General features: G+C 39.8%; 2 protein-coding genes across 3 annotated transcripts; one reads left to right on the top strand and one right to left on the bottom strand.

The window, feature by feature from the left end:
- Positions 1-512: 512 nt before the first annotated feature.
- On the bottom strand, positions 513-33,470 carry SMC6 (structural maintenance of chromosomes 6). Its single transcript, XM_086461599.1, has 26 exons — positions 33,330-33,470; positions 31,775-31,892; positions 29,355-29,460; positions 28,067-28,203; positions 27,474-27,535; positions 26,494-26,574; positions 24,036-24,137; positions 23,721-23,840; positions 23,516-23,614; positions 22,308-22,454; positions 20,779-20,867; positions 20,144-20,308; positions 18,960-19,138; positions 17,682-17,883; positions 17,432-17,546; positions 15,058-15,218; positions 13,207-13,342; positions 12,268-12,348; positions 10,108-10,278; positions 8,257-8,394; positions 7,361-7,506; positions 6,596-6,721; positions 4,682-4,787; positions 3,519-3,671; positions 2,216-2,313; positions 513-915 (listed from the first exon to the last, which is right to left on the bottom strand). The coding sequence occupies exons 1-26, from the start codon at positions 33,468-33,470 to the stop codon at positions 807-809; spliced, it is 3,288 nt and encodes a 1,095-aa protein (XP_086317725.1). The 3' UTR covers positions 513-806.
- Positions 33,471-44,857: 11,387 nt separating this feature from the next.
- GEN1 (GEN1 structure-specific endonuclease) lies at positions 44,858-63,896 on the top strand. Of its 2 annotated transcripts, none has more exons than XM_086461601.1 (13): positions 44,858-45,018; positions 46,764-46,950; positions 48,159-48,335; positions 50,031-50,141; positions 53,043-53,116; positions 53,644-53,735; positions 54,575-54,725; positions 54,837-54,873; positions 54,975-55,055; positions 56,363-56,493; positions 58,321-58,382; positions 58,939-59,086; positions 60,979-63,896. In XM_086461601.1, exons 1-13 carry the CDS (start codon positions 44,858-44,860, stop codon positions 62,429-62,431), a joined length of 2,865 nt encoding a protein of 954 aa, XP_086317727.1. In that variant the 3' UTR covers positions 62,432-63,896. The 2 variants fall into 2 exon arrangements, with proteins under 2 accessions (XP_086317727.1, XP_086317726.1); XM_086461600.1 differs by having other exon boundaries at positions 58,939-59,082; positions 60,975-63,896.
- The last annotated feature ends 8,193 nt before the right edge of the window (positions 63,897-72,089 follow it).

Genomic DNA, 72,089 nt, shown 5'->3' on the forward strand with positions numbered 1-72,089 from the left:
GAAGGACTTCTGTCACTTTAGCTTGTTACAATATAGTGAGTATCTACAGACTTAGTCTGTACCTGCAAACTCAGGCTATGACAGAACTTAAGTTTATTGGACTTAAGAATCGAAGTGCATAAAGGCAGAGTTTGCTGGGTTTTGTAAGCTCATGTCCAAAGAAAGTCAAACTCTTCCCTATAAACTCTTTAGGAATAAATAAAAGCAATTTCTTCCTGCCCAGAGAACATACTGCAAATAAATTTTTCACTTCTCTAATTAGAAAAGTGTACATTGTAAGTACTAATGGTTTCTCATGTTCAGCTGCTGTGGTTCCACTGGAAAAGAAATGAAACACATATTTTAATTTTCCTCCACGTATTACTTAGCACGTGCTTGAGAAACAAATCAGGACTAGGAAGAAATGAACAGGTTTTAACTGAATGCTAATTTTAAGTGTGGAGAGACACTAAGACATTATCACAAGTACCAGTTCTCACTGTTTATTAAAATATTACTCCATAATTATACAAAATATATTTCACCTTTTTCAGAAGAAAAAACAGAAAAAATGATAAAAAATTCTAGTAGTTGGTGGTTAAAATATCAACTGAACATTCAGGATTTTCTCATCATCAAAACTGTGCTTATTCTTGGTCTGTACACATACATAGTTGATAAAAATTTAAAAAAAAAATTATACAGGAACCTCTTATTTTCCTGAATCTAACAAGAGATCCTCTTATGCAGCATCAGGAAGCACTCACTTTACACACATCATTACAGATTTATCCCCAATAGTACGCCGTATTCAAACGCAGAGATGCTTATTCATCCTCCTCCTTGTCATTCCTATTTTTGAAATTCAATGCTTTTTGGCCTCTTTCAGGGTCTTGCATTCGGAGGATTCGAATACGGGAACTTGTAGGCAGAAAACTAAAAATAAAGTACACGTCATTTAAACAGTGTTCCTTCTCCACGAATTTTAGTATTTCCACTTGATTCTTTCCATTACATGTTTTCCTTTAAACAACGCCACCTTTTTTCTTTGACAGTTTTAAAGAACGGTAACATGGGGTGAAGTTCTGGCTTCACTGAACTGGTACTGGAGCCAGCCTTCAGTAGAAGCTTGAGGTAAAGACAATGACTGATTTCAATCATGTAATTTCTATTAACTACACTACCTTAATTATAGAAAAGGTACTTTTAAGAGAATCTCCAAATGAAATAATGATCGAATACGGTTCATATTTGCCTTCCAGATCCTGGAGTGGCACAGACTTTAGACATGTATAATCACTCACATCATACTAAGAATGAGCCAAGTCACTAACCAGACATTTACACAGGCCTCTCCACAGATCACCCTCAATGTATTTCCTCTGAAGATGCCTCTGTACTTTTGTTAAATTAATTGTTTGCTGAACGTGCAAAATGTAACAAAATATAACAAAACCAAGCGGCACTTGAAATACTAAACCTTTAAACATACACAAAATTCCTATATGTTTATTGAATAGTTTCAGGAATTCCCCACAAAGCATTTCCACTTAAACAACAACAGAATACCATTATTATACTTTTTATAGATTCTTAGTAAGGGAAGACAATTAAATCAACTTCATTTTGAAGACTGCTTCATTATCCTCTGCAAGCTTCATCGATTACATTTGGTTAACAGGAGAGCTGGCTGCATGAGGTTAGACAGTGACTGTCCCCTTAAACTGGGTGTGGCTTTACCAGGGACTTACATGGAGGTTTTTAAAGAATTTTGGGCTACTAGATCAAAAGAAAACAAGGAGAAAATTATAATTTTCTAGATCAGTGATATTAAAAAAAAATTCAAGTCAAATTATAAACAACTTGAAAGTACTGTAGTATTAACAGGAAAAATGCAAAGTCTTCCATTAATTTTCTGAGGGGAGAGGGAGGGGAAAGGGCTAAAAGCTACCAGCAGCTTACCTTACACAATAAAATGTTTCAAAAAGCTGTTCTACCTAGGATAAACTGACTCAAGTCCCACTGAACTATCATATTAAGAGACATTATGTAAGGAAGAGTGAAAAACCTACTAAACTCCCAGAACCCTCAGCAATGAACTGCTTAATTGTTGATGTTCTACTGCTACAAACAACAAAATTTCCTTCTCCTCGTATTTACTTTTTTCAAGTTATACCCCTTGCAACAGAACTTCCTTGTAATTCCTGTACCGGGAAATGTAACACAACAGCATTACCTCATGCTTTGCGGGGTGAGCAAAATGAACTGTCGATGATGCTGAGAGTCAACCACTTTAAGAATCATATCCATTGCAATTCTTCTGTTAACCATGTCCTAAAGACAAAAGATTTATCAGGCCTATTATTGCACAAATCAGGAAAAATGCTTAAGAATAAATTCATTACAAAATTTCTTAACAGAAAAATCTACCAGAATTAATTCATATGCAGTAAAGCTTAGCTAAAGAAAAGTCCAATAAAAACTAAGCTGGAGAAACATTACAGTTAAATTCTAAAAGCTACAAATTATAGTCTGGGAAATTCTTAAACTCTACTTTTGAGTATATACAGAAAATAGAAAGCTGCTGCCAGAACAATCACACACTCCTACTCACAATGCTTTTCCATCAGCTTTGATGTACACGTAGTACTTCCTACCTTATTGGTATGCTGAGACGAACTGTATTTTAGTAGAATAACCTTTCCTATAAAATCCTGCCTCAAAATTACCTGAAAGGATTTAAGGGCTGCCTGAAACTTAAGATATTATGTAGCTTGTTTTTATTAGGAGTATTATTATTATTATTACTACTTTAAACACAACCTTACGCATTAGGCTTACTGAAAGAGGTATGTAACGGGAAGCTATTATGAGGAGGGGCTGACAAAAGCTCTGCTCCTACACACCGTTACACGTGAACCTCGGTATCTCCCTCGCCAATACGCTGATGGAGTCCTCTTGTGGTGGGGCCCCAGCATTACACCAAAAGTAACTGCAGAACGTGGAGACAGTAAGGTTGCACTTACCGGGCAGCAGTGCAAGACAAATTGTGTGGAATTATTTATGGAACAGATGACAGTGAAGTCCTCTGCAGGGCCTACAATTCTGAGTATCCACCTTTTCAGGACAGATGGATAAACTTCTGTTCAACTAACTTGTAAAAGAGGACCTAAGCTTTGGATGTCAGCTGAAAAATGACTGCTCAGCACCTTAGACCCGTACTCTCCTTTTTGAAATTCTTTATATACAAAGTATATTATCTTTTTTTCCCCTCTAAGTTTTAAGCATGTAAAGTAACAGAGATGCTCACAGCTCTGGGTACCAACTTCAGAAACAATAAGCTTCAAAAGCCAGCAAAGTGCACAAGATCCCTAACAAGTTTTGTTTTGGGGGATTTGGGGTTTGGTTTGGGGTTTTTTATTTATTATTTACAGTTACCAATAGTGTCTTAAAATCTAACCAAATACAAATAAGAGCCCAACTATTTCAGTAATTTATACAAATCAGAATGGCAACTGTAGTTTAAGTTGAAACTATACCATGTAGACATCAAATTCATCCAAGCATCTGAAAGGAGATTCAGTAATGGACCACAGAGAAAGAATGAAACAAACTGTTGAGAAGGAACGTTCACCCCCTGATAAGGATCTCACGTCATTAAGGGCAGCTTTGTCTTCCTCTCGAGGACGAACCTTGAAATAAAAATATTAAAGCAATTTTTAAACCTTTTTTTAAAACCTTCTCCATTTTTAAGATGGAGACTTACTAACAGAATCGTAATTTTAACAGCAAACACATTACACATGGACAGCCAGAGATCACCTGAGAACATCTTTACACACTTCACTGACATTCTGGAACGGGAGGGCTCCATTTCATACCACGTTTCTAGGATCACTGCAACATTCTCCATCAGAGTAACATACATTGAACAGACTGAACAACTCTGCCAGTGTTTTCTTATTCACTTCTCTATTTTTAATAACTATTAAACAATGTCTAGTAAAAGCACACCAGTGTAGTTATATTCTGGTAAAATCCAACGGTTACCAGCTACAACAGAAAAGCAGGCGATTGATTTACAGCAGGAGTTTAAAGGAGGAGCAGTTTCTTTTAACGGAATACATGAAACTGTGAGCAGTCCTTTGGTTCCATGGATTGTGATGACACCTTGTGGCACTCCTCCTCTAGGATTAAACTTAAGCATTTTCCTGCCCTGTTAGTTACATTGCCTCTAAAAAGCTAAGCAGGAAAATAAGAATTATTTTGGAGTGGGGGGGGGGGGGGGGGGGAGGTGGAGGGGCATTTTCTTTTTTCAATTTACCTTCCTTGACAAAAACATGAAACATCAACTATAAAAACCAAAAAGTAGTCTGATAAAATTCTTCAGATACATATCCTCCACCTGTTTAATTAGGACTGTGTCAACACATATTTATGTTGTCACTACACATTTTTCCCCCCTCAATTCCTAAAACTGAAATCTCCCACAGGAAGAAAAGTAAATACCCCCATGACTAAAACGTTTTGGGAGGTATGTTAAAGGATACACAGAAAATACGTAACACTGAAGCTTTCAGCCATTAAAAGCTGTTTAAATAACAACAAGAGCCATTATACAATCACACAAGTATTCTAGCAGCTGATATTAAAAAAAATTCATTACATATTATGATAATTGAAGTAATGTAAAATAACTTACTGTTATTGAAAGTGTCTCATTCTTGTGATCAAAAAGTATTTTTCCAGAGCAAGCTCGAATACGTAATAAATGGTCAAAGTAGAGTTTGCATCGTAAAGAAAGGTGCCTTGATTCAGTTCAATCAAACAAACAAACACACATTCATTAAGGTCAGTAAGTTTTCAAATACAACAGATTTTTATCAACAGTTCCACATCATAATCTCATATAAAAGATATAAAGGAATTTGTTTCCTTTGTCATTCCTCTTTTTATATAATCTTATATATTAAGCCCTGCTCCATTAATAACATTTTCCCAAATCAATTACGCTGGGAACTGGACACGTTGGAGAGAATCACTGACACAGATTAAGGTAAGAAATCCAGAGGTAGAGGCTTTGTATTTTCTAGAAGTCTCTTTCAATATATTGGAAGCTTTCTACACCATTCTTCCACAACTTCCAACAGAAAATTACCACATTCCACTTCTTTCCCATGCTTTAGAACTGCACTGTAAGGACAGTAAAGAATTTAAATGGACTCTGCAAGACTCTGGGAAGTAAACAGCATTGAGTATTAGTTTCTCCCCCTCCCCCCCTAGTTCTAGCATACAATTCCCCAACAGACAGTAGATCACAGTTCCTTCAAGAAAGATCTATCATTCTTCAACACATCTGAAAGTGGGATTTATACTCGTATCTGGGCACTAGGGAAAAGATTCAGTTTGACATATATGGGCACCATAAGGCAAGCATCAGATTCTGCAGGTAAATGTTACCCACTACTATTTGTATACTTCCACCTGCAAAGGGTGGGATTCTCCTGATCATTGCTGTTAGTCAGGATCATACTGGCACCCTCTCCAAAGCCCACATCAAAAAGTAAAAAAAGCAGAGCCAACACAGATATCCCTCAATTTCTGCTGAAGGGAATGATAAATGATCAAAGGACTGCACTGGAAAGCAGACCATCGGTCCTTTTGAAGGGAGGCCACCACAAAACCCTCACTGGTACAGGATACTAAGGGATTCAAGCCAGAAAGAAGGGGTGCACTCCCAGTACAGACACTCCCTGAGAGAAGCAGCTGTCAAACTGCAGAATGTGAATAAAGATCTTGAAATTTCTTCAGCACAGGGCAGAGAAAAAGAGTTTGTCCTACAATGAAAGTATGTGAGCACAGCACCACTAATCATACTTAATGACAATGAGTGACAGCCCAGATGACTTCAATGCTAGTACGTTGCTGATATTTTACGGACCAAAACCAGCACTGAAACAGAACTGCTTCGGATTAGGTCAGCATAGCTGACTTCTTGGTGGGAAGCAAAATACAGCCTCCACTGATCATAAAATCCTAAAATCACAGAATGGTTTGGGTTGGAAGGGACCTCAAAGACTATCTGGTTTCAACGCCCCTGCCATGGCAGGGACACCTCCCACTAGACCAGGTTCCTCAAGGCTCCATCCAACCTGGCCTTGAACACTGCCAGGGATAGGGCAGCCACAACTTCCTTAGGCAACCTGTTCCAGTGTGTCATCACCCTCAGGGTGAAGAACTTCTTCCTTGTATCTAGTCTAAACCTGCCCTCTCCCAGCTTCCAACTGTTACCCCTCGTTCTATCACTGCAGGCCCCTGTAAAAAGTCCCTCCCCAGCCTTCTTGCAGGCCCCCTTCAGGTGCTGGAAGGCCGCTAGAAGGTCTCCCTGGAGCCTTCTCTTTTCTAGGCTGAACAAGCCCTACTCTCTAAATTGCCAGGCACTATAGTATTGGATCTGGGAGCAAGATTAGGTTAGAAAGATTGCTGTGAATACTGCCTTAAAGAGATCTCACTCCCACAGGTCTGCTCTATAATTTTCACCCTGGAATACAGGCACATACCTACATCTACATGTTAGTTTATCTGAAACCTGAGATTTACAGTAAAATTAACTCACCTTAAAAATTGCCAGTACATTTTGAACCTCTGTGTCATTATTTCTTCCAGCAGCTCAATAAATTTCTTTAAATGCTTCACTGTACTGTTTGCATCCTCATATTTTTCCTTTGCATCATGAAATTGCCTGTTTTAATTAACAGAAAATCTAGGATCAACATGCATTACATTAAAACCAAGCTGTCGTTGGAAAGGCTGAAAAATCAACTGGACAATCAAAACATTCAAATAAAAACTGTCTAATGCTAAAAGCATTTGATGACTCAAGCAAGACCCTGTTCACAAATTAAAAGTGGTCAAAAATTAAGTTTTACTTCTATTTTTAATTCTTTTGAAAGGAACCTCTTACACCATGCTCAAGAATATCCGAGGTGAGCAACTCCTTGAAATACACTGCAGTCAAAACCTGAAGTAATTAACTTCTGCATTAGGTATTCAAACTAGAAGTATGCTTAACGCTCATTACAGAACAGCGGGGAGCTATGTTCGCACCACGTAGTCATAACTGGGATACTTCTGAACTCTAAGAAGGTACCTCGTTCTTGGCAGCTTCATATACACAGTACAGACACTGTCTGAAGTTACTGAAGGGTAGTTCAGTACTGCCTGACTGAGCAATCGGCACAGCCTGTTTGTACGTGTACCTTTGCGCATGGTTTAAGTGCTAAAAACACATACAAATGCGTCGTGAGTCAATAAGAAAATGCTTCTTTCCCCTCTCTTTTCCATCTTACCCAAACTACTTTAGACATTAAAGATGACTTACTGGACTATTTCTTCTCTGTTTCCGTGGCGATGATTTTCTGAATTTATGCTCGCTCTCAAGCGATTCATTTCTGCATCAAGGCTCTTAACAGTTCTGCTGACCTCTATGCGCTCTGAGCAGATTTGCCTAGCTTGGGCCGTTTTTTCCTAAAGTAATGTTTGAAACTCAATTAATTGTTGTATTTTAAAAAAAAATCTGTTTAGTCTTCACAACAAATATTTTGTGTTATGGAAAAACAAGGTCCCCAAGCAAGAACAATGTTTTCATATCATTCTTTATGTACTTATCACAGCAAACATTATCATTAAAAATTTTGCTAACAACTTTTATAGGCAGGTAGTTATTTCAGTGCGAAAAACTGATTCCGAGAACTTTAATATGTTCACAGTTATTTAGCTAATAGAGATAAATAAGGAACCAAATTCAAGATATTTAAATAGGAAAGTCTTCCGAATATCTTTGAGGATGTGATTTCAGAGTTAGTTAATAAATCTTGATTAGATAAGTCCTCAGAAGATCAATCATTAGGTCTGTACAAGGGAAAAACCTAGCAACCAAAACAGTATTATTCAATTTAACATAAACCACAAATTTTAAGGTTAAGTCATTTTAATCTTTTCATCACAAAATACAGAAGAAATAGTCCTAGACAGATAACCCTTAACTTATCTGTCAAGACAGAAATGGTGCTCTGCCAGAGAAAAAGAGGCCTTGATTCGCTTACAAAAAAATTACTTTTACTTGCTTTAGTCAGCTGAAGACATAGCTGAAAGAATACACAGTGCAGCTGAGTATTAATATGCTCTGTATGTTGTACAAATGGAATGATTTACTATTAAATATTAGAAGGATCATGACCATCTGACTTCAATGAAGAAAAACCAAAACATACTTACCTCTAATTCTTTTTCTTTGGCAGCTAGTATTTCTTTCTGTTTTATTACGCAAGCCAAGCGTTCTTTCTGTCTGTCTTCATAGCGCTGCAAACGATGTTTTCTGTTTTCCAGTTCTGAGTCAGCTTGGTTTAATTCATCCTGTTTGGAGTAAATCAAGATGTGAGCTGTTTGGGGTAGATTCCTAAGCATGCCTCTAATGTTTACTGACTTATCACAGATAATTATGTTGGTTTTAACACTGTCGAATTTATTTTGTTTTCAGTAAGACTACTCCTTCTGAAGTCCAGGAGTTTTAACAGCAACTTATCAGAAAGTCTATACTCTATTCTGCTAAGGACATCAAAAATGCTTGTAACATTTTTAGGAATCACATCTTGAGGGCATGTCTTAATCTTTGGAAAAAAAAAAAAAAAGGCATCCTTTCTCCTAAGCTTCCAAGTAACTACATTTATTTTTTACACTATATTCTAGCCAGAACTTCTGACACCTGCGTGACATTAGCCAGAACTGCATTTCTGTGTGAAAACTCAGTGTCCTGCTAAACCTACAATATGACATAGACTATAGCAACTTCTACACTACGTGAGTGTTGATACAGTAGAAGTGATATCGTATCTTTCCAGAGAAGTAAAGAAGTATAAACAATGACACAAATTAGAAGACAATTTTCTTCCTCATCCCTGTCAACTAGATGGCTTATCTTGAAAACCAAAAATAAAAACCAACTCCAAACCAAACAAAAAAACCAGCCCAAAACCACAAAACCAAACTAATAAGCAAGAAAACCAACCATCACCAACAGTAACGGATGCTCTTACCTTTTTCTAATCCTGTCTTAAAGCCACAACTTGCTATATATCAACAGTTCATTAAACAACTGTAGAACACATAGCAGTACATCTGATCTAAAATCCTTTCCTCTGTTGCCTTAGTACTGTTAATAACAAGCAATGATGTTCTACTACTCCGAATAAATCTATTCTCTTTCCTTACACGGTTCTCCTTTTTAAATAGAACATATTTTCAGAATTTCCATATTAGATTTGGAAAAACATATTTTTCAGCTGTTTTCCATACCTGTTTCCTTCCTCTTGTTTGCTCTTGCTTTTTTAATTTGGGGTGATCACATAGCAATATACAAATATAAGAGACTTCCATAGTGATCTTTAAGTTTCTCCTCATTCCATCCTTCTACACGTTTACAATTCTGTAAACACGCTGCACACTTATTTCTGCTCTCCATTTTCAAGCCATTAATTCTTCTTGGCAACATGAGATTGCCTTCCATTTGCTAATATCAAATTTTGCATGTCACCACTGTGCTATTTATCTTAAGTGTTGCTACATCTCTGCGATTTCCAGGTGTCTTCTGTAGTCTTGAATAATTAAACCTATGCACTGGTACCTTCTGCAATTATGCAACTTTATGGAACGACCACCATTTCATACAGAACTTCAAACGTTACTTTGAAAACTGAACAGTTACGAGCACTCAGCCAGGCCTTCGCAGAAACAAACAAATAAGCCAAAACAACAAATGTGATGCACTAAAAAAAGAAAGTCAAGGAAACTGTTTTTCCTTCCTTTTCAGTCCATGACTAAAAACACCTGGAAACAAACTCTCTTTAAACGTAAGACACTACAGCACCTACACTTAACAGTATCATCTTCAAAGTATTGCCAAGCTTATTTCTTGACATGCTCTAGTTGGAATGCTCTATTTCTATTTTCATAGGTAGACCTTAATTGTACCAGGAAGGAGCATACTCTTTTCTCCTGCCTCCTTTTAACCTCACTCCCCTTGCCACACAAAGGGAATGAATTAGAAATACAGTATGAAATTATTCCTACCTTAATTGGACCAGCAACTTCTTCTACTTGATGAATTTTTTCTTTTATTTCTTCAAATTTTTTTTCAGCTACCTGCAGAATACTTTTCAGTTCTTCCATTTTTCTGCTTTGTTGCTTCATGTCTTTTTTTACAGATTCCATCTTACCCTTATTTTCTTCAGCTTCATCTTCCTGTCAAAACATACTAAAATTAGGACTAATAAATGGAAACGTAAATTTGAAAATTGCTGTATGAGATTTTTATTTTATTATCAATATCAGGGTACAACATTACATGAAATACTCTATAACTCTAATAAGAATATCAGCAGCTCAATGCAGTTGTCACTAAAGCCCAGAAGAGACTGATGGATCTTGTAGAAGACCTCTAAAGCAAACTGCAAAATAAAAAATGGAATTTCCTAATTATCTGACTGAAAATTAAGGGGACTTTATTTCGGAGCTGTGGTGAAAAGACTAAAGGGGCTAGGATTTTGTGAAGACTTAGCCATGTTAATGTTTTACTACAGTAACTTTTTAAAAGAACAAGGTACTTCCTGCTGGATCTGTGAGAGTATATACATCCAGTATACAAAGAAATACAGGAGAAGTGGACTGTCACTGTTCCCCAGAAACTTATGCCATTCCTAAAGAAATTATCATCATACATATTTTCTGATTCAAAAAGACAAATATTCCAAAACCTGGGAAAAATATGTAAATGAAACTTTGTATTGCTAAGATTCTTTCATGAATGAACAATTATGAAATCAAGATAGCAATGAAAAAGAAATACAAAGTGAAAGAACAGCAATTAATCCATAATAGTGGTCAGAAAGTGCGGAAAACAGAAAAACAACAAAAATCCAAGAAGGAATAAGGAAAAGCAAATATCTAAAACTATCAGTTGCATAAGGTCATTATCAGAAGGCAACGGTAAAAACGTTGGTTTTGGAAAAGCAAGTGTCCGGTAATTTTTAAAGGTAATAGACCACTTTCCTCTCTCAACAAAAGGACTAAGATTTTTTTTTTTTTAAATCAACAGAACTAGATTATCTGCAAAAGAGAAACCCTACAAGAGCTTACAGAAAGTGTAGTGATCCCTTCCTTTTTGAGCCCAGTCTGAAATGTTTACTTACGCGCACACGCACACACTGAAAGCCAGCCTACTGAAAAAGCGTGAGTGTGTGCCTACACCAGAAGCGACCAGAAAAAAAATTCTGGGCAACTTAAGTTCTTGTTGATCCCAGATTAGATATTGGGAAAACTGGCATGGAATTTAACTGAAACAGCTGTAATCAGGATTATTATTAACATCAATCAGCACAATTCTCAGAATTTAAATCTGGGCCATCTATACATTAGCTTATTACAGACTAACAGTTGAAATTCACGGCCACCAACGTACGAATCACAACGGGTTATCAAACTTTTTTTTTTCTGTTCTTAACTACTATGTGCACATTCCAAGAACACATGGACAAGAATAAGAACTTCAAAGGACCCATCATACAACCATGAACCTTCCCTACGGCAATATGTGAACTTTAAAAGTTCTGCATGGTGAAGCCACAGCCAAGCAAGAAACTGGGTTCAGGGCAGAGGGGCAGTGCTGTGACATTAATTATGCTCCAGAGTGGCCTTTACTTATGCTTTGGTCATGCCACTTCTGACCTCCAAACCTACAGCGCTGCTTGTCCCTAACCAGCGTTTTACAGCACTGGAGGTCTGGAATGAGCAAAGAAGAGGCATGGAACATCCCTTTAAAACACCACCTTGCCTTGCCTTCCATAAACCTGCACTGCTATTGGTTTGAAAAAGAAGAAAGGAGGAAAGGAAAAAAAAAAAAAAAAAGAAGACATGAGGAAAGGGGGAAAAAAAAAAAAGGAGGAAAGGAAAAAAGTAAAAAAAAGAAAAAAGAGGGGAAAAGCAGGGGAAAGGGGAGAAAGGGGAAAAAAAAAAAAAGGAAAGAAAAAAGAACCAAACAAAAGCTCACCAAAAATAAATAAAATCATGCCATTGCCATAATTGTAGACATTCTGTAAAGTATTACATTCTTCACTGTTTATCCAACTTGTACACTAGTTGAAAACCTACAGTATTTGCTTATTTCAAAACACCACCAACATTAAAAGACATTATTTCATAGCCTTATTAGACACAATGATAATCTATTCTTACTAATGTACGGATGTCCACTGGCTGGTGTTCTTCGATATTTTCAAGATCTGCTATTTCTGCGTTTGTTGTTCTCATTTTTATCTGAAAAGAAAAAGAAAAGAAGTATTCTTAGCTCAAGAGAAGAGTTCACTTTTCTTCATTTAAGTCAACACAGAAAGCAAGACATTTGGTATTTAGTTTCATTAGTGCCTACAAAAGACAGAACTCTTCCCCCTTACCTACGTAATCCATTTTTGTAAGACGTAACTTGTTCTGAAAGTCACATAAACCAATTTTATTTTTCCTTCAAATATTTATCTTTAATTTGACTCCATGTCTCAGGTTTTTTGCTGGTTCTTATTTGTAATTTACTAAATATAACCTTATATAGTACATATTATCTTATACTGCCTAACCGTAACATCATTGGCCACCACAAATACATGTCCTACCTAGGTGTACTGGAGAACAAAGAAAGAAGACTAGTACTTGTAAAATGGTGTATAAAGAAATTAAAATTAAGAAAACTTAAAGGTGAAATATTCGGCATATTAGCATGGGTTAAGAATATAAATGAAAAGCTTCAAGAGAAACCAGATTCTGGGAATGAAGAGGCAAGGCTCAACAGAAATAAAGGAGGGGGAAGTAGGGAAAAGAAATTTGCATCAGATATTGCAACAATTTCCTATTTGTGCCAAAAAAAGCAGTAGAAATTTGTGAGATTCAGCACAAGAAGGTAAAAAAGAAAAACCCAAACAAAAAAAGATAACCACACAGAAACAACACGGTATGCTAGGATTAATGTGACCTCTATCATTCTGTCCTAAATGATGAAAGCATACAACAAAAGTAAGGATAAACATTACAAACTATCATCCACTCAAAACATATTGCAGAAATCAAGATGAAATAGGGAAACACTGACCAGTTTCTAAAAACTAACACTGTACCTATTTTTACCTGTAGTGCTTTTTGGTGTTGCCGATGATCACGAAGATGACCTTCATTCTGCCTAATCTCATTTTCAGTGGAATATAAACGTTGCTGAAATGCTGTCAACTGTGCCATTTTGTTTTCAATTTCCTTCTTCAAGTGACTTTAGAAACAAAGCAATATTGAGATATTAAATATTATTACACATTTATCACACACACACAGAAATACACAAATAAAAATTAAATGCCTGACAAAGTGTAAAAATGCACTCCTCCCCCCCCCCCCCAAAAAAAAAATCTTCAGTGTGTTATGCACTGGATGGGTAAAACAATCAATACAGAAACACTGAAGAACAGAACTTGTAGTTAATAACCAGCAGATAGCTGCTTGATGGTCCTAGTTCAATGCTTACTGGATAAACCAGTCATGTAATTTGAATTATCTGCAGCCTCTGTTAGCAATTTTAGCAAACATGCCAAATGTTTTAACTAAACAGTAGTGTTACTTCTAAAAATACTACTGTATCTTGAGAGAAAACTCAAGAGAAAATACTCTGAGTAGGACAAAACACTTCCAGTCAGAGAGAAAATGCATTAACAGAGATGTGAAAGAAAATGTATATATTCTCATAATTTTCCTTCTACAAAGGAGGTCATGTCCAGAGATTTCCATAATTAATTCTTTCGGTTTGTGGTAAAACTATTTCAAATGCAAAACAAAGCTATTTTAATTACTATTTACAGATGGCAAAACTTTTGATAGTCTCACCACTGCAAAAGAAAGGGAAGCTTTACTAATATACAGTAAAAACAAAAATAATCTTAATACAAGTGTTTAACCCAACTTTTGTTACAGATGCACAAAAAGATTGATTAAGTCTGACCCCGGAATCAGCATTTAATAAATGGCACATACTATTCCAGAAAAATGTGTAATTGCTTTAGTCTAAGTTCTGAAGGGGGTGGAGAGGGGGGAGGTAGGAAGACATTTTTACTTTTTAACTGGCCTACATCATTCCCCCACAGCCATATCGGTAATGAAATGCCTGTAACACTTTGGAAGTTAAGATGGTCTTTGAGTGAAGTTCATTATGTACTGACATGAACGAAGCACAGTTCACTGACAGATTTAAAACTTCTGAGTTTACAGAAATAAATTTTTGAATATTCAAGTCAGTCTACACTACCCGCTATTAATACTAAAATTAACGTGTTTACTTAGTATGTCTGCAACATAACTTGAGCCTCAAAATAAAAGTATTCTACTGTCACCAATTTGCCTGGTGACAGTTCAGGTTTGTAAACTTTGAAATATGTTTGGTTTTTAAACCACCATTTTGAAAGTAATGAGGAAAAAACCCCTGAAAAATAAAATGGGGGCGGGGGGGAAGTCAAGTTTACTAGAGACACCTACAATAAGTGAAGTTAAAAACCTGAGAAAACACAGATTCAAAGTCTGAAACCTGTAGGACGATGTGTGCCAACACAGCTTTGGTTTGAATAATCAGGCTTCCTTTGCAGTAAACTATGATACCACTGTTCGGGTATTAGATTTTTAAGGAAACAGCTTTGACTCCATACTTGTTTCCAGCCAGTGTAAAATAGAAAGGAAGGTAGCTGGATATCCTGGAGTATTCAGCACAGCAAATCCTTCTTGCTGGGCAAGACTTAGATGCCACAAGCTGAAAAATACCAGGTACAACTCAGGTTTGTACAGATCACAGAAAGGCACTGAAACAAAGAGGATTTCCAGAATCCTGAGAAAGGAAGCGTAAATCTCAGAAAGAAAATGGAGTGACTGGAGAGTAGTGTACATGCAAACAAATACACAATTCCATTATTCATGTCGACAAGTGCAACATTACAAGATGCATACCTTATTTCTGCTTCAACATCTTTGCTTAGGAACTTGGGTCTTCGGTAATCAGAAGAGTAATACCGTCTTTGAAATACTTGATCACCTTCAGCAGTGAAAGCTTCTCTACAATTTCGTGGAGGCTGACTACACTGCATTACTTTACGAGCTTCATGGCTACTCTGAAAAATACAATGGCCTTATCATACCAATAGAAAAGCAACCATAATTAAAGATATCAATTTAAAACTTGTCTAGAAGTTCTCATCCAGAAATAATTTCAATTCTGAAAAATAAGAAATAGTTATGAAAGAATGAAAAAAAGTCAAGAATCTGCTTTTCTTAGCTGAGTAAGACATTCATGTTCTCGAAAACCACCCACTTAGTTTAGCTGTCCATTTCTTTTGCTGTATTACAAATTTATCTGCATTGGAAGTTCTGTAGTCTCATTGGTGCCTTGTAATTTGCCATGGGTAAAAAAAAAATTAAAAAAATCACTAACCAAAAAGTCACCATGCACAGATAATAATTAATTATCAAAAGTGGAATACATATACAGGCAACAATCTCCCCAAGCAAGCTGTGGAGAACATCAAACAATATTCAGTTAAAGTCTGGGGAAACATGCTGGTCAAAAAAAAAAAAAAAAATAAATAAATAAAAAAAAATCATTCCCAGTGCCAGACAAAGTGGTTACAAGTGCCTTTGTCTGAGGCAATCCTGTTATCCATTCAGAAGTATCTTTTCTTCCACACAATACCCATTCAACTTCTTTCAGATTCAGTTGAAATTGTTCAGCTAGGGCTCAAAAATAACGTTATGAAAATCAGTGGTTAGGTAAGGCAGAGGGGGAAGAACAAGACTAGAATTCCTGCCATGACAAAAGCCTAGAAAGTTCAGCTGTTATGTATCCTGTTCAGTAACAGTCACACTTGGTAAACAGTCAGCTCTGCACTAGATGGAGCATGAACTGCCACTTTTCCAGTAGCAATGTCAGGGGACAAACTGGGACAAGGGGTTCTGGAGAAAAACAAAATCCACAAAAAGTAAGCATCATCAGTTCTGCTACTTATAGAATACCCTGCTTTCTTTAAATAAAAATATATACATCTTATTTTTATCTTTGAACATTTATCTGCAGGAGCTGGTATCTTCAGCAGAAACAGAAAAAAAAAATCAATTAAGATCAGAAATCATGTAGTAGCAGGAAAGTTTATTAACATGTTTTTAAGGTAATCAAAAAATAGGTTGTTACCAAAATAGTATATAATCTTAAGTCAACACCAGTTGTTAGTCACCTCATTCAAATCCTACTTAATAACTGATTATTGCTACTTTTTTTATTTTCCCAGACTCTATCCACAACTATGTTTCTTTGCACTCTCTCGTCTCAAATGCTTTAACACTGCATAGTCCCTGTGATTGCTGTGGTAGGTGAAAATTAAATTAGATGTCAATGCTAACAGGCAGCCAATAATTTCATGCGAGAGTGGATGGCTGAATATCCAAAGGGAACTTCTGAACTCTCAAGCACAAGCCTGCTACAGCTACAACTGGTACCCAGCTGCCTGTACAACTGGTAGAGGCTGGTTGCAAATTTTGTTAACACTGGGACTACACAAAACTGACACTTCCTGAACCCACCAGTTAACAAAGACACATGAGACAGGGACAGCAGTTAGGAGGCTGATCACACACACATGGACTATTCAGACTGGGAAAACAGACCACTGAAGAGGCTGAGAAAGGTGGTGGTGAACATCCCAGAAACAAATAGGGAAGATCCTGGAAATACACTGGGAGAGATCTGCAGGGACAAATCCCAAGAAATGCCCAGGGACCTTGGCCAGGAAACAGCCAAAACAGGTATCTGTGGGCAGCTGCACAGCAGGAACTGGTAAGATTTTCCATCTGACCTTCCCTGACCAGCAGCGATCGCCCTGCTGGGGACAGAAGATGAGATCTACGAAGGCAGTGTTGGGGAGGGCGGAGGCAGGGAAACAAGCGTGTGGAAATAAGTATAAAAGCTCTAACCTTGCTGACTCTTAAAGAAATCCCAGTATCTAAATCCACTACGGCATGTCAGTTTACTCTGTCTCACCCATGAGAGAAAATAGTGTTTGAAGGGGCATACTGATAGTTTATTGAATGCCAAGAGGGCCTTACTGGGAGCCCTCCAGTGGTTACGTACGTGTGCTGCACTGTAACACCTCAGGGTCTACTAAGCCCTCAGTGTCCTCACCTCTCCTCGGGGGATGGGGGGCAGAATATAACAAAAATATCTTTCTCTACCTCTTTTGTCCATTACAGACACCATCAGTGAAGGTATCACATACGCTCTATACAAAGAGAAAACACTTTTCTTTAAACACCAATAGGGAGCGTAGAGCCTTACTTTAATCAGCAGGATGGTTTCTATACCCCTCACATCAATCAAACAATTGGCAACCACTGCATGATCTATTTCCAATGCTGTGAGAACCGATGGGAATTCTGGATGATGAACTCCTCTGAAGAAAACAAGAAAAACCACCATTCATAAATCTTATGTGAGATTCTTTAAAAAAAATTTACAAATAGTTCTTTTCAACTAATAATAATTTGAACCATCAAAGTTAAGTAATAAAATTCAAAACATAACTTACCTGTGTCTAACATCATAAATTTTATTCTGAAATTTATTTACAATTATTTGAGGTCTAAATCCACGTGGATAATATTTTGACATCAGTAGCTGAAGATTTCTTTCATCACTATAATTATCACAGCAAAATGCCTGAACTAGGCTCTTTAAACAAGATTCAACAGCCAAGGTCAGTTCAGCATCTTTCAGACGAATGAAAGCACCTAAACAAACATAAGAGACAAGGCTTTAGGAGCTGTGCTCCATAATAAAACATCCAGTAGTGCATTTTTACCATTCAAGGTTTTTGTTTTGTTGTGTTACAGGGTTTTTTAAGAGATAAAATAAACCCTTCTTGCAAGACAAAAAAAAAAAATAATTAAGAAGTTAACTAAAAGATAAAAAACTCCACAACAGACAAGCTACCCTGAGAATACAGATACGGAACCTCTCTTCCTATAGAGACCTACGCATATTCAGAGGCTTACATTTTCTTCTGAGATCTTTGACAGGTCACTACTAACTTCCATTAAGGTACCAATTTTATGGCAGTTCAGCAGGAGTATATCAAGGCAAAGACTGCTTATCAACAACTTAATGCTTTAAGGGTGAAAGCAGAGGAACAACTACGCTGTAAGTTAAACAAACACAAAGATTTCTATCATATCGCCTGTCTTCAGTGGTACGTGTGTTTGCACGTTCTTACCCTGCAGTAAATGCCAAGTACTTCAGTATTTGGTCTTTACAGTTACATTCAGAATATGCTGAAGCCACTGCTCCCATTCACAAACTGGAAATAGCCGTCACTGTCAGAGCTGGTCAAAAAACTAGTGAAACCAAACCTTCCAAGAAAATCTCAATTGTTCTGTCTGAGTTCACCCACACAAAACAACTCAAGTTTGACAAGCCCACAGGTCAGCCACTGAACGTTTGGAATAAAATGTGTCCAAGAGCCGGACAGTGCTATCCACCAAGGAACAAGCAGCCAAAGCACAGTAGTCTGATGCTTAGAAGGTGTGAAGGAGTTGCAGGGGTGCATTGGAAGTTTTGTAACTACAAAAAATATCTTAAAAACAGCTGGAAAATGAGTAAGAACAGTAGATGTTAGCTAGTTCATGTGATAAAAAGGACAGAAGCAAAAGATAAACTACCAGGATAAAACCTTTAGTCCAGGAAGTACAGAAGAAAGATGTATCTGAAGCTCCTTAAAGAACAATTAGTTTTTCTAAAAGATGTTTACATTAGCAGCCATGCAATAAACCCCATCAGGAAATACAGGTTTTTCAGCAGTTATTCTTACCTAAAGGTCCAATAGGTTTGTGTCTAAAGCGTCCTTGCCTATAGGCTGTTTCAATTGCTTCAAGAAATGCTGGTATATGTGGTCCAAATCTTTTCAAGGTATTCGTTTTACTGTCTTTCAGCTCCCTCAGCTGTTTCTGCTTGGCGTCCAGTGCTTGTTTTGCATCACATTCTTCTCTCCTAAGAGAACAATTTTTTGTTCAGTAGCAACAGCTTATGAAGCCTTAATTTGATTAAAATAATTGCAAAGTCTCATTTTTCAAGTATGAATAGGACATTGCATCAAGACCTCAATACTTCAAAGTACAGCTAGCTACAAACATGCAACAATATTTTTACAGTTTCAAGAAACATGAGACAAAAAAGAAAGAAAATTATTGCTTTGCAACAGTTTTACAAGATTTTTATTTCTAACAATTTATAATGAATTTATTTTATTTCTAATTATATGGTTCAATTTCACTGTCTTCTACAAAGGTCTTCAACAGAACACAATTACAACAATTGATTATAGATGTTTAAGCTAACACATCAAATGCAATAAGCAATAATTCTCAAATCTCTTAAGACAAATGACAACATCACCATAATCCCCTCTGGTAATCGTTGTTCAAGTTCAGGTTTCCAAATCAAAGACAAAGAGTGCTTTGTTTTCCTAGCTAATGGGCTAAACTGATACTTGAACCACTTGCTTCAAAGTCTATAAATTTGCCTTTAACTATACATACAATAATTACCCCTAAGTGTAGTTATTTCCTTATATCCTGTTATATAACTTGTGACATCGTATCAGGATGTACTACTGTCTTAAACAGCATGAAAAAATTTAAATTGTAGTTTGCCCACAGGATTATAAGAGAATAAGGGACAGATAGGGGGAGGAAGAAAGAAGGGCATTAAACTGACAGTATGGATTTATAAATTGGATTTATGGCTTTAAATTAGTAATACCTTTCATCTTTAATGACAAAACAGCTTTCTTAATTTTCCAAAAGTTTCTAAATGAAGTCATGCTGTGCCAAAGACAAAACTTTATTAAGTCCGAAGATAAACTAGAGGAAAAAAAAAAAAAACACAAACCAAAAAACCTGAAGCCTACTACCTCAGGGAATGCAGGTACATAAGAAGGGACCTCTTGCAACTTGAAACAAAGGAAAACAGTTACATTCAAGAAGCTTAACTTACCTAAGTCTAGCATGTTCTTCCTTACACTTATATATAGCTTGCTGAAACTGCTCCACCTGTTGACCAATCATTATTTCTTCATCATGGAATGCCTTTAACTGTTCCCTTAAGTGTGCAATTTTCCTCTGTCTTTCCAATTTTTCAGGCTCTGAAACCTGATTAGCACTAGAAAAGATCACACTTCAATATTTTAAAATGACATTGATGATTTATAAGTGACACAAACTTTGGTTTATTACCTGTATCACACAAAAGATTTATGCATAAGAAAGTTATATTTAAGATTCTGTGCATTTACAAGATCTACAAAGCATGAATACGTAACTCTCTCCAGTTACGCTCCTCTTACATTTAGTTTAAGGTATATTTGCTTTGCAACACCATGGAAGCTAGAAAATATCACCAATAAAATAAAAAAAAGCTTTTCTTCCTGCTCAATTACCTCATCATCTTCTAGTCAAAATCTTGGTATACAACTAAGCAGGACCAGAAATATCTGAATATTTAACTGGACCCTGCTAAAGTTCAAAAAAGTATTTTCTGGTACTGCAGATTTTCTCATTAATCAGAAAAGCTCACCCCCTGCATACCTATACCTTAATACACATACACATAATCACTATAGCCATATTTACCTGCTCTTCAGTTCTTCAATGCGTGTACGTAGCTGCTCATCATCTTTTTCCAGACGTTTCAACTCAATTTTGAAACGATTATAAACTACCTATGAAGAAAATAGGATATACTAGTTCAATAAATAGATGAAAGAAATAATTTCAAAAAGAACTACTCTTTTGAGTAAATAAGCACTGAGCTGCACCAAAACATGCAAACATAACTTGAATTTCCAGAATGTGAAAAAAAGAAGAATAACAGGTTAAGGTGAATGGCATTTATTTTGACCTAAGCTTAATACCGCCTATTACCTGTGAAAACATATAAACCCCAGGGCCTCCGAACAGCAACTACTTGCAAGTGAGGCAGGAAACGGCACCTACACTGGCTGGACAGCCAGGCCCAGAGAGCGGTGACCAACGGAGTTAAATCCAGCTGGCGACTGGTCACAAGTGGAGTTCCTCAGCGGTCAGTACCGGGGCCACTTCTGTTTAACATGTTTATCAATGATCTTCACGAAGGGATAGAATGCACTTTAGTGAGTTTGCAGATGACACTAAATTGGGTGGGAGTGTTGATCTGCTTGAGGGTAGGAAGGCTCTGCAGAGGGACCTGGACAGGCTGGGTCGATGGGCTGAGGCCAGTTGTATGAGGTTCAACAAGGCCGAGTGCCGGGTCCTGCACTTGGGTCACAACAACCCCGTGCAGCGCTACAGGCTGGGGGATGAGTGGCTGGAAAGGTGCCTGGCAGAAAAGGACCTGGGGGTGCTGGTCAACAGTCGGCTGAACATGAGCCAGCAGTGTGCCCAGGTGGCCAAGAAGGCCAACAGCATCCTGGCCTGTATCAGAAATGCTGTGGCCAGCAGGAGTAAGGAGGAGATCGTGCCCCTGTACTCGGCACTGGTGAGGCTGCACCTCGAATGCTGTGTGCAGTTTTGGACCCCTCACTGCAAGTAAGACATTGAGGTGCTGGAGCGTGTTCAGAGAAGGGCAACGAAGCTGGTGAAGGGCCTGGAGAATAAGTCTTAGGAAGAGCGGCTGAGGGAACTGGGGCTATTTAGTCTTAAGAACAGGAGGCTGAGGGGAGACCTTATCGCTCTCTACAACTACCTGAGAGGACATCATAGAGAAGCAGGTGCTGGTCTCCTCCCACAGGTGATGAATGATAGAACTAGAGGGAATGGACTCAAGCTGCACCAGGGTAGGTTTATGATAGTCATTAGGAAAAATTTTTTGACTGAAAGGGTTGTCAGGCATTGGAATAGGCTGCCCAGGGAGGCGGTTGAGTCACCATCCCTTAGTGTGTTTAAAGGTTGTTTAGATGTGGTGCTTGGAGGTATGGTTCAGGGGTGTACTTGGTAGAGCAGGTTGATGGTTAGACTCGATAATTTCAAAGGTCTTTTCCAACCCGAATGATTCTATGATCCTATTTTGAACTGCACTATGGGTTCAGGAAACCTAGACACAGATGGAGAAGTATATACGGGTACAGCATGGACAGGATTAAAGCTTTAGATTGGTATGAAATTTGAACGTTCTTTTTGCCTACCTCGGCTTCATTGACTGCTTTGCTTCTTGCCTGCACGTCAGCCTTCAAAGAAATACACTGAGGATGCAGGGCTTGTGCTTCTTCACTTATTGTTATTAACTTCTCCTGTATTGCTTTGTACTTTTCTTCTGCTTCATTCACTTCTACCTTTCATGCAAAAATAAAACGACACACAAGTAGTAATGAAGCAAAATTATTTTCTTCAAAACCTCTTAATGCTACAGAAGAAATATCTCTCCAAAGAATCCATCCGACAGGACTTGTTTGCCTTTTTTTTGTTGTTGTTGTTAAGAAAAAATAAAGCAAGTCATTGCCACTATAGGTATGCTAAGATGAAAATTAATAAAGGAACATATTCAGGAAATCAACAGACCACCAAATCTGTGGAGTAAACAGAACCTTCTTATCTAACTCAGGGTTTACTCAGACACAGGACTCTTAATCCAATAAGGTCAAGTACCATAATACGGTAAGAAGTGAAACCAGTATCTGGACAATGCTCCTTCAACACTGCACAGACATGTTCAGCCATAAACTAAAAACACCTCAACTGTAAAACAAATAGACACTTTTTTAAAAAAAAAAAAAAAAACAAAAAAATCAATGAAAACCAAGTGCCAATTCAGTAAGTTTGGAGGAGTTTTAACAGACTGAAAAGTGAAAAATAATGATGCCTAGTCTTTCTCTCCAAAAGACCTATTTCATGTGAATCTGAATGATGTCTCTTGATATCAGACACTGATCTTTTCTAGAGGCATTGACAGCCAAGGAAACCTGTACGACAGATCACAGAAAGATGCTCCAAGGTTACAGAAATACACATCAAGTAAGTACTCGCAACAATAAAACAGTTTAAAACACTGTTCACTGGTATATGCAATGCTAGTCATCTCAAATTCCCAGTCAAAATAATATAATCTTTACCTGTAACAAAAGTGTCAGCATGAAAAGCAGACATATATACCCCTACTAAACAACAGAAAACAAAAACGTCCTAATGTTCTTATACAATGGAAGCTGGAATGCAAATGTTACTGTTACATTAGAAGGTGTATAAATGGGAATGTTCTTAGCCGCTTGTGAAAAAGCTAAGACTGCCTGTTTCAATAGCTTACAAGCTAAAGAACGATCACAGCTTAAATATTATTTTTATTCTTGAGTCAAGAAGCCAAGGCTAGAGTGACATATGGTCTAAACCATATATGTACCTGGCATTCTTCTAGCTTCTGAACAAACCTCTTTGTGTTTTGTTCTTCAGCTCTGATGGCTTCTTTGATCGGCTGTATTTCTTTTTCCATCTCGCCTACCTAAATAGAACCATATAATAGCATGTATCAGAAAGTCTGAAGCAGATTGGGAATGATTTAAACTACATTTCATATGAGGAAACACATATTTTAACAAGACATTTACCACGGCCCACGCCATTTTATGTTTCAAATCTTCAAGAAGATTTCGCATGTCATTCACAAACCCAATGCGTTTGTAACATTCCCTTTTGTCATGATAAAATTTCTTAAGTTCTTCAAGACGCTTAAAAAAAAAAAAAAAGAAAAAAGTTCAATTGTGAGAGCAAAAAGATGCGATATAATAGGAAATCTTGGAAAGACTTACTTTTTTAAAATTTAGTGTCACTGAGACCTAGTCAAATCAAAACTGTGTAGTTTAACTCTTATAGCTATTTCAGAGCTCAGATCTGTACTAATCATTGCTTTAACTTTTACATACCCTTTCTCCTTGTTCTATCTGAATACATGTATTTTCTTTAGTTTTCATAATAAATGAATAATCTTCTTTCATTTGTTCCAGCTGAGTTGCCTTCATAAAAAACTGAAAAGGAATAAAAAAATGCAGATGTCAGATTCAGCAGCTTATCTAAGTGAACTTTAAATAATTACCACAGAAAGACCATTCATCCCAATCTCCATGCATGCTGAATGATACCCAAAGTAAAATAACTGGTGGGGTATTTCTGAATAATGACCTAACTCAGCAGTGTTCTATTTTTTTTAATTTATCAACATCTTTAGAGAAAAGAAACTTAAAAAAAATTGGTTTTGCAAGTGGATGACTGCTACAATCAGATAGTAGGTCTGGCTGGGATAAGCTAAGCTCCTTCATAGGAACCGTTACGGTGCTGTGTTTTAGGTGTGTGACCAAGCAATGCTAATAACACACTAACGTTTCAGCTGCCGCTGAACGGTGTTTGTATAGCACCAAGGCCTCCTCTGTTTCTCACTCTGCCATCCCAATCAATAGACTGGCAGGGTGCACAACAGGTTGGGAGGGGATACAACCAGGCAGATGACCCCAGCTAACCAGACACTCCATCCCATAAAACACCATTGTCATGGCTTAACCGCAGCTGGCAACTAAGCCCCATCCAGCCCCTCGCTCATTCCCCCTGGTGGGATGGACGAGAGAATTGGAAGGGTAAAAGTGAGAAAACTCATGGGTTGAGATAAAACCAGTTTAATAAAGCAAGCGCTGCACATGCAGGCAAAGCAAAACAAGGAATTCATTCACCTCTACCCATCGGCAGGCAGGTGTTCAGCCAGCTCCAGGAAAGCAGGGCTCTATTATGCATAAGTGTTACTTGGGAAGACAGTTCGAACATCCCCCTTCCTTCTTCCCCCAGCTTTTTATTGCTGAGCATGATGTCATATGGCATAGGACATCCTTTTAGTCAGTTGGGGTCAGCTGTCCCAGCTGTGTCTCCTCACAAATCCTTATGCACCCCCAGACTCCTCGCTGGTGGGGTGGTACAAGATGCAGAAAAGGCCTTGGCTCTGTGTAAGCACTGCTCAGCAATAACAAAAACATCACTGTTTTCAGCACAAATACAAAACACAGCCCCATACTAGCTACTATGAAGAAAATTAACTCTACCCCAGCCAAAACCAGCACAGTCATGCTCAGCAATAAAAAGGGATAGGAGAGGGTTTAGGGGGTTAACCAACTTTTGCTCAGGAACTGGCTGGGCACTGATCTACCCATGGAAGGTGGTGAGTGATTGTCTTTGCATCTCTTGTTTTGTTTTGCTTTCTTTTTCTTTTCTTCCGGCTTTTCCTTTAATTTTTAAACAACTTTTATCTCAACCCACATGTCTTGCTTTTACCCTTCCTTTCCTCTTCTCCCATCCCAAGAGGTGGGCAGCAGGGAAGGGAAGTGAGCAAGCAGCTGAGCAGTGCTTAGCTGCTTACCTGAGTTAACCCACAACACTTAGACCTGCTTGAGGGTAGGAAGGCTCTGCAGAGGGACCTGGGCAGGCCAGACTGATGGCCTGAGGCCAATTGTACGAGGTTTAACAAGGCCAAGTGCCGGGTCCTGCATTTGGGTCACAACAACCCCATGCAGCGCTACAGGCTGGGGGATGAGTGGCTGGAAAGCTGCCCGGCAGAAAAGGACCTGGGGGTGCTGGTCGACAGCTGGCTGAACATGAGCCAGCAGTGTGCTCAGGTGGCCAAGAAGGCCAACAGCATCCTGGCCTGTATCAGAAATGGGGCGGCCAGCAGGAGTGGGGAGGTGATCGTGCCCCTGTACTCGACACTGGTGAGGCTGCACCTCGAATGCTGTGTGCAGTTTTGGGCCCTTCGCTACAAGAAAGACATTGAGGTGCTGGAGCGTGTCCAGAGAAGGGCAACAAAGCTGGTGAAGGGTCTGGAGAACAGGTTTTGTGAGGAGCGGCTGAGGGAACTGGGGTTGTTTAGTCTGGAGGAGGCCGAGGGGAGACCTTATCGCTCTCTACAAGTGCCTGATAGGAGGTTGCAGTGAGGTGGGTGTTGGGCTCTTCTCCCGAGTAACAAGTGACAGGACAAGAGGAAATGGCCTCAGGTTGCGCCAGGGAAGGTTTAGATTGGACATTAGGAAAAATTTCTTTACCGAAAGAGTGGTCAAACATTGGCACAGGCTGCCCAGGGAAGCGGTGGAGTCATTATCCCTGGAGGTGTTCAAAAAACGTGTAGATGTGGCACTTTGGGACATGGTTTAGTGGGCATGGTGGTATTAGGTCAACAGTTGGACCTGATGATCTTAGAGGTCTTTTCCACCCTTAATGATTCTATGATTCTACAAACAGGTCATTAAAATTAAAAATTCTGAAATATTTTTCCCTCCAAATGCCGCCTCTGAAAATTTGAAATGAGTATTTTTATGTTTAATCAAAACGTTAAAAGATTTTTCTTACCTTGTACTTGTCACCTTCATTTTTAGACTGTAAAAAGTGCTTACTCATTTCTTGGGTTAAAACAGACACAGGATTATCTACCTGTAAAAATAAATTACTTTCTTTTCATTTTAAGTAAAAATCTGCTCATGTAACTGCATATCCACGAAAGTGAGCAAACCATCTCCCTGTTCCATGCCCAGCAACTCACTAATAAGCTGAGAAGCAGACCCAGAAATTAAGATTTCTACCCTTCTCATCCCTTTTTCTTTTAAACAACAAGAAAAACCCAACAACAAACCAACAAAAAAATAAAAGAAAACAACTCCATCAAGTACAAACTAGAACCACAACAAGGACAACTAAGGAACTGTTCCCAGAATAAGTGACTTGTAAAAAGACAGTGTCTGTTTTTATCATTTATTTAACAAGATCAGCATTAGAAGTTTTGTCCAATGCTGTTTAATTTCTCATTATTTAATTGATCAAAGTATTACATTAAATGCAATTAATTGCCCTATATATTCTTAGGGAAGTTTCCACAAAATAAAACCAATACATACTAACAAAAGTTTATATTATTTGAAAGGCTAAATACGTCAAATATTTGAAACTTCATGCGCACTACCTGATCTTTCCTTAATCAGTTAAGCAGCAAAACCACACACAAATTTCTGCAACCGCAGAAACTGAAATAATGAGCAGAAAACAAAAAGCTCCAGGTATGAAAGAAAACTACATATGCTAAGACTTTCCTTAACAGGATATATGACTCGTAGCTCGCAGACGATAGCAAATTCTTATCTGTCTGGGACAGAATCTTACTCTGCATTGTATGAGGTATAAATTTCAATTTTCTTTTGCTGTTGCATTTGATCTTGAAAGAACACAGAAAAGGTGAACCTCTCATTTAACGAAATGGAACACTGCTTTTTAGTCAAAGAATTATAACATCACATGCCAATGTCTTAAATTGCACAGAATTTAAACACAACAATTACCTGTATATTAAAATGATCCAGTATTCCTACGAGTTCCTCTTTTTTTGAAGAAATTAAGGTCCCTAACAGAAAAAAAACAAAAGGAAAAATACCAATAGGTCCAAAGTAAAGAGACATACAACATCCTAGCTTCTTGTTCAATCTAGTGGTTCCTAGTAAATGTAAAAAATGAGATTAGTATTTTTGTAACACCGATTTAGCCCTAAACGAGAAACGTCGGTTGGCTGGGTATTTTAATCTTTCTAATATCTTTGCATTTGTACAGAAAGCCTTCTAATTAAAGTCCCTCCTTGCCTCATAAACTCTCTGTGACAAATACAACAAAACTCAAGATGACTAAAATCTATGTTCAGCCTCATCACACAAGCAGATTTTCATAAAGACTAATACTGTATGACCCCACACCACGCAGAACCTGACACAATTGCTTTCGACACACTAAAATATTTAGGCAAGGTAAATACAAAACATAGACAACATCATCCTTGAATGATGAATGACATGAGAAACATCATCTTGTACTAATACCAAGGCATTTAAAGCAAATATTTAAAGAGCTTCTAAGACTGAGAACAAAACAAACTAACACCAACCAGATTTGCTTTTCAGTCTGTAACTTCTGCTTCCGTCCAGATTAATGCGCTGACTCACAATAATAGAGCTACCATACACTTCTGGTTTAAATGCATCTCGACCTTGGTTTCGCAATGTTATGGAAATATCTGCAGAACTAAAAAATAAAAGAGACAATTAAAATTACTTCCAAATCTAAAAAAAAAAAAAAAAAATCAGAACATTCTAATTTTCCACAAAAATTGCCATGTCTTGCACAGGTTACAGTTGGAAGTCAGTCACAGTACCAATTGGAACAAGGTACATTTATGTTGTTTCAGCCAAAACAGCATTGCAGACACGTGGCCAGAAAAGCTGCCATACACTGACCTGTTTGCACCTTCTGTGCTTCAGATAAGCCACGAGCCAAAAGCAAATAGCTGTGACAGGAGATTTCCCCCACCTTCCCTTCCCATCTGAGTGCCCCTATCTTTAGGCTGCAGAATCAAGTTGCTTTTTGGTTGTTCTCCTGTCCCCAAACTGGCTTCTGTAGCAAACAGTTGCTTAGCTTCTAGAGCCACCCCTAACCAACAGCAGAACGCTTAAGGCATTCTCCTAGAAAAGATGAGAAGTGGTTTCACTTCTGAATTCAGATTTTCTGTTTCTCAAGTGAATGCTGAAGCATTAAGTTGTTATACGTAAGGCAGGTACTGCCAACAATTTTACTCCAAGCAACTCTGAAAGGAAAAGCCTGGGGCTATGAGTTATAGCTTTATGTGAATGTAAACCCTTTAATCTCCTCCCCCATCTTTTTACTGAATCCGCTAAACGTGTTATCCCCACTCTTGCAGCAGACATGAATCCACTTCCTTCATGATTAATAATCCACCTGTATGTCAAGGTCTTTATATTGTGTATTCAGTCACGTCACCAGAAAGACAGAAAAGGAATTAACCTCACTGCTCACAGAACAACAACAACTAGTTTCCTATGAATTTTTTCTAATGAACTCAATTCTTCTGTAGGATATACAAGTACATCATGGAAGTAACACATAAGAACTGAGCAATATGCAGGACATACCACTATGTTAGCTACTTCAGAGAATGGTATCCTACCAGTAAATTACTGGTAAAATTTCTAACATGGTTTTTGTTTGTAGTTTTGGGGTTTTTTGTTTAAACATGATCTCTTCAGTGTTATGCTTTTTATTTGAATCCGGTAGATTCGATAACAGAACAGAGAAAACAAAGATGAACAGAAAACTGATCCTAAATCACAATCACTGAACAACATGTTCAACCTTAAAACTAAAAAAGTTTTACTTACGTCTCTCCATCTCGTACAAACATCTTTAATGAGGAACCTCTATTAGTTGCAGTGGCTTTTCCACCAAGTCCAACAATAAGAGCAGTTAATACAGAACTTTTTCCACCTGTAACAGAAGCATTGAAGTTCTTGTAACTCTTTATCTAGTTCACCCACATTACAGATTTTTGTTTGAATGCTTATGTATTCATGCACTTAAAGTCCTTATTAACAAACATATAAAATAGCAATAATTCTAGAGAAATATCCACTTCCACAGTTCTGACTAAGAAAAAAAAAAACAAAACAACAAAACCACCAAGCCAAACTTCTGTTACTTCTACTTAGCAATTTGCATTCGGCAAGATGCCCTATCTCATAGAACCATAGTTTCAGTCGGAAGAGAAGTTCAAATCATTGAGTCCAACCTTTTGTCCTAGCTCTATCAACACCACTAAACCATGTCCCTAAGTACAACATCTACCCGTCTCTTAAACGCCTGCAGGGATGGTGACTCCACCACCTCCCTGGGCAGCCTGTTCAAATGCCTGACAACATTTTCAGTAAAGAAATTCTTCCTAATATCCAGCCTGAATCTCCCCTGGTGCAGCTTAAGGCCATTTCCCCTTGTCCTATCGCTTGTTAGGGAGAAGAGACCAGCCCCCACCCCACTACAACTTCCTTTCAGGTAGTTGTAGAGAGCAATCAGGTCTCCCCTCAGCCTCCTCTTCTCCAGGCTAAACACCCCCAGATCCCTCAGCCGTTCCTCATACGACACATGCTGCAAATCCTTCACTAGCTTTGTAGCCCGCTTCTGTACCCTCTCTAGCACCTCAGTGTCCTTCTTGTAGAGAGGGGCCCAAAACTGGACACAGCACTCAAGGTGCAGCCTCACCAGTGCTGAGTACATGGGCACGATCACCTCCCCACTCCTGCTGGCCACCCCATTTCTGATACAGGTCAGGATGCCATTGGCCTTCTTGGCCACCTGGGCACACTGCTGGCTCATGTTCAGCCGGCTGTTAATCAACAACCCAAGGTCCCTCTCTGCCTGGCAGGTTTCCAGCCACTCCTCCCCAAACCTGCAGCACTGCTGGGGGTTGGTGTGGCCAAAGTGCAGGACCCAACACTTGGCCTTGTTGAAACTCATGGAATTGGCCTTGGCCCAGCGATCCAGCCTGTCCAGATCCCCCTGTAGAACCTCCCCACCCCCAAGCAGACTGACACTTCCACCCAGCTTGGTGTCATCTGCAAAATTCCTAAGGGTGCACTCCATCCCCTCGTCCAAATCATTGAGAAAGATGTTAAACAGGAGTGGCCCCAGTACTGAGCCCTGGGGGACACCGCTCGTGACCGGCCACCAACTGGATCTAATTCCATTGACCACAACTCTCTGCACTAGGCCATCCAACCATTTTTTCACCCAGCAAAGCATACACCCATCCAAGCCAAGAGCAGTCAATTTCTCTAGGAGAACACTGTGGGAAACAGTGTCAAATACCTTACTAAAGTCGAGGTAGATGTCATCCACAGCCCTTCCCTCATCCAACAAGCGGGTCACCCTGTCATAGAAGATCAGGTTTGTTAAACAGGACCTGCCCTTCACAAACCCATGCTGACTGGGCCTGATCACCTGGTTGTCCTGCATGTGCTGCATAATGGAACTCAGGATGATCTGCTCCATCAGCTTCCCTGGCACTGATGTCAAACTGACAGGCCTGTTAATTCCCTGGATCATCCTTCCATCCCTTCTTATATATGGGTGTTATATTGGCTGATTTCCAGTCTGCTAGGACCTCCCCAGTCAGCCAGGACTGCTGATAAGCGATGGACAGTGGCTTGGTGAGCATCCCTACCAGTTCTCTCAGCACTCTAGGATGTGCCCCATAGATTTATGCACAGAATGGAGCAGCAGGTCACCGACCATCTCAGGAGGAAACAATGTCCCCTTTCTCAGAAACATACAGAAAACATGTATACAACAAAAGAAATCAAACACATGTTACCGTTTATATAACTATCTGAAAGATTTTAAGCTGTCTTTCAAAATTTATGTTTAATTTTTGAAATTCTCTCTCCAAAAGAAGTGAACTTGCATAAAGTATCACTTCCTTCTGCTATAACAGCTTCTACATGACATACTTGAATGATTACTGTGCATTTAATAATGAACATATGAGTACATTTAGTTTAAACATAAATCTATGTATGATTTAGCTATGAAAACATTTATATTCACATCTTTTGCAAATCTCCAATTTAAAGATCTAACTTTTTCACCTTGAACTACTAGGATAGACCTCTGTGGTTCCCAAGTCCAAAAGTGAATCCATCTCCGTTCCTAAAAGATGGCTTGTAATTCTTTTTGAAATACAAATTACGTCTTCTAACCTGTTAACAAAAGTGTTCTTTGACAAAGCAATGATACAAGTAACACTTACTTCCATTGTTTCCAATAACAAAATTGAGATTCGATCCAAACTGAAAAGGCCCCAACATCGAATGGCACATAAAGTTCTTCAGCTGGATACTTTCAATTATCCCAACCTCCCCTGCAGTCTAAAGAATTAACAATTAAAACTGGTGTTATGTATGCATTTTAATGAGATACAATTTATCTTTTTTTAATGTAATGAGAATCCAAACGACAGCATGATATAAAACATCAATGCTTACAAGCTACAAGGAAATCAGAAGAGTTTCATGACACTATGAAAAGTTGCTTGCTACAGAGCAGTTAAGTAATAAAATAAGAGGCAAGCAGTTACCAAAGCTGATCACTCCCCCATAGTAACTTCCAGTTCTCCCCGTAACTTACAATTAACACAATATAAAAGATTAAGGTCATAGATTCTTTACAGTTGTCAAAGTAGTAACAAAGAGCATCATAGAAAGACTTTTTTGTTACTTGAATAATACTACTTGTGAGAATTCTTAGCACAGCTTAGAACGAGGGAAATCAAATTAGATCAGGAAGGAGGAAATAAACCTAAAAAAAAAATGAAACTGAAAGTGAGACAGCCCACTGTTCAACTGGGAACTGTTCTCACAAGTAACTTTAAGTTTTATTATCCGTGCTTCAGAAAAGCAGTGTTTTCTAAGAAAGCAAAGTCCTCAGGAAAAATAAACCAATGATACAGAACAGCTGCTGTTCAGGAAAATAAAGTGACAAATAATGCTTCTGCGTAACAAAAATCAGCCATGGTGTCTTACAGAATAGAATAGAATAGGATAGACTGTTTCAGTGGGAAGGGACCCACAACAATCATCTAGTCCAACTGCCTGGCCACTCCAGGGCTGACCAAAAGTTAAAGCATGTTATTAAGGGCATTGTCCAAAGGCCTCTTAAACACGGACAGGCTTGGGGCATCGGCCACCTCTCTAGGAAGCCTGTTCCAGTGTTTGACCACCTCCTCAGTAAAGAAATGCTTCCCAATACCCAGTCTACATACAGAAGACAATATAACACGCAAAAAATCCTCCATCAAATTAGAATTCAACTATTATAGAAAAGCAGAAAAAAATTATACTCCTATTTTCAAGTTTCATTTCCATCAAAACATGCATTTCAAACACTAATGTTTTTTTTAGTCATTTCAAAGTGTCAGCTATGCAAAACAAACAAGTATTTGGTGCTTCTTTTAGTAAATAATTTGTTTTCTAAATTTTTTCTCTGCTACAACCATAAACCAAATATATCATACCTCTATCAAACAAAATCTGTTTCCTTTATTTGACAACTTCAGTAGTATTTCTATAAAACCAGAACACTGTTATTTTATAATGAACTGTTATAACTACATGACCCAAAAGAAATAAGGTAAGAATAAACTCATGCATTAGTCCTCATCACAGACATCACCTCTAGTTACTTTTATATTGCTTCCACTGAAGCCCACATGCAAGACACTTATTTCAACGTCAACCAAAGGCACAGAACTTTTTCATGTCAACTATTCTTACATCCTCCTCGCCACAACTTCTTTAACAACTTACCGACAGTGAACAGATAGTACTATCAGCTGAAGACTGTGAATCTTCTTCTTCGTTAGACTCATCACTACGTTCTCTGTATTCTTGTCTCTGCCTTTTATGGGATCCAGGCTTTGAAATACCTTCTTCCTTTCTCTTACCCATGAGTACTGAAAAGCGAAAGCAACGAAAGATTGTAGGTTTCAGTCTTCTAGACGAAATCATATCTACAGCTGATAGCACAGACATACCAATTTGTTTACTTGGTAAAATAAGTATTAAGATCATAGCAAACACTGCAACAAACAAATACTTTTTCAGAACTGAAATCTCTGAATTTAAGCCTCAGCTTACTATGAAGAAGTTGTATCAGAACAAAAGAAACACAACATTATTCTAATCAGCTCTATTTGTTGATTAACAATAAAATCAACCTTGATTCTGTTTTCCTTGATACATCAGACTTCGGGATATTTGCTAGAATTGTTTTTGGCTAATAATGAAGTTGAAGATTATGTTGTGAAAAGTACATAACTATCATAGTATGATCAGCAGCATTAATGTAGGTTGGATTAAAGGAGCTGCACAGACACAAAAAAATAAAAATGTATTAACTATATGTGAATGGCAAATGCCTAGAAAATTAATATGCAGAACACATAAAAATAAAGGAAAATTTAGATTCATAGCATTGTTCATGTGCTCTTTGTTGCACACAGCCACCCCACTTTTGTAAGGCAGTGTCATTTGATCACAGTAAACAAAATATTTTTGTTTTACTAATGAAGGATAACAATTCTCTGTATAGAGAACATACATACGTGTTTCCTCCACAAATGGACAAATAACACACAGACTTCCTGCACTAATATGACTGGTCAGAAATTAATCTTGCAAAAGTAACAGGTCTACTGCAACAACAGGCATCAAGATTAGTCAAAACCTCACATTTTCTGTAACTGTAACCTTAGGGCATGGTTTTTATTCCCCCAAAAGTACGTATTACATTCTTCATACCTAGAGTCCCAAAGCTCTACACAAAACATGGACGTTCGCATGCTTTTGCCCAAAGTAGAAGCAAGGTCCTGTCTATACAAGGGCAACGCACAACCTTTTTATTTGCCAGTAGTTAGGTCACCTACTAGTAAGTGCCCACACTAAAACTGAAAATCAATTGCATAGTTTTCTGACATCAAAACGTTTCTGAAATTGAGTAAATTCCCCTACTCAAGACACTTTGTTCAACGGAATTTAATCTAGAGCTCCCTTCTAGGAAAGGTAGCAATGAACTTAAACACATCTCACCATTCTGAGCAAATTCAGAGGCATTAAATGTAATTAATATCCACTGCTATAGAAAGACCACTGCATGACACACAGCCTAAAAGTAGGCTGAGTTTATTTATGAAAATAAATAAATAAAAATAATTATTTTTTTAAAAAAATTTGGTGGCATGCAGGAAAGGAAAGCATGACCAGCATTGGAGACATTGCATGTCCAAAGTTGCCACCATGTGTCATGGTTTGAGACCAAATTGACTGTATGGAGACTAAACACACTGGGGGCTTAGACACCAAAACACTTCTAGTCATGGATACATTTAATGATAACGAGTGACCGCTTCCTTTTCCCACAGGACAGATGGGATGATCCAGAGGAGAAGGCAGGCAGGTCAGCCTAACAGTTCCTAACATGATCTCCTGTGTCCTGCAGGGGAGAATGACAGGGTGAGAAAGCTGGGTGTACCAGCACAGCAGTTCCAGCTGTGCAACGCACAGCCTCAGGGCCCCAAGGGGCCCCCTCCTTAAAGCCCTCAGGCCCTTCCAGGGCTTCTCTGTGGGTCTTGCTCCACCTTCTCTTTAAACGTTTTGAGATTAATAACTTGAAGAATCTACAAAGAACTCAGTGGAATAAAGACTGTTAAACTACAACCTCAGTCATGAGAACTCGGGCTGCAACAGAGAGGAGCAGTCTTTCCTCCCTCTGCCCCTTCTGTCTGTCTCATCCCCCTGAGTTCAAGCACTTCTATGCAGCAGAATCGCAAACTATCTCAAGGCACTGATTCTACTGAAAACTAAAGCAGGAAAAAACATTTTTCTTTTAGAATGGAGTAAGTTCCCCAACCATTTCACCATGCAAATCTGTACATCTGGGTCATCGTAGAGAAAGAAAGTGCTTCTTTAAGCAGCTGCTTTTACTTGTGGCAGCTTAATGTCCTGGTTTCAAGTGACAAAAGGTCAGATAGCTCATACAACCAAGCATCACAGACAATGGCATTTATACAGAACATCAGACATCAAAATTTGTTACATCGTTAAAAAGAGTATTTAATTTCTATTCTAGATATTAGTTGACTGTTTTATAAAATAATGTCTAATAATTCCCCCATTAATTTTCCCTGACACAGTATCTAAATGACAAAGAAAAAAATAGTATGCATCTCTCCATTAAATGCAATGATCAAAATTCAAAGCAAATGCAGAAATGCAATAAAATTCCCACCAGACAGTCTTGCAATAATTTTGTATGTCAGGGATTTCAGATCAAATACTGGATTATTATTATGGTGTCCATTAAGTATTTACAGGGAATCTGTCATTTCCATTTTATGTTATGTAGTTTAATACCATACACACAGAAACCAAGAAGTAAACACACTTCACGATTCAGTGACACACCTTTTGCTGCACTGCTTTCAGTTTCCTACATAAATACGTCTTTTTGCTCAAATTATTCAGACCAGGAAAGAGTCACTTTGAATTAATCCATCACCGAAATATGAAGACAAGCATTCATTCAATCTGCTGTTCCATTGAAATCTCTCTCTAGAAAGAAGGGAAAACACAAGATTTAAATGTATAAATAGAGAGTATAATAGTGGAAAACAGAACAAAATAACCTAGAAGAAAACTCACTCATTTAATCTAAGAAGACAAAAGCAAAAGGCAGAAGCCTGAACCCCAGAACTCTTGAAGAGTTAGTACTGCAAACAAAACTGAAATGGCAAGCAAACTTTATTGAAGTAGCCTCAGAAATTATCATGACAAGTACCAGTGGATGCAATACCTACAGTGATTACAAAAAAGCCTGAAGGGAAGTGACTGCATTAACAAGGATTCCACTAATAAGACTTCATAAGAAACAAAGCTTTAAAAGCTGAAGGAAGAAAAGCCCACAGAAATTACACATTCATTCGAATTTTATCTTTAGATCATGTTGACATTTTTGACAGAAAAAGTTCCCTTTTTCATACTAATTGCTCCCAAAACTCTTCCACCAAGACACCTCTAAGCTTCTTCATTAAGTTTTTAATTGGACAAAATAGTTGATTTCAGTCTCAGCACCACTTACCATGACTTTAACAACAGTTTGGGAATAACTGTTCAATGCAAAGGAAAAGCAGCTGATCTGACCTATTTCAAGGCTATTCAAACGTGCAACAATTTGAATATATTGGCAACAATTAAACTGCCAAAACCATACATTAGTACAAGTATTTTAAGATACATAATAGACTAATGGAAAGCCAACAACTGACACTATTGACAAATGTTAACAGAAGTTTTTTTTTTAATAGACCAGGCATCATATTTAAAAACTGAAGTCCAAATTTATGTTCATATTGCAATATAAAGTAGGACTATGTTAACGGAAACTCATTATGAGAGAATCAGGAACACCAACTGTTATTCAGAAAGGCAAAACAAAAGTACTAATTTAATAGAGAAAATGAACGTTACTGTCATGGAATGTAAGGGCATACTGTTAGGAATAAAAACTGGAGCTATAAATTGGGAACAAGTAAGGGCAAGACAGATCCAATTATAAAAACATCACAGGATCACTACAAATTATTACAAGTAATTATTAGGCATGTAATGAGAGCACAAAAGATGCAATCCCCAAATGCGCTGTACAAAACTGCTTGAACTATCACATGTTACAGTAGGAAAGTATTTACCCTGTTAACATCAAACTACAGGAAAACAGAGGCTGCATCCACTGGAAGCAACAGGCACCAATGCCCACTCATGTTCCAACTTACCCAATGGCATCTCCCCACAGCTTGCTCTGCAATGCCGTTCTATACTAGTTCTCCCCTCTCCCTACCCAGCTGGTCACTGCTGGCCTCAGTCACAGCAGTCACAACTAACCTACTGCCACCAAAACCACTCCGCTGGCTTTCTGGCAGCCTTGGGTCGGGCTGGTGTCCATGTTCGGCAGGGAGCAGCTGCCACTCAAAACATCCCCAGGGCACCCAGACCAGCTACAATGTGGACTGACCTTTGTCCAGTTACCAAAACAGAGGTAAAGACATCAGAGCAGACCTACAGCAGGATGAATGCAGGGTATGGGAGGAAGCACAGGGTGGGAGAAGAGGAAGAAAAGAGTTGTCTTCTCCTGATGTACAGCAGGCTCTTTTCATTTAAACAGACACAAAAAGAGTAATAAATAAATCACAAGTTAACTCTAGCAGTTCGTAACAAGGAAGGAAGGGGACATTTGCTACCTGCTGTACTCAAAGGGCACGTTTCAGAGGACTGAAGCCAGAAGCCCAGCCGCATACACAGCACTGGTGTGACGTATATTTTTAGGGGCTGTCTGAGCCCGATGTCCCACGTTAGACTACACAACTCTAACATTCATGACTCCTCTCCGAATATAGTCGCATCCAATGCATCCGAAGCCTATACCATCCCATGCAGACACCGCAAAAGCACTCTCTGACTAACCCGCGTCCCCGCTGCCTTGGCAGCGCCGGCTGCCGTCGGCCAAAGCCGGGCCCCCGCCGACGGGTGGGCCGCGAGCAGGCAGCACAGCCATGCCGGACAGCGGGGGGCGAAAGCCACCTCCGACTGCTGATGTGTCCCCGCAAACCCTCCTGCGAAAGCCACCCCAGCGCGGGCTACAGCGGCGGGGCGCGGAGCTCCCGGCCCGGCCCGGTCCGGTCCGGTCCGGCCCTGCCCTGACACAGCGCGCTGGCCTGGGGGCAGACCCCGCCGCTACTCTGCGACCTCCCTCCCGCCCAGCCGCACCCGCTCCCAGAGCGGAGGCGCACCCAGCCACGGCCGCACGGCCCGCCAGGGCCCCCCGCCCCGCACGGGCCCCCTGCCCCTCACCCCACCTCTCTTCAATGCCGCCGCGGGTGGGGCCGGTGCAGCCAACGCCGCCGCCGCCGCTGTCACCACCTCAGGCCCCGAGAATGTCCCCAGTCCCGCGCGGCGGGAGCGCCGGGCCAGAGAGCGGCGCAGCCAACTGGGTGCGACGGAAGCGCCGCCGCAGGCGCGGCGCCTGCGCGCTCCCGCCCCCCGCCCGGAGGGGGCCGCTTCCGTGCGCCCGCCGTTTTCCAGAGGGCGGAGCTGCCGGGGCTCTCCTCCCCTCCTGCACCGGAGGGGGCTCGGGAGGGAGCGACGGGGCCTGCACGGGTCTCCCAGGGGCTGTGGTGGCTCTAACCGGAGCGTAAGTGTCTGCCGATCCCCCGCTGAGGGCTGAAGCGCTTTCGCTGGGGAGGTGTCGGGGCCCTCAAGGCGCCACGGCCTGGGGGAAGGGGGCGGGCGGGGCGGGGGCGGTGTTGCGGGAGAGCAGCCCCCTGCCCCGGATCTGGAGTCCGGGAGTGCTGGACCTGCAGTCGGTGGGCAAGGAGAGCCCTCCCAAGGGCTGGTGGTTTCCCAGGGGATCGGGGAAGCGTCTGGTTCTGTCGGCGCGGTGCGCGGTTATCGGCAGTTCGCGTCGAGGCGGGAATTTTAAATGCTTGTGTTCGAGACGCCTGTGCGCCTGGTTACTTCGCTTTCAGGAACTTCTCGGTTTTGTTTCCATCTGGGGGGGGGGGGGGGGGGGGGGGGGGGGGGGAAGGGAGTGTGAGGAGGAATCTGCCAGTGCACCGCTGTGCTTCAGGCGGTCGGTTTGTTGGCAAAGCTCTGCCGGGGGCTGGGGTCTCGCAGGAGCGCAGGGCGGGAGTGCAGAGCTGTTGAAAACACGCGGTGGGCTTTTCCCCCAATTACCTTGGCAATGGGTGAAAGCAAATGAATTAAACTTCAGCATTAAATGCCTCTGTAGTTAATTTCAAGTAACTGGCTTACTCTTCTGGCTGTGTAAAAAAAAAAAAAAAAAAAAAACCAACAAAAAAAAAAAAACCAACTTTATCAGGTAGAATATAGTCTTGAAACATGATTTATAAAATGGAAAAGCTATGTAGCTATAGCACATACAGGCCCAATGAGAACCTGGGGCGGGGGTGTAGTTTATGTTTCCTGTCAGTTATCTTAGAATAGCATGATGCCTTTGGTAATTTCTAACTATATGAAAAAAACCAGGTTCAGTCTCCCTTCTTTGAAAGTTACCATCTGTAAGTAAATCGGAAGCTTCTAATCAACAAAGCTCCTCAATAAAATCTGAGTAGACAGATCACTCCTGTTAAAGTAGATTTGTTTGTTTGCAGGATTCAGGTCTAAATATTTTACAGAATATGCTCAATAAAGCAAAGACTGGTAGGTCTCATAAGCTTTCATAACTCAACCGTAGATTTATATTGAATGGAGGTAAGGAAAACTTACGTCCTCAAATAATAATATTATCTCATAATGAAAAAAAAATGGGGATTTTGAAGTTTTACAATTTTTATGTTTCTTTTTTCCTTATTATTTCTAGTCTTAAAGAGCGTTAGGTGTTTGTAGCATATTTGTCTTTCCTGTTAATTAAGTACCGTGTGACATTCCGTAACAATCTTTAGAAACCAACTAACACAGTTTTTTTAAAAATTTGTATTGATGCAGGCTGGCAGGAACCAAATGGTAACATCAAAAAAAGACATCTCCCTTTTTTTGTTAGGTGTTCTCTTGTTAAACCTCAGTGAAGGTGAATATCACACTTGTCTTTTGAAAAGGTTTGGATGCCTTTTGTTAGCTTCCTCTGTGCATCACAGAAATTGATCATCCTGCATGTAAAGAAGTTATGCCATGTATTGCATGCTTTATCTGTATTTTTAAGTAATTTTATGTGCTTGGGGTATAACAGCAACAAAAGCAAGGCATTGTGCCCTGTATGCATACAACTAAAATCAGGTTGATTGATTGTAGTTGTTAAAGAAATGGGTTAGAGAAACATGTTGTCTGTTGAAAGTAAATCTTAACATAGGAACTTGATTTATAAACAACCTGGAATTATTAGCTGCCTTGCTGAAAAACAGTTCTAGAGTGTAAAACTACGCACCCTGCAAAGGCGGACTTGCAGTTCTGACAGATTGTGATGGTGTTAGATGTGGAAGACCGCTGAATTTATCATCGCCGTGTGCACTAGAGGCCACAAGGTGGCATAGCTCCTCATGTATCTTGAGCAGTTCTCAGAGCACAAGTGGCTAGCTTTGCTAGTCATGGTTTATCCAAAAGAGGGTTTTATTTTATCCGGGTATATAGTAGTTTCAAAATCAGAAAGAAATACAAAAACTGAAGGACTCGAGGGTGTGGGGTCCAGTATGGCAGTGCTCCAACTGGGGAGGAAGCCAGGCCAGCCAGAGCAGTGACAAATGTTCTTTAGCTGTCTCCCAAGATGAGAATCAGAAGGCCAGCTACCTCAAGGGTGTGTATGACTATGGTGGATCCTCTTGCAGCCCTCCAGGGAAGCCTGCATGCTCAATTACCTCTCCGAAATGCCTGCACACCAACACACATAACATGGGGAATAAACAGGAAGAACTAGAGATCTGTGTGCGGTCGCAGGGCCATGAGCTCACTGCAATCACACAGACATGGTGGGACAGCTCACATGATTGGAATGCTGTCATGGGTGTACTTTTTAGGAAGACAGCCCAGCACGGCTAAATGGTGGAGTTGCTCTTTATGTGCGAGAGCATCTGCCTGGAGGCAATGGAGAATGAGCTGGGTAAGAACCAAGGGGCAGGCTAATATGGGTGATGTTGTTGTGGGTGTTTACTACAGGCCAACGGATCAGGAAGAGGAAGTTGATGAGGCCTTCTACAGAGAGCTGGGAGTAGCCTCACGTTCACAGGCCCTGGTTCTCATGGGGGACTTCAACTACCCTGGAAAGGCAGCACAGCTAGGCACACACTGTCCAGGAGGTTCCTGCACAGCAGTGATGATAACTTTTTGACACAGGAGGTGAAGAGACCAACGAGGAGAGGTGTGCTGCTGGACCTTGTGCTAACCAACAAAGAAAGACTGGTTGGGGTTCTGAAGATTGAGGGCAGCCTTGGCTGTGGTGACCATGAGATTATGGAGTTCAGGATCCTGCATGGAAGAAGCAGGGCAATAAGCAGGATTAGAACTGTGGACTTCAGGAGAGCTAACTTTGGCCTCTTCAAAGACCTACGTGGAGGGATCCCATGGGGTAGGACTCCACAAGGTAGCAGGGCCCAAGAGAGCTGGTAAATATTTAAGCACCACTTCCTCCAAGCTCAAGATTGGTGCATTCCTATGAGTAAGACCTCAAGCAAAGGAGGTGGGAGACCTGCATGGATGAGCAAGGAGCTTCTAGAAAACCTCAACTGGAAGAAGGAGTTTAAGCATGTGGAAAAAGGGACTGGCCACCTGTGAGGGTTATAGGAATGTCGTCAGAGTATGTGGGGATGCAATGAGGAAGACTAAGGCCCACTTGGAATTAAAGCTGGCAAGGGATGTCGAGGATAACAAAAAGTGTTTCTTCAAGTACATCAGTAGCAAAAGGAAGACCAGGGAAAATATGAGCCCACTGTTGAATGAGGCAGGTGCCCTGGTGCCCTGCCTACAGAGAAGGCAGAGTTACTACATGCTTTCTTTGCTTCAGTCTTTACTGCTAAGGCTGGCCCTCAGGAATTCCAGACCCTGGAGGTAGGGAAGGAAGTCTGGAGAGAGGATGACTTTCCCTTGGTCAAGGAGGATTGGGTTAGAGATCGTTTAGGCAAACTGGACACCCACAAATCAATGGGCTCCGATGGGATGCACCCGTGAGTGCTGAGGGAGCTGGCAGATGTTATTGCTAAGCCACGCTCCGTCATCTTTGAAAGGTCATGGTGAACAGGAGGGGTGCCTGAGGACTGGAGGAAAGCCAATGTTACTCCAGTCTTCAAAAAGGGCGAGAAGGAGGACCTGGGAAACTACAGACCAGTCAGCCTCACCTCCATTCCTGGAAAGGTGATGGAACAGCTCATTCTGGATGTCATCTCTAAGCATGTGGAGGAAAAGAAGGTTATCAGGAGTATTCAACATGGATTCATCAAGGGGAAATCATGCTTGACCAACCCGATAGCCGCCTTTGGCGGTATGATGGGCTGGGTAGATGAGGGGAGAGCAGTGGATGTTGTCTACCTCGACTTCAGCAAGGCTTTTGACACAGTCTCCTATCATAGCCTCATAGGTAAGTTTAGGAGCTGTGGGATAGGTGAGTGGACAGTGAGGTGGGTTGAGAACTGGCTGAATGACAGAGCTTAGGGGGTTGTGATCAGTGGCGCTGAGTCCATCTGGAGGCCTGTGGCTAATTCCCCAGGGGTGAGTACTGTCCAGTCTTGTTCAGTGTGACCTGGATGAAGGGACAGAGTGCACCCTCAGCAAGTTTGCTGATGATACTAAACTGGGAGCGGTGGCTGACACACCAGAAGGCTGTGCTGCCATTCAGCGAGACTTGGGACAGGCTGGAGAGCTGGGTGGGGAGGAACCTAATGAGGTTCAGCAGGGCGAATGTAGAGTCCTGTGCCTGGGGAGAAATAACCCCACGCACCAGTACAGGCTGGGGGTCAGCCTACTGGAGAGCAGCTCTGCAGAGAAGGACCTGAACCAGCAATGTGCCCTTGTGGCCAAGAAGGCCAATGGTATCCTGAGGTGCATTAAGAAGAGTGTGGCCAGCAGGTCGATGGAGGTTCTCCTCCCCCTCTACTCTGCCCTCGTGAGGCCACATCTGGAGTACTGTGTCCAGTTCTGGGCCCCCCAGTTCAAGAGTAGGACAGGAAACTACTGGAGAGAGTCCGGCAGAGGGCTATGAAGATGATGAGGGGACTGGAGCATGTCTCTTATGAAGAAAGGCTGAGGGACCTGGGGCTCTTTAGCCTGGAGAAGAGAAGACTGAGAGGGGACCTTATCAGTGCTTATAAATACCTAAAGGGTGGGTGTCAAGAGGATGGGGCCAAACTCTTTTCTGTGGTGCCCAGCGACAGGACAAGGGGCAACGGGCACAAGCTGGAGCACAGGAAGTTCCACCTGAACATAAGGAAAAACCTCTTTACCCTGAGGGTGGCAGAGCACTGGAACAGGCTGCCCAGGGAGGTTGTGGAGTCTCCTTCCCTGGAGATGTTCAAAACCCGCCTGGACACGATCCTGAGCAACCTGCTGTAGGTGAACCTGCTTTAGCAGGAGGGCTGGACTAGGTGATCTCCAGGGGTCCCTTCCAACCCCTACCATTCTGTGATTATGTGAAAACATTCCAGATTTTGTTTGCTTTTTGTCTTCTAATACTGAGGGAGAAGAGGGGAAACTAAAGAAATAAATATGAGGCAAACTTTGTACAATTGAGGCAGTGCAGGAATAGATTTGTATCATGAGGGGGAAAAGCAGAGTATGTGTTAGAGGCCTTGTATAGAACTGGCAGGGTATGAAAACAAGAAGAAAAATGAAGAAGAAAAGGAATGAAGTCTGTTAATGGAGTAGCATGGAGAATAGTTATATAAGTAAAGTTAAATAAGAGACAAGGAAATATACCACTGAATGGGTGTATGTTTTCAGCTGTGGGTAATGCCAGTCACACAGTACCAAAATTGAAAGCATACACACTGGAATGTTTTTGCAATTACAGTGTTATAAATGTCGAAACGTTTATTGGAAGGGACTGCTGGAGATCATCAATGCTAATTCCCTGGTCAGAGAGAACTTCCACCAGTATTGGATTCAACCAGGAAGACAGTATGCTGGCTGGATGTTGAAAATCTCCAAGAATGAAGATTCTCCAACCTCTGGGCAACTAGTGCTGCAGTACCTTCTGTCATTTTTTTCCTGAAGTTCAGCCTGAATTTTCCAAGCAAGAATCTGTGGCTGTTGACCCTTCTTATATCAGCTTGGAATGCTAAGGAAAGTTTAAGTTTTGTCATTGTGGTAAATATTCGTCTCATAGCTTTAAGCTACTCTATTTGAACAGAAGCATTTTAATATGAATCCTATTACTTCAGATCCCCCTCAAGAGGTGTGATTTTTCTTTGTTTTTAAATAAAGCTTGGATTGTGCATGGGACACCTAAGACTTGGAAATGAATGATTTTTTATTTTTTTTTATTTCTGTTTTTCCCCCCAGCTGAATTTGTGTTTATTTATGTTCAGGCTATTAGCAATGAAAATGTACAGTCCAAAGAAGGTATTTAGTAATAAGCCATCTGTGAACTGAAGTCACTACACACTTAGAAGCCTTGATTGCAACTGTTCTTGGCTCATGAAAGTAAAACTGATAATGACTAAATATTTATTTTCCAAACCTCATGTTCATAATATGTCATACTTCATGTTATATTCTGAAAGTATTTTCTTTTGCTTGGTCTTCACAGCTAAAACCTTGATGCTGACAACAAAGAAACTAGAACAATGGGAGTGACAAACCTGTGGCAAATCCTTGAGCCTGTGAGACAGCCTGTCAACTTGAGCAGTCTCAAAGGAAAAACACTTGCTGTTGATTTAAGTCTATGGGTTTGTGAAGCACAGACTGTTAAAAAGATGGTTGGAGTAGTTACCAAGCCACATCTGAGGTATGTTATCCATATAAATTATGGTAGCCAGAAGTCTTGGAGCTGCATGATTTAGGTATGATACTTATTCCAAATTTAAGACTACCTCCGAAATTCATGTGATTGTGTTGTTTTGATTCTGTTGTTATTGTTTGTGCTACGTCCATAAAGGGTTTGTAGTGAAGTCTCAGTCGTAGTGGCTGAATTCAACTTAATGCTCGGGTGCAAACAGAAGTTCTTGGGCCCAGCCCAACTCATCTTGGGGCCTCAACGGTGGTTAAGGATGAGATGAATGTAAGCAGGACCATCTTTGTCTTACTGTGGTGGAGCACTGTGTAATACACAGATTATCAAGGAGCACAAATCACTGTTCTAATTCCTATATATTTCTGAGGCTGTGTGGTGGAAGGTAGTATGGGAGTTTCAACTTTTTATCACAGCAGTTTGGATGCTAGTCAATTCAGAGCGTACTGAGAGTCATGCATGCTCTAGCCTGATCTGGTTTATAAATTAAAATTGTAGTTAGACCCCATGTTGAATTACATATGTTTAAATCCTTCTTCAGGGTTATGAACAACCTTGAAGAATACGTATCTATTTAATTTAAACGAATCACATACTTATGGGATGGGCAAGTATAAGCAGCTGTAACTTCAAAGCATGGTTTTCTGCAAATGATGCTGGCAAAAATGAAAATATATCAAAATTTTCATAAATGTTCCTCTGGCTACTGTTGAATTCAGCTGATATGAAATATCAGCATCTTCGGAGAATAATTTCTTAAAATGTTACGCTTATGACCCAAATGGATAATTAACTATAAAACTTGAAACATGACCAAAGTCATTACTTCCCTCTGATAGGATGTCCTGTGTGCAGTGGAATGGTAGCATCAGTCCAGATCTTTTATGCAGTCGTTCCAAAGCAAGACAAAGGGATGAACAGATTTCTGCAAAAAAAAAGAAATGTTTTCAGGCAGTTGGAAATTAAATTGTTTTGCTAAGTATTTTAGAGAAACTTATTGTAAGGAATTGATTTTTACATCATCTGTGAAAACAGAACTAGCCTCAAAAGATCAGCTTATCCTTTTTCACCAAATGTACAAAATTAAATCTAGAGTAATGATCTTTCCATGTCAATCGAAAAGATATTAAAAATTTGCTCTACTCCTTTCAAAAGATTGATCCTGGAATTACTGGAAAAAGCATATGCTGTCTGATATAGCTGCTCCTAATTTTACTATTACAGACCGAATAGTTACTATTGCTGCCTGGTAAAATTCCACCTGTCAGTGATGCTGGTTTGCATATGAAATAAATTGGCATGGTAATGGTATCTATGAATCTGTCTGATACCACAGCATTCAGTCACGTCAGAATCTGATTTACCTGTATTGATAGATTGGGATTAAAAGTTGATATAGAAGAAACAATATGGATATATATTGGGAAGCAGACTTTGGATGTTGAATGGTTTTTATTTAGCCTTTTAAATTTCCTTATGTCTCTACACCTAAAAGAGATCTTTCTTGTCCTTATGTGGTGTTTTCTTGGGAGTTTTGTAAAGCTGTTACAAGTTCATAGTAGAACAATTTCAACCAAAGACAGGGATATAGATAAAAGGTTAGTTAGCTTGGGGGTGAAAAATAAATGGTGGAGAGAAAGCTAAGATTGTTGCTAGAGCAGGCTGAGGGGTATAAGGAAAATGTCTGAAGAAATCGGGCTTCGCTAGTTTTGCAGCTTATTGAAGACCTTGCTTTGTTGCAGAAACCTATTTTTTCGGTTCTCTTTCTTCACATCAATGGGAATTAAACTAGTGTTTGTCATGGAGGGAGAGGCCCCCAAGTTGAAAGCAGACACCATGAGTAAGAGGAACGAGATGCGCTATGGACCTTCAAAGAAAGCTGGAGCCGCAAGAACAGGGAGATCTTTATTTAAAGCCTTTTTAAAAGAGGTGAGTAACTGAGGGCTCTTGTTTCAGTATTTTTAATGTGGTAGGAAGAAATCTTAACAAAATTAAATTCAAGAACTTGAAAGAATTAATAGTTTTCTACAAAACAAATTTCAACAGTATTTTGAGTTTTGAGGGAACACGTGCCTTTGACATTGGGCCTCACAGCATCTGTTCACTGTTGCTGTAGAAGAGGGACAATGTCAGAATAATTTTCTTGTTTGATGTGTTCCTATGCATGTTATGCCTGTAGTAAGCCACGGTCATCATTGAGTGTTTATCACAGAAATTCAGCTTCCTTGTTCTTTTATAGTGCTAGTATTGATTTGTATTTTTTTTCCCCTAGATTGTGTCTATGTGAAAACCATAACGTGTTATGTACCTGCGTAAGCTAAACTAGCATGTTTTTGAAGGGGTACGCAGAACTGTTTTGTAGCCTAGCTCTATGATTTGATAAACTAGCTGAATAGCTAAGAGGACGCACTTGTTGGGAACCTATTGAATTAGGCTAAAAGGAAGATTGTATATTTATCTTGGTACAAATGGTTGAGACAACTCTGGTTGCAAAGACCTCCTGTTCAGTAATTTTCTTCTTCATTCATTGTTGTGGATATTTAGCCATCTTTGTCTATTCAAAATTTTATGAAATAGGATTTATAGATGCTCATGGCTTCAGTAGATTGAATGTATCAATTCGTGTTTTATTCTTAAATTCTAAACCAAATTGGTTTTTCTGAAATTTGTAAGAAGTATGTATCAGTATGTCTTATCCTGTGGTCCAGCCTTACTAGGCCAACAGTACTGTACTTTCATGTTCGATATTTTCGGGGAGTCTGGCGACTGTTCAAAGATGTCTGTGCTAGCCCAGTATTGCTACTTGAGTAAACAGTGCTGCTTCTAAAAGACAAATACTCCTTTGTTACTCTTTTGAAAACATCCTAAATATTTATTTAAAGTGTAAAGATATTGGTGAAGAAGTAACCATTACCCACGCTGTGTTCAAGTCCTGTAACGAATACTTTGATATTAGTTGGATAGTTCTTTTCACTATTACAGTAAACTGCATTTCTCCTGAAGTAGTGCTCGTATTGGTGTAGCGTTCTATAGGTGGTGCAAGTTTTTGTATGCACTTATGTCTGAGAAAACACATGCTAACTAGTGGATCTAATTCCGCACTCAATCTCTCTTTCCTTTGGGATTCCTTCCTTTAGTGTCTGGAACTGCTGGAGTGTTTAGGTGTCCCTTGGGTTCAAGCAGCCGGGGAGGCGGAGGCCATGTGTGCCTACCTGAATGCAAAAGGACATGTTGATGGCTGCATTACCAATGACGGAGATGTCTTCTTATATGGAGCTCAAACAGTTTATAGGAACTTTGCCATGAATGCTAAGGTAATGTACCCCATCCCGTTCCCACCCTCTATTCTCTTCAAAAAAAATGTAAATAGAAAAGAGAGACTTGAAACAATTAATTAGATATTGTTGCACTTAGTTAGGTTTGTTAAGAGTACATTTAAGACGGGAAGGTTTTGTTTGATTCACCGGCAATCCATGTATTGGATGTGAGAGCAAAACTACTGAATTGAAGAACACTTTACAGTATTATTGTCTCTGTTTGCAGTGTCCTGAGATGTGTAATATAAAGCTAAGTAGAAAGCTTCCTCTCTCTCCCCAGCCCTTTCCTCCTCTACAGTGGAGAATTTGAGTGGAGTAATTGCTTCCTGTAAATTTACCATTAGGGCCTGTGGGAGTGGTCAGCCTCCTGGGTCTAATAACAGTGTTCACACACTTGCATCTTACAGGTTTGTTTCATTATGAATATACTTACAATTAATACTGTTAGTCTCCAGTTGAACATGAATAGGGTAGGGATTGTACATTTGTATGATAATCAATTGTTGTGATCATTCAAAAACACAAATCAATTTGTGACCTTGAGCTGAAGTGTTCATTTGTTAGGAATGCATTTTTCCAGAATGGGTAACAGGCAACCCCAAATTTCCACGATTTATACTTTCTCTATAAATCAGAGAAAGGAATGCATGTGTTCTGTCTGGTGAATCTAACAAGAAAGTGGAGGAAAGATTATATTTGGGTTGGAATTTTAAATAATGTTCATCTGAAAAACTTGTTGAGAAAATACTTCAGTAATAGGAGGAAATCAATAGAACAGAAAAAAAGCACTGTGAACAATTAACTTTTTTTTTTTTTAAAGTCATTAAAGTTGATGAAAGATTGTTTGCTTTGATGGCACCATGTTTGGGTTCTGTCTTGACCTAGTTCTTTTCGTTCACTCAGCTTCCTTGTCATTTATCACAAAAATGAAGGTGGCCGTAATCTTTCAGCTGTACTTTGTTACATATCTAAGTCAACATAAAAAAATAATTGATGTGAGTGTCTGTCTGTCAGGGGCATCTGTTCCAGAAAACTGGATTATATTGGGTTGTTGGCTTGGGGGGGGTGCTGGGAGGGGGACTGTCATATTTTTTTGGGGGGGGGGTTGGGGATGGATGGGGATGGGTGGGTATGGGGAATGGGTGGGTTGTCCTCTTTTTTGATTTGTTAATCTTGCTTTCATGTTGTTGAGTCCCTCTACCCTTCAAAGTTTCAAGTGTTACTTTAGCTTATATCTAATGTGCTAGGTAACGTTTTCTTTATTTTTTCTTTTTTTTACTCAGGTAGCACATTAAAAAGTTTACATGGGTTTTAAAAACTGTGGTTCCTGAGGTGACTTACACGGCCACTAGTACTGGATAATATTAATTTGGCCACACTTTGCCACAAGCAATAAAAACACCCCTTGGCTCATTTTTGTTTCTTTCAACAGTTGATGCCCATATTTAAAACTCAACATTCCAGATCTGTAATTATTCATGTGGTGTCCATGCATTACTTTATAAATTATAATTGCTGTTTTTTTCTTTTTTCTTTTATTTTTTTTCCCTGCTGTCAGACCCCTTTTATGGGGTAGACTCATTTTCTGCCGATGTGGGTGAACAGGGGTGGGTAGACAATCACAACTGAATGTGACTTAGGGCACATTCCTGATGTTCCAGAAATAACATGTGCGACAAATATCTCTTGCAGGATCCACACCTTGACTGTTACACAATGTCCTCTATTAAGGAGAAGCTTGGTTGTGACAGAGAGTCTTTGATTGGGCTAGCTATTCTTCTGGGTTGTGATTATCTTCCGAAAGTAAGCAATATCATTATTTTTTACTAGGTACTTACGCTGTCTTGAAAAACAATAAACTATATCAAGGGAGCTATGTGCATGCTGACAGTGCTGTATGCAATGCATGATTACTGAGATTGGTTGAAGAAGGTGCTTAGTAAGCTGCTGTAAATTTTATTTGTGAAGGCTTAAGGATAATCAAAATGGTTCATGAACATTAATCTTTCTAAAACTGTTATGTATTATTCCAGACTTTTTCCATGATGGAGGTGAAGACAAAAGTTTAGATGTTGATTACATTGAGGAAAGCTGTGAGAACTCAGTTTTGTGTCAGGATGCTTTGTAACCAATCACATATAAGTACATTACTGGCAGAGTAGCTGTGGAAAATGAAAAAACAACTTTGTCTGTGCTGTTTGGAAGACTTAATAGTTGATGGTTTTGAACTGTAGTTCTTAGTAATGCCAGTTCTGGATGCAATTTGGATGTATCCCCTTCTAGTTCTATTGTTTGTACGTATATGATTTATGAAGAAGTAGAAGTCACCTATTTGAAAGTTTGCCTAACAAATTAATTGAGAGGGATCTCACTCATTACTACTTCACTTCTTTCTTTTTTTTTTTTTTTTTCCTGTAAGCTCTTCAATTTTTTTTGAGACTTTGAACAGAAGCTGTTGTAATGGCTCTTTGAAATGGAAAGGAAGTGGAATGAAACTTGATTTCCATACAGTTCATCATACAGTGACTTTCAGGAAACGATTGTTCCCATTCAGGCTTGCAGTGGATATCTAGTTATTCTTAAATTATTGTGTTCCAATTTGATAAAACTGTCCTTTTAAGCAACTGATACTGCTGAAAAACCAAATAACTCTTATTTTTTTTCTGAAAGACTTGCTTCTGTTACAAGAATCTTTAAATAGTTGTATTATTGTTATTATTATTATTACAAAAGAAATGTATAAAGACAGAATTAAAAAATGCTTTTTAATTGTATTCCATTACAATAACCACTGGCTAATCAGTGGTTATTACCTGGAATGCCAGGTTCTTGTGTAGTTCTGAAGTGACACAGTTGTGGAATGTCAAGTCTGTTAAGTTACTGCAGAACCTTCTAAGGAAAGCTGAATTACAGGGCTGCATTGGGCATAGTGATTGGCAAAACAGATAAATGAGAGTTCCACTCTATAATTGGACTTACTTGGTGGAATATATATCAAAATTATGCTTTCCTTGCAGAAGCTGAATATCTGACTCGTTACCCTCTGGCTGCAGTCCAATGAGAACTTCTAATTGGTTTTGAATGCACATTTGTTTCATGTGGTTGCATATATTCAATTCAGTCGTTACAGCTGAATAAAAACAGGCTAGAGATTTATTTGTAATAATGCTGTGGAAAGCACACTCAATATAATCTTTATAGTCAACTGTACTGATTCTTGGCAAAATAGGGTAAGGATTGAAAGAAGAACTGCAAAAGCAGTATATGCGTTTTGAATCATAGAACGGTTTGGGTTAGAAGGGACCTTTGAAGGTCATCTAGTCCAACCCACCTGCATGCTGAATGTTTCCAGCAATGGAGCATCTACCACCTGTCTGGGCAGCCTGTTCCAGTGTTTCACTACCCTCATCATAAAAAAAAAAACAAAACAAAACAAAAACAAAAACACAACAAACAACTTCTTCCTTATATCTAGTCTGAATCTGCCCTCATTTGGTTTTAAAAGCATTAGCCCTTGTCCTATCACTGCAGGCCATACTAAGAAGTTTGTCCCCATCTTTCCTGCAAACCCACTGTAAGTACTGAAAGGCTGCAATAAGGTCTCCCTGGAGCCTTCTCTCCAGGCTGAACAACCCCAGCTTTCCTAGCCTTTCCTCATAGGGGAGGTGCTCTGTCCCCCTGATCTTTTTTGTGGTCCTCCTCTGGTTGTTTCGAATCAACTGACTTTCACTCTTCAGTAAGTCTAGGGGTTACTACTAAGTTCTGGATTTCGATCCATGAGCTAAGTTCCAGAAAAGGAGCCTTCAGGGTCAGGTTGGACGGGGCTCTAAGCAACCTGATCCAGCTAAAGATGTCCCTGCTCACTGCAGGGGGGTTGGACTAGATGGCCTTTAAAGGTCCCTTCCAACCCAAACTATTCTGTGTTTCTATGAAAATGCTGCTCCTGTCTAACTATCGTCCGTAGTGGTAGTCCCTTTTCCTGTAAAGGACATGCATAGTACAGATGGAATAATGGAGTAAGTATTGAAATCAAGGAAGCAATTATTGAAAGGGAGGGGAGGAATTCTTTGGCTTTGTGGTTTTATTGGGTTTTTAATTATGATTCAGAAAATGCTCTTGCACTTCTCTTTGTCACCTTTCAGAACTGAATTTGCGTAAGTGCCTGAGGTTTTCAAATATTAAAAGTTGTTTCTGTTGCCATAAAGCTTGTCTTTCCTGTGAGTGAAAGCTTTTTGCGGTCTCTTAAGTTCCAGCCTTTTGATGTTAAAATACAAAAGATCTGTCTTCATCTTGTCTTTCCAAGACAATTCTGAAAAGTTTCAGCCCTCTGGCAGTTAGCTGAAAAGAATGTTATCAGTGGTTTATGTTGTTGTCCTGCCACAGATAGCAAGAAGGAAAAGAACACAAACAAAACCTCTTTTCCTATTGTTTCCTACTACCTTCTTTCTTTGCCTTGTTTTATCAGAGCTGCTATTGAGTGCAAGAACATTTTATACAGCTTGTACGTTACGCTGGTAGTACAGCTGTAATCTGTAACCTTTTCTGACTTTTGAACTTGGTCAAAAGTTATTTTTCTTAATTTATTTTCAACAGCCGGGTTTACTTTTGTCATTTCTCTGCGTAATGTTATGAAGGCAACTTTTATGAAAATCTGAGTGCTTTCTGTTTGTCCTTAAGTAATGTTTCATATTTCTGTCTCTATAGGGCGTTCCAGGAGTTGGGAAGGAACAAGCTTTAAAGTTAATTGAGACTTTGCGAGGTCAAAACTTACTGCAAAGGTAAAATGAAAATTTATTTTGTATGCTGAAGTACTTTTGATTTTATTCAAAGACTTGCTAGTATGTACTTCAACACCAGGACAATGTTTGTAGTACTTTAATTGGCAGGGGACAGAGAGATTACCACGTTCCTTACTTTGTTTGCTAAGTGAATTCTGTGTTTTGCTAGGTAAGCTTCTTCATTGTCTTAAATGTTAGCTGGCTCCTAGCTCTTGAGCTAGTAAATATATGCTGGTATATTGGAAAGGAAGTCGTAGGGACTGATGAGAAATTTTTGCTCATTTTTAATTGGGTTGTGGATCAGGACATGAGACACCAAATGCTTTCTATGTTTGTGATCATAATGTGTGTCAATAGTGGAAATCCAGTAATCGCATAATGTACTGTGAAAAAATCTATTTCATAAATTGGAAAACCCTGTTTCTCAGGTAGGTGCCTGAGAAGTATAAAGGGAGTATTTTTCAGTGTTTTATTTTACGTATGAAAGTTTAAAACATTTCTTAATCCTTTTCATATCATCTTTTTAGGTTTGAGCAATGGAAAGAACAATTACAGTATGATAGCAATCCAGCTTTGGCTGTTAAAAGGGTAACTCACTGTTCTGAGTGTAATCATCCAGGTCAGTGTAAAAAGCGCTGAATTTTATTTTTAGCCTTATTATTTACTTTTTGTTCTGGGGGTGTGGGCTTGGGGGGTGATGGTTTTTTTGTTTACTTGGGTTTGGGGCTTTTTTATGACTAGCATTAAAAACTGCTTTTCTAGTCATTCAGCTTCTGGGCTATTTTCACATGTTCAATATTGTGTATTTGTATCTTTGTATAGATATTTTTAACGCTGAGGACTGCCTTTATTTAAATGTGAAACTAGTTGATAGTAGATGCAATGTTATCACAATGCTGAGGTGTGGTCCCAGATATTTGCCTCTTTAACATTATCAGTAAAGAAAGTAGGCTATACTGATAAGGAACTATTTCTTTAGTTGCCTGAATTGGTCTTGTACCAAGAGGGCTGAATCCATTAGTATTGCTGGGTTTTGCTGCACTGTTTTCTTAAAAAGAAATTAATCTTAAGGAACCTCATTTTGATAGCATCTTTGATCAGTACACTCATTCAAACCCATCCCTTGGAGAAGGAAAAGTTTGTTTCGAATATGTTACTTCTGTAAATTTGCCAGGTTCTCATGAACTGCTTCTGTAGTTTTTAGGTAATAAAATTTTCAGCATATGGTCTGAAACTGTTGCGGAAAAAGTCTTCCAAAAAATCTGTTAGCTTGCTTGCATTTCTGTTTTCACTATAGATACATAAATACAGCTAAAGGACTCAGATCTGTTTACAGTTACTATTCATGTGTCATATTCATATGTGTTCTGAGCTTTGTATTTGTACTATTAGCTTTGTATATTTGGAGACTTTTGGAAACCTCTTTTGTCCTCACACTTTGTACATCTGATTCTACAGGATCTCACAAGGAACATGAGCACAGTGGATGTAAATTCTGTGAAAGCACTAGATACTGCAAACCCAGTGACTCCAAATACTGCTGCCCTTGTGAATGGCATCAGTTAAAGCAAGTGAAACAAACAAGTGCAGTGGAGGACAATATTAGAAAGTAGGAATGTCTTGAAACTGCTTTTCCCTGTGTTCATGTGCAGGGTGAGCATTTAAATTCTGCGTTTTTCCCATTTGTATTCAATTCCTAACACGTTTGTTTTACCTGCAGAAAAGCTAACAGTTGTGAGGGCTTTCCATTCCCTGAGGTAACAAAGAAATCTATTTAAAAATTAATTTTTTAATCAATTAATTGAAATGTCAGTTTTCTGTCCTTTCTCAAACTGCCTCTTTTTTGTTTTATCTCAAGGTTATCCAAGAATTTCTTGTAAACAGGAATAAATTGATCAACATAAAGAGATGTCAAAGGCCAAATTTATTGTCCTTTCAGGTATATTAAAAAAATCCTGGATATTCAGCTCTGTATTTTTTTGTTTATTAGTAAGGAAGGCATCTGTGATAATTTTCATCTTCATTGATAGTTTTACTGTAAATAAGAATTAAAGAATCTTGCCACAACTTCTTAATGTACCTCATTTTTCAAAAGCCTAAAATTGGAGACTGAAAAAAATCAGTTGATGTATGTAGGTCTGTAGAAAAGTAGAAGAAAGAGAACTCGGCGAAAAGGTCACTTAAAATTGTTTTGTTTTTTCACTGTCCAGTATTACTAGATTGGGTTGCCGAGTGCTGCGTTATCGGTATAGTGTATGAAGTACTGTATGGTTATATAACAGAATATATGCTTCAGGGATAGATTCTGTTTTGTTTTCATCCACCTTTTATAAAGGTACTAACAGATACAGCTTTTGTTTTCACTCATTATTTCATCATCATACTGACACACTGTGTCTATGTAATTTTGAGTATTGCAGCAAGTCATGATTGTGGACTTGTTTTTTTAATGTTAAACGTTTTAACATTAATTTCAATGATATTTTTGGTATTGAGATAACCAGCTTCTGCGTATAACAAGCAAGAGTGGCTTTTACTCAGAATGTTACATGTTTTCCCAAAAGCAGATAGCAGGCTTGTATTTAGCACAATACTGCCAGTTTTCAAGTTCAGAGGCCCTTTAATTTAAAGTGCACAAAGCTCAAAAGTGGTCTAGAGTATTCCTTTGTCCACAGAAGACAGGATAAATATCCGGTAAAGCTGCTTTTTTTGCAGCGGGGAGAAGCAAAGGAGAGTGTTAATATATGCATGTTAGCATTGTTTTCTAAGAATGATTTTTTTACTTGATTTTTAATGGTGAAAACAGATATTTTAGAATGTTTAATTTTCCGGGATTGATGACAGTGTGTGAATAATGTATCACGTAATAGACCGCTGATAAGCAACGTAGCTCTAATGAAAATCCGTGTTCATGCTTCTCGCATGCAAAATCCATAATTTTCACAGCTCCTTGCATAGCTGATCTGAATCTGTAAGTTGTTTAGCAACTGTCTTATCTCTGCTGCTGCCACTACACAACGATTCCCTTGGCTTGTTACTGACAGCTGAGAAATCTGTCCTGTTATGGGTGACTGCTCCCCCCTTGGCAGTGAGATGTCGTTGGGCATTGCACTGATGGACATAAAAGCTTTCTAGATATTTTGAGTATTTAGTCCTGTGTCCCTACTACATAACTGCATGTCTACACATGATATCTAACAGATAAAGAAAGTTTTAAAGTTTGGGGTGGTTTTTTTGTACTAACAGGTATTTGCTTCTGAGAAGATGGAATGGACCAAACATTATGCTTGTAAGAAACTGTTAGCGCTATTGACACATTATGATATGATCCAGAGGAAATCTGGGTACATTGATTCAAAACAGCTGCAGGCAATACGGTAATGTGGCTTGACTTCTTGAACTTAATATGCTTCTGCTGCTGGATGAAAGTCATGGGTTTTTTCCTTTTTTATGGAAATAAAATTGTTTTCTTCCGTTTCTATTTCAAGCTCTTTTGAATAGGGGTAAAAATGTAGATCAGTACACCAATTCTTACACTACTGCTGCACAAAGTCATACATGTAGTAGTTTCCTTTCATTCTGACAGCGCTTGCTTTTTCCTTTGCGTACCTTCTATTCTGTTTTCCTGCACGTGAGTTTCAACATTACAGGTTTGATTCACTGCTCAGGTTCTTGCCGGAAGTGTAACGGACTTCTGTGATTCAAAGTGAGCACCTAGACTTAGAAATGAGCATCTGTAGATTCAGTCATGGTCTCTGATTCCTTATCAGGCCTACCGACTGACACTGCATGACGTGTCTGATGGAATCATTGGCTTCCAGGTCTATTCTGCTACCCCTTCTTCTCAAAGCAATGTTTTCATTCAGAACTGCTGCATTTAGGAACATAAAAATGACCAAGTAGCCTGTTACTATAAATGAATATGTGTGGAAAAAAAAAAACAAACGCGAGATAAGCATGTAACTACTTTCCCCCAGAATATTTTCCCACCATCCGGGTTTCTGTTACTTAGGGCATTTCTGAGCCAGAATTGATACCTCCTTATTCTATCAGCACTCAATGTATTTTTTTTTTTTTTAATGATCTAGTCTTTTCTTAAACTTAGGTAAACTTTTAGAATCTACAGTGTCTGATGGCAAATCTGAACTTCATTGTGTGAAGGGAACTGTGACTACTTAAACTTTAGTATCTTGACAGTTTCATTTTGCAAATGAAACCCCTGTTCCCCCTCCCGCACCAAATTCTTGCATTGCAAGAAGGTTGGTAGTTTTTCCATGTTCCTTGATGCTGTTCAGGATTTTATACATATTAATCTTGGGGGTCAGAAGGACAGTCAGTAGCAATGTGATAGTATATCTTTTGGGTTGATGTGTCGCAGTCTGTTAAATTATTAGTTGCAGAGAAGCTGTTCTATTCAGTGTTATCTTTCAAAAGACTAGAGATATCATTGGGGGCTGCTTTTTAAATAGATTGGCTAGATAAATTACCAGCATTTACCTTGATGAATGAATTAATTGGCATCCTCTGTTTATAACATTTGCTAGTGTTTCAACAGCTTAAAAAACAGATCATGGGTGCTCTAGAAGATTTCTTTTGTTAACGAGTGTTTCAAAATGCAGTAATGATTCAGCAGGAACCTCTTCACACATAGGAACCTATTAAACTGAGATGTAGATAATGGTTTTAGAAGAATCTCATAAAGCCTGATTGTCCCTGCTCAGTTGATGTTTTATCTTCCTTCATGCTGTCATGCAAAGATAGAAATGACCCTGTCTGGTCGCTCAGAAGATTACTGTCTATGGCAACAGCCTTCTCTGTGGCATTAGTTGAAGACACCAGACTGGTGTTTGCAGGAGTCTGCGTTATGACTGGCCGTCACAGAATAGCTTTTTGTTTTCTTGTTATGCTTCTCTGAGCTGTGTCGTTAAAAAAAATAAAAATGTTTCAGTACTCAAATCTAGACTCAAAATTTTACTGTGACTTACACAGAGAAGTAGTGTACTTTTAAAAGGTGTATTAATTTTACTATTACAAGACTATTTTTTCCTCTGGATCATTACAAGTTAGAGTATTGAAATATTTTTAGATAACTTAGATTTTTCATTTCCTGTTTAAACAAAATCATTTGATGATCTTGAAGGTCTCTTCCAACCAAAACTGTTCTATGATTCTATGACTTAATGGGCTGCTTCTTGTTCTTACAGGATAGTCAAGACACGTGTTAAAAACGGAATTCCTTGTTTTGAAATTGAGTGGCAAAAACCAGGTTGGTCTGGTTTCTGTGTATATTATGGAACAAAACATTTTATAGAAAGAGAGGAAAGCATGCTTTAAACAGGGGATGAGTTTGACAGCATTATAAAGCAGTGAAATGTGGGTGAGATGGATACTGTTTTATGAAAAAAATAGAAAATGTGCAATAAATTTCAAACACCTTGAACGTAAAAGCAATGCTTTAAAAGGAAAAAACCAAGTCTACTTAGAAAGCGAGGGCCTCAGTCTTCAGATACTTTTTCTGGTACATGTTAATAAGACCTGGAGTCTGTATTTCATGTATTACTTCACCATGTGCCCAAATCTGTGACTATTTACTATCTAGAAATTTTTCTGCGCTGGCAGACTTCTAACTTTAGTGGGCCTGTTTGTGCCAGGAGACTGGCAGAAAGGAGGACTTTACTTGTAGCTAAATCTCAAACATTGTACTATTGACCTTTTTACACACCTTCTTTGTACTCAGATAAAACTTTTTTCTTTGTTTTTCTTATTCCCTACTTTGATAAGTGTGTATATACATGTCTAACGTACATTCATTAATTTTGTAGAACATTATGTTGATGCAGAAGATGAGCCTGCAGAGTTGTTTGTAGTCACAGTAGAAGAGGAGTCTTTGTTTCAGGCTGCTTATCCTGATGTTGTTGCCCTTTATCAAGTGGAAAAGTCAGAAGTTCTGAAAAAGAAACAGAAAAGTAAGTCAAAAAGCTAATTTCTTATAGACTTACAGGTCTTGCCAGAATACAAGAAGCAAAAGCAACAAATATTTCTCCCACTTTTGAGCAATATCATGTTTTGTCAAGTTCAGGGTGTGGTATCTTGCAGGGACTGTGCTTTTATCCTATCATTTTATGCTTTAGCACTAAGAAATCCAAACTCAAGGTTGGAGCATCCCAGCGCGTAGGAAATCAAGAAAGGGAGCCAGGAGACCTGCATGGTTAAACAGGGAACTGATGGGGAAACTCAAGTGGAAGAAGAGAGTCTATAGATCTTGGACTATACTTGGAGGGGGTGGTCACTTGGGAGGAACAGAAGACTGTTGTCAGAGGGTATAGAGAGGCAACTAGGAAAGCTAAGGCCTCCTTGGAGTGAAGCCTTGCAAGGGAGGCCAAGGACAACAGAAAGGGCTTCTTCAAATACATTGCAGACAAAACCAACCCTAGAGGCAATGTACGCCCACTGTTGAATGAGGTGGGTGCTCTGATGACAGAGGATACAAAGAAGGCAGAGTTACTGAATGCCTTCTTTGCCTCTGTCTATACTGCTGGAGACTGTCCTCAGGAGTCCCAGACCGCTGAGGCCCCGGAGGAAGTCGTCAGGGTAAAGGAGGAAGTTGACTTGGTCGATGAGGACTGGGTTAGGGATCAGTTAAGCAATTGGGACATACATAAATCCATGGGCCCTGGTGGGATGCACCCACGGGTGCTGAGGGAGCTGGCAGAAGTCATTGCTAGACCACTCTCCATCATCTTTGGTAAGTCGTGGGGAACAGGAGAGGTGCCTGAGGACTGGAGGAAAGCAAATGTCACTCCAGTCTTCAAAAAGGGAAAGAAAGAGGACCCAAGTAACTACAGACCAGTCAGCCTCACCTTCATCCCTGGAAAAGTGATGGAACAACTTATCCTCGGCGCTGTCTCTAGGCATATCAAGGATAAGAGGGTGATTAGGAGCAGTCAACATGGCTTCACCAAGGGGAAGTCATGTTTGACCAACCTGATAGCCTTTTATGAAGGCATAACCAGGTGGATAGATGATGGCAGTGCAGTGGATGTGGTTTATCTTGATTTCAGTAAAGCATTTGACACCGTCTCCCACAGCATCCTTGCAGCTAAACTGAGGAAGTATGGTCTGGATGATCGGGTGGTGAGGTGGATTGGAAATTGGTTGAAGGAAACAAGTCAGAGACTTGTGGTCAATGGGACAGAGTCTAGTTGGAGGCCTGTAACTAGTGGAGTCCCTCAGGGGTCGGTACTGGGACCGGTACTATTCAATATATTCACCAGTGACCTGGATGAGGGAACAGAGTGCACTGTTAGTGAGTTTGCTGATGACACAAAACTGTGAGGAGTGGCTGACACACCAGAAGGCTGTGCTGCCATCCAGTGAGACCTGGACAGGCTGGAGAGCTGGGCGGGGAGAAATGTAATGAAATACAAGGGCAAGTGTTGAGTCTTGCGTCTGGGAAAGAACAACCTCAGGTACCAGTATAGGCTGGGGACTGAGCTGTTAGAGAGTAGCGTAGGGGAAAGGGACCTGGGGGTCCTGGAATGACAGGACAAGGGGCAACGGGTGTGAGCTGGAGCATAGGAGGTTCCACATTAACATAAGGAAGAACTTTTTAACTGTGAGGGTGACAGAGCACTGGAACAGGCTGCCCAGAGAGGTTGTGAAGTCTCCTTGTCTGGAGACATTCAAAACCCGCCTGGACGCGTTCCTGTGTGGCCTACTCTAGGTGGTCCTGCTCTGGCAGGGGGGTTGGACTAGATGATCTTCCGAGGTCCCTTCCAACCCCTAACATTCTGTGATTCCCTGAAATCTGAACTGTGATTAATATGCCATTTTGCTATGCCCTTTTTATTTTTTTCAGACAGGAAAGACAGATCAAAAGAAAAGGAATTATCAAATGTTTATGATGAAGTTAGTGATCTTCTGTCTCAAATGAATTTAAAGTCTAGATGTGGAATTCTTCCTGTGCAAGACTCTGCATCAGATACAAGAACTCTATCAGAAGTTCAGATGTACCAAAGAAGTACTGAATCAAAAGATCTAGTGTTATCTGCAGCTTCCTGCATAACAACTGTTGAAATGCCAGCATCAGCAGCTGCTCTTCCTCTGGCTGCATCACCTTACTCAGTCTTACAGAGTACGTTGGCTGACTCGTCTGTATTGCCAGCACAATTTACTAAAAATTCAGGGGTATCATCCTCTTCCTCTGTAACAGATGGTCTACAACTGAGCAGTATTGATTGGGAAGGAACCTTCTTCAGCGCTTCACCGGCCCATGGGGGTAATAGCCCTGGTGCAGCAGCTGACTTAATTACACGCGTAAAACACTCGTATCCACTAGCTCGTGAAACAGTGAGAAATAGTTCAGAATATTCTGATGCTCTGCAATCTGATCAACATCATTCTGATAGTGCAGATGATTTGGTTTCAGACGATGCTCTGGGACAACTTCAGAAGTGGTCTTTAAGCGAGCAAATACTTAAGAAGACTTCTGTTCTGTCAAACCCTTTGTTGTCTGAAGGTGTAATGCAACTGGAGTCTTTGAAGCGTTTTAAACAAACAAAGGAAACATTGAACCCTGATAAAGATCATGTCTCTTCCTCACATCAGTTACATGAACTAGTGCAGGAAAGTAAAAATGTGCTATCAGAAAACTATGCCAGGGAATCCAGTGTACACAGTTATCAAGATCAGTATAAAAAAGATGACAGCCTGGCTGAAATGATGCAAAAAGGCCATAATATAAGCAGTTTAGCATCTCTAGCCCTCAGTGGGCAAACAGAGACACTGCATCCTGGGTGTGAAATGCTTCCAGTGTCTCAAAAGCCAGCAGATGTTGTAACTGGCTGTCACATTAAAAAAGCTGGTGCTCAAACTGCTTGGAAAACTTCTTTTACAAAGAGTGTGTGTCAGAAGAGATGTTCTTCTAGTGAAGACAGTGATGATGGGAACACGAATGAAAATCTGATTTATGAGCAGCAGAAAAGGCAACTGAACCCTGGTCAGTTTAAAAAATGTTTTGCAAAGAAAAGGAGTAATGTTGTTACTAGCAAAAGAACAAACAGTGACTCAGCACTTACAATGAAAGGGAAGGAAAAGACCAATTTTAAAAAAGCTGGTCATAGTTTCTCTTTGCAAGTGTCTCCAAAACTGTCCTCTGAAGGGGAAGTTAATTGTTCCCAAAGTCCAGAGCAACCATTTGAGAGGTTGGGTTCTGCACCCACACAGCAAGCCAGTAGTGCTGTTCTGACTTGTGCATGGGCAGACAGTCCCCTTCCTCTGTCTGAAAGACTAAAAGGAAAAATCAAAATCAATTAGGTTTCCATCAAATAGGTTATGACAACAATTAACTCTGAACCTTCAGCTCTTAGGGAGTTCTTTCTCAAAGTTTCTGCAGTGTGCTGTATCAGTTTTAAGTGGACACAGTTTTGATGAACAAGAAGTGCTGTGGAATGCTGCATGCTGGTGCTAAAGTTTGAAACTGAAATGTTAGCAGAAGGACCCAGTAGTTGATTATAGGCAAGTGCCAGTCATTCTGGACTTGATTACATTCGGAATTTGATACATAAGCATTAGAATATAGTATACAAGGGAGCAGGGGGAGTTGTTTATGAAATAAGGTGGGGTTTTTTTCCCAGCCAATTGTGAGGATTTTGTGTACAGCTATTAGTCCTTCTGCTTATAAAAACAGACTTATTAAAATAGTGCCTGCACTTCTGTTGGATAGTCTTAATTAGACAAAGTGGTACAGCTCTTTCCAACTGAAATTTTCCATTCTGCTCCACTAACTTAATTTTGCTAGTTTTAAAATGGGTCTTCAAATCCTGGGATGCTGGTTGTGTTGATTATCTCTGAAGGACCAGAGAGATACACACAGCAGATGTACCTTTCAGGGTAGCTAAATTTATATCTGCTGTGCCCTGTAATAAACTATTCTTCGAGTGTGTGCATCTTCCAAAGAATGGAATAAGCCATGTAAAGATATTCTGGATTTGTTGCTGTCATATGTAATATTTAAAGAAATTTGATGGCTGTTTAATCAAACATTTAGAGTTTGGGACATTTTTTTTCTTAAAGATGAGAAAAAATCCCATCTGACGCTCACTTCTGCTTACACTAGAATGAAGGTTAAGTTACAGAAAATCAAAATCTAATGAGGATATTGCAGATTTTTTTAATAATATCATGTAAATGTTTGGTTTTAAAGGGGGAGCTTGAATACAATTGCAGTTTTGAAGGTGTTCTTCCTACCTCTTTAATAATAATACTAAATTCCTCCCAATCTCTGTTCATACACAAAAAAAGTTGTCTTCAACAGCTGATTAGGAAGTGCCTCCTTGCCTGCTTTGAATTGTTCATAATTATGGATAATATAATCTGTGATTAGCCAAAATGGTAGTTTCTTATTTTCCCCTGTTGGAAGATGGAGAAAGTTTATTTATGGTTGATTTTCCAAATGAGAAATGTATTATGGAAATGAGCAAAATATCCAAAATATTGGAAACTTATTTTCAGTTTTGAAGATGGTCTTTCCCTTCTGGAGACTCTTAACCACCCAGCGGATGTGAGAGGGTAGCTAGAAGAATAGAACTGCGAAGGAGAATAAGAGTAGCTGTCACCTGGAGACTGTAAATGGAGAGACTCTTTATGCAGTGGTCCGTAGTGGAGAGATCAGACCTTTTTTTTTGGTGAAAAAACATTGTTATTGGTTATGTATGATTCTTTTCCTTGCTGCTGATTTTGAATACTGAAAGTTGGAATCAAGAGTTTGAGTTTTCCTTAATAAAAATGCCAACATCATGTGAATGACCTCACTTTTGTTCTCTTCCAGTGTGTGGGAATGTGCTCTTTTGTTGGAAGCATCATACAACTTCACCCAGTGTGTGGGTTTCTGTGGTTTAGGGTTTTCTTTAGAACTGGGGGGCAAGAGCGGTTTTCGGAGGGGTTTTTGTTTGTTTGTTTTCCAAATCTGGCTGGGATAACTGCTTTAATGGGTGATTCACTGAAAATACTGTGCCAAAATTATGACAAGTTCATGTTTTTCATATGATGGAAGCCAGAAATGAGATGTAATAATAAGATATTAAGAACTGCAGAGGAAAAAAAGACACTATGTTGCTGTTTATCACTACAAATTAAGTCTGGTTTCCTAAGCACAGTTCAAGCGTGAAAAGCAGAAATATTTCGATTTTTTTCATTTGCAATGCATCTCAATTTTGTGCAAGTTTTCTGCCACTACTTTAGAAGCAGCAATAGATGTGAAATAACTGTATAGGATGCCCTCTCATTTAGGCTGTACCTGCTCTTTGCAGCAAATAAACGCAGGAACATTTATCACGGGCCGTGACTGTTGCTTGAATTAAACTTGTGATTTGTTACAGAAGGGAAATTACAGGGTTTAAAGTTTTTTGATTTCTCATCTTTCTGTAATTTACTCAGCCTAAGGATTAGGGATGATTTTTATTCTTTGGAACTGTTTTTACCCTGCCAAAGCTGACTGCTTTGCAACCTCTCACACTTGTGAAGATGATGCTTAAATAAGTTGAGTGGGTGTAACAGATAACTTTCTTCTGCAGGAAATATTCCCACGAGATTATGTTAAACTGCCTGTGCGTATAAGTGAATGTGATGCATCAGCCTGATGACCCTGAATAAACCTTTCTGTGGTCTGTCCTGGTCAGCCCAAATGGGAAGTATCTGGGTGCTTCATCTAAAGTAATAAAAGCGTACCTGCTGTGGAGGTGGTGCAAGTAAAGGATGGGTCGTTCTTCCAGGACTTTTCTGAAAGTGTTTCTGCAGAACTACTGTACCAGCCGGAGTACTTTACCTGATCTGTCACTCCTGATGTCGACATCCCTTTAGCTTGAATATTCCTGCAGAGATACAGAGCAGACCCATAGGGTCTCTTTCTGCAGTATCAAATATTTCCACCTGCAAAAGGTATTAAAATTGACTTCGATATAGTAGCAAATTTGTTTAGTGTAGCTTAACAAAGGGAATCATTTATTTGGTGTTCCTTGTGCTTGTAGCTCCCTAGTTCAGGTCCGTGGGCAATCAACCGGAAAGGAAAATAAATACTGTTTACATGGATTATCTAGAAAGCACTACAAAAAATACAATGTAAAAATAATAATAATTTAAAAAAAACCAAAACACAAACCACCCCTCCCTGTCTATATATCCCACTACCACGCTACACATGATCTTACTTTTTTCATAGGGAGATATTACTGAAATACATAACAATGTGCGTGACCATGCTTAAGAAAAGGAAGAATTAATTTTCCTTGCATTTACTAATTGCTACTTTATCAACAGAATTGATGAACAAGTCGATTACTTTTTTGCTAGTTAACAGAGATATTTCCCAATTTGAGAAGGGGCGGGATTTGACTTTGAGGATTTGCACAGGCTTGGCTCTGTGCTTTTCTGCAAAGATGCTTGGAAATATAGTGGTGAAACAGACTAATGACAACTGTTACTTGAGACAAGATAGTCTTTTCATGTCTAAAAAGGTGTCAAACCCTGCTGTACTATATCTGCAGATGAAAGCAAACTGCTGTTAGAATATTATTGAGAGTTGTTATAAACCCAAGTGCTACTGACAAAACAGTAAACTCAGCGCTAGATTTAGCACTTTTTCCTTCAGGAAACAAAACACTTTAACTGTTTCAAGAAAACAAAATTACGATGGGTAACAGAACCCTCTCTGCACAGTTCTCTTGCTCGTGCATCCTTCATTGTAGCTACTACTAATACTGAACTTAATAAGATTAGTTTCAAATCAAACTTGAGAAGTTCTTTAAACCCAAGCCTTGTTTCCGCCCGCCACCCCAATTTACCTTGATGTAGTTGGAGAGATTTGTCACTTCAAAGACTGAGCCCAGCTGGAAGAAGGGACATACTTTTGAAAATTTTGTTCCATGAAAGCAGATACCTATACTAAAGTTCTGCCTGATGGATATTTAAATTTAATGTATTTAATTTAAGTGAAATGAATTTGAATGAAACGAATTTTAAATGAAATAGCTCCTGACTAAAATACAATGAAGAAAAAGGAGCTAACCAGGGATGTTTTTAATGCCAAGATAGTGTAGAAGTAGCTGTACTTTAGCATTTGTGTTGTTTTACATTGAAACATGCTTCGCTAGAGCACCCCCCCAGCCAAGCTCAAAGCCAAGTGAGTTGTCCTACCAGACATTCTCAGCAAAGATTGGATCTGTGGTAAGCTATGGGTATTCTTTAGGACATGATGGGAGGAACTGTGAGCACGGTCTGCTTTGGGTAAGTTGGTGGGCAAACTGACTAGATGAACTCTAAACATGCCGTCTCCTTCCTCCTTCCCAACATCCCAGTGTTGCCCTGGCAGTGGCGCCACATAAGAAATAACAGACAAGACAGCCCAAACACTGGAAACGGTCCAAGTTTTATCTGCTGCAAAAACATGAAATTTGTGGCCTTGTTTCTGGTCAAACAGGCTGTCTTCCAGCCCGACGGGAGTGCCAGGTCTCAGAGCAGCTTGAGCCTTTAAGCCTCTCTGTTGCTCAGCCCACTGCGATGTGTTGTAGATGTTTTCTTTGAATCTTTTGCACTGGTGAGCTAAATGGCTGTTTGATCTGCAGCTGGGTGGCAGAAAGCTCTGTGCTCAGGCTCAGAGTCCCTAAAGCCTGGAGTTTAATGGGACAAAAGGGGCTCCAGGAGTTGCATGCACACCTACAGCAAAGGGCCTTTATAAGACTTTTCCTCCAGACTAACATTGCTAGTTTTTATAATTATCAAGTGACCTCTTTACCAAGTAAGACCTGCCAGTTAGAAATGTGGGAGATGGTCTGTGTTCTTCTAACTAGTTACAGGGCTGATGTCTCAGTATGACCTAGGAAGACACTGCTGGGGTGGACAGCATCTTTCATAGGAGATGCTGCTGGAGGAGTGAGCAGTTAAGCAGTTCATAGTATGGCACTAGGACAGTTCTATGAATTGCATGTTTCTATACCTAAATTCTTTTTGTGGTTTAACTGTGGGTAAATCTTCTCTCCAGAAAGCTTGCTCAGCAGTACAAGCTGCCAGCCTCTTACGTTCTTTTGAGTTTATAGAAATCTGAAAGTTTCCTGAGAGTGAGTAACCAGAACTGCTGCTTAGTTGACTTAGTCAGGTCTCTCTTATTCTGTAGGATAGATCAGAAGAATTTGGGGTGTCTTTTTCATAGAAGGTCTTAATAAATGGAGAATTTAAGTTGGAAAAGGAGAAAACTGATTCAATGCACTTCTTCGTCTGGATGGGTTTCTGGGAAAGCCACACCACCCATTGATGGGCACGGAGCCTTACAGAAAGATGCTTTGTCTTCGTTGTGTCACTTCTTTCCCTTTGTTCTTTACTGATATTTTGGCCAATTTCAACCAAATTTGATGGTTTCAGGGTTATAAATTTTTGATAATTAGTTACTCAGGGAGGAGAGAAAGACTTTTCATGCCTTCTCGATGGAAAGAAATTGGCAGTGGCTCTGATGGCATCCAGCTGGTCAGTCAGCTCACACGTGCCACCCTAAGCTGTGACATGGGCTATCTTCTGGCTATTGGGAAAATCAAAAAAAGGTGGAGGCTGCATGGAGGGGACATGAGGATGTAAAGATGGCTTTGCCATGAAGTTATCCAACACCTGACAAAGGTGCTGCTATTATGGAGAAGTTCAGGACATACAGCACAGGAGCAGGAGACACTACAGTGGGGTGGTGTAGGGCATATATTAAACCTGAATTCCCAAGAACTTGGAATAACCTCCTGGGATAGGCCAAGGCACGAAGGTGAGCCGCTCTGCCTTTGTACAAACCTGTGCTGTCCTTCCCATGTCTGGCTCCTACCATAATTTTCAGTAAGGCACGTACAGCTCAACATCTCCTTCTTCTTCTCTATTACCTTTTTAAACTGAAAATATCAGATTTTACAGCATGGTTTCATATAGTGGTTTGCATTCTCTAGGTATTTATTTTGAACATCATGAGATGTATGGGATTTGTAGGTGTTCTTACCACCAAGCCCAAGTGAAGGTGATAGGATTGCGCCCACACAACTCCAAGCACAAATATACCTTTGTTCTGGTGTCTGCTGACATGCCATCATCAAAGAGGGCGTCACTCTGTTTTCTGGACTTCCCTTTGTTCACCTTTCTAAAAATCCCAAATCTTACTGCTTTCAGATTGCTTTTAATTTGCAAGATAGATACTTGGGAAAAATTTCAGCCTCATTATTTCTGTTGTGATTTCTAAAGAAATACTCTTTCCAGTTGATGGTATATTTATATTTTCCCCCAGTATTACTGTCAGTTGCTACCTGTTACCGTTGTTAGTATCCTAATTGTAAAAACGTACAGACAGTATGTTATTCTGTTGTTCTGTTTTATGAATATTCTTTTTGGTAATACTGTAAGATAAGACTGTGATAATCCATGGTTAAGAGATTCTGAGATATAGTGTAGAAAAAGAGCAGGATTCACAATGACATTTTCTATTTTGTTTTGTTTGAGAATTTTTTCAGCTACAAAAGCCAAGTTTCATTCTATTTTATTTTTTTTTTTAAAAAAAAACTTATCCAGCACCATTCACATTCCAATCTCTGGTGTTAGTGGTTTGGAAGGTGGGCTGGAAGGTATCCTATAATATCTGATTGATTTCTGTATAACAGACTAGCAGATTTGATAATAATTTTTAAAAAGCCACTAGTCCTTTGGTTGTTCTCTTATCTGTAGTCCACCATGGAGGTCCTACAGAGAGGACATTCCCTTCCCTGCGCTGATAAACTGAAGAATGTAACTGTAAAATGGTGTGGTGGTTTGACCCTGGCTGGATGCCAGATGCCCACTAAAGCCACTCTATCACTCTCCCCCTCCTCAACTATACAGGGGAGAGAAAAAATGTAACAACAGGCTTGTGAGGTCGAGATAAGGACAGGGAGATCACGCAGCCTTTACCGTCACGGGCAAAACAGACTCGACTTGGGGAAAAATGTAATTTATTACCAATTAACTCGGAAAGGAGTAATGAGAAATAAAACCAAATGTTAAACACCTTCCCCCCACCCCTCCCTTCTTTCTTGGGCTTAATTTTGTCCCCAATTTCTCTCTCTCCTCCCCCCGAGTGGCGCAGGGGGACAGGGAATGGAGGTTGTGGTCAGTTCATCACACTGTTGTTCCTGCCGCTCCTTCCTCCGCAGGGGGAGGACTCCTCACACACTTCTCCTGCTCCAGTGTGGGGTCCCTTTTCATGGGAGACAGTCCTCCATGACTTCTCCAGCATAAGTCTTCCCATGGGTTCAGTTCTTCATGAACTGCTCCAACGTGGGTCTCCTCCATGGTGTGCAGTCCTTCAGGAACCCACTGCTCCAGCATGGGACCCCCCCTCCCCATGGGGTCTCTAGCAGCAAACCTGCTCCAGCGTGGGCTTCTCTCTCTCCACGGGCCACAGGTCCTGCCAGGAGCCTGCTCTGGTGCAGGCTTCCCACGAGGTCACAGCTTCCTTCAGGTATCCACTTACCCCGGTGTGGGGTCCCTCCACGGGGTGTAGGCAGTCATCTGCTCCACCGCCCATGGGCTGCAGGGGGACAGCCTGCCTCACCATGGTCTTCACCACAGGCCGCAGGGGAATCGCTGCTCTGGCGCCTGGAGCATCTTCTCCCCCTCCTTCTGCACTGACCTTGGTGTCTGCGGGATGTTTCTCTCACTTATTCTCACTCCTCCCTCTGGCTGCAGTTGCTGCTGTACAATAACTTTTTTCCTCTCTTAAACACGTTATCCCAGAGTCGTGGGATTGGCTCGGCCTTGGCCAGCAGCGGGTCCATCTTAGAGCCGTGTGGCATTGGCTGTATCTGACACAGGGGAAACTTCTAGCAGCTTCTTACAGAAGCCACCCCTGCAGCCCCCCTGCTACCAAAACCTTGCCATGCAAACCTGTTATAAAGGGGCATGTGGGTCTTGCTCTGAAGGTTCTTGAATTTGTACATAGAACTGAAAAAATTGTTCAAGAAAATTATATTTCTTCCAATAATAGTGGTGTGAATCTTGCAACAGCTTCTTAGTGATAGCATATTTATTTTGTAAAATACCAGCAAATTATGTTTGGGTGTTTTTTTTTTTTTCTTTTTTTCTTGCTTCTTATTAAAACAAACCCAAATATTTTGTGCTGGGAGGCCATTAATTAGAGATGCAGAAAAAATGACTACCAGCAATCATAAAGGTCTTCCAGCTACCAGTCCACTTTCACCACAGAAGCCCAAGACTTGGAAATGCTTTGACATGAGAGTGAATGGGGAAAGGCTTTCAAAGCTGTAGGGTCTTTGTGATGTGACATCCATGTAGATATCTATATACCTTGTACAACCTTCTTGTATGAACTCATATAAACTTGTTCCTTGCCCCTGGGGAGAAGACCCTGGCTTGTATATTGTGTTTAACTGATCATACAATTCAGACTGTAACCCAAGTGGGTGACTGTAAGGAAGCAATGTTTCAGCAGGAGAATATATTCAAAACTTTGACCACCAGAAAAGCCAGTGTGGTACAAAGTGTCCCTGGTGCAGATAACAGTTACCAACATAGATGTTCTGGGCAGTCTCGCCAGAGCAGTCAAGGACACCTTCTGAAGATGCTTGCTGAGCTCAGGGTCCCCAGCCAGCTCTTCTCAGACAACCCCCTGTCCATCCTGACTGAGAACCTTCTGATCAAGGCCTGTTCTCTTTCAAAGATCCCAACAAAGCTCACATGCTCACAAGCTTGGGTGCGTTAAGAAGAGTGTGGCCAGCAAGTCAAGGGAGATTCTCCTCCTCCTCTGTTCTGCCTTGGTGAGGCTACATCTGGAGTATTGTGTCCAGTTCTGGGCCCCCCAGTTCAAGAGTAGGACAGGAAACTACTGGAGAGAGTCCAGCAGAGGGCTACGAAAATGATGATGGGGCTGAAGCATGTGTCTTATGAGGAAAGGCTGAGGGACCTGGGGCTCTTTAGCCTGGAGAAGAGAAGACTGAGAGGGAACCTTATCAACATTTATAAATATCTAAAGGGTGGGTGTCAAAAGCATGGGGCCAGGCTCTTTTCTGTGGTGCGCAGCGACGGGACAAGGGGCAACGGGCACAAGCTGGAGCACAGGAAGTTCTACCTGATCATGATGAAAAACCTCTTTACTCTGAGGGTGGCAGAGCACTGGAACAGGCTGCCCAGGGAGGTTGTGGAGTCTCCTTCCCTGGAGATATTCAAAACCCACCTGGACACGTTCGTGTGTGTCCTGCTGTAGGTAAGCCTGCTTTATCAGGGGAGTTGGGCTGGATGATCTCCAGAGGTCCCTTCCAACCCCTACCATTCTGTGATTCTGTGATGCTGTGATAGCAAAACCTCTTTGCAGTTATTTGTTTAACAAAACAGAGTGCTAGGATTTCCCCTTATAAATAAAGATAAAGTATAGTGCAATTTTTATTTAAACTCTTACTCTTCTAGTTGATTAGATCAATCAAATAATCTATTACAATACTGAAAGTATTTGTAAAAATACCAAGACATAGTACCCTTTAAGAAAGTAGTTAGGTTTTATAACAATGACCTAAAATAATGATGAATATAACATTTATCTGGAGAACAACAGTTTAAGACATGCACATCAAAAAATTCCCCTAAATGTAGTTCAAGCTAAGAAGCTGGTTGATAAGTGTTAGTACATAAATCACAGTAGCTCATAGGTTGTCAATTTAAAAGAGTGGCTTATTGTAAGGACTCTTTTAATAACCTGTTGTCACAGATCTGGGTTTAACTTTAATAGCGACATTATGTGATCACATATTTTATTTATGGATCATTTGAAGAATTTGTTATGCAGATATTCTGATTAGTGGGCTATTGGACCATTAGCCAAATAAATCTAAAGGTAATAAAACTCACAGGAAGATAAATTACTTTCTTTTTCTTGTTCTTTTCAGCCAATTCAGGCTAATTTAAGCCTTTC

Source organism: Leptosomus discolor, chromosome 2 (assembly GCF_034619465.1).
Source record: "Leptosomus discolor isolate bLepDis1 chromosome 2, bLepDis1.hap2, whole genome shotgun sequence".
Taxonomy (NCBI): domain Eukaryota; kingdom Metazoa; phylum Chordata; class Aves; order Leptosomiformes; family Leptosomidae; genus Leptosomus; species Leptosomus discolor.

What these genes read in the sequence shown, in the direction of transcription:
- SMC6 (XM_086461599.1), bottom strand. Translation starts at nt 33,470, where the DNA reads ATGGGTAAGAGAAAGGAAGAAGGTATTTCAAAGCCTGGATCCCATAAA. An exon ending in GAAGAACATGCTAGACTTAG is followed by an intron (nt 19,139 to 20,143) that starts GTAAGTTAAGCT and finishes TTGTTCTCTTAG; the next exon opens with GAGAGAAGAATGTGATGCAA. An exon ending in ATTTATGATGTTAGACACAG is followed by an intron (nt 17,547 to 17,681) that starts GTAAGTTATGTT and finishes TGTTTTCTTCAG; the next exon opens with AGGAGTTCATCATCCAGAAT.
- GEN1 (XM_086461601.1), top strand. Translation starts at nt 44,858, where the DNA reads ATGGGAGTGACAAACCTGTGGCAAATCCTTGAGCCTGTGAGACAGCCT. An exon ending in ACTTTGCCATGAATGCTAAG is followed by an intron (nt 48,336 to 50,030) that starts GTAATGTACCCC and finishes TATCTCTTGCAG; the next exon opens with GATCCACACCTTGACTGTTA. An exon ending in CAAATTTATTGTCCTTTCAG is followed by an intron (nt 55,056 to 56,362) that starts GTATATTAAAAA and finishes TTGTACTAACAG; the next exon opens with GTATTTGCTTCTGAGAAGAT.